The following is a 71,585-nucleotide window of genomic DNA, read 5'->3' as shown; positions in this document are numbered from 1 at the left end:
TCCTTGGGCCGAAACCACATGACCGAGTACCAATCCTTTATTTACCATGAAATGGCATTTCTCGTAGTTTAAAACCAATTTAAATTCAATGCATCGATTAAGAACATAAGAAAGATTGGAAAGGCATTGAGAGAATGAATTACCATAAACAGTAAAATCATCCATAAATACCTCTATTCCTCGCTCGATGTGATCGGAGAAAATGCTTAACATGCATCGTTGGAATGTGGCCGGAGTGTTGCAAAGACCTAAAGGCATTCTTCTATAGGCGAAAGTTCCGAAAGGGCAAGTGAATGTTGTTTTTTCTTGGTCTTCAGGTGCCACCGGAACCTGAAAGAATCCAGAAAATCCATCAAGACAACAGTAATGTATTTTCCAGCAAGTCTTTCGATCATTTGATCGATAAATGGTATAGGAAAATGGTCCTTTCGAGTTTGTGAGTTGAGTTTCCTATAATCGATACACATTCTCTAACCATTTTGTACTCTCTTCGGAATCATTTCTCCTTCGTCATTTTCGACCACCGTAATTCCAGTCTTCTTTGGCACAACATGGACCGGACTTACCCACTTGCTATCAGAAATGGGGTAGATAATGTCAGCATCTAGCAACTTTTGGATCTCCTCCTTCACAACCTCCATCATTGGCGGGTTTAAACGTCGCTGGCCTTCTCTCGTTGGTTTTGCGTTCTCCTCTGTTTTAATTTTATGCATGCAAGTGGATGGACTTAAGCCTTGGATATCAGCTAATGTCCATCCAATTGCCTTTTTATAGGTGCGCAAAACAACAATCAATTCTTCCTCTTCCTGTCGTGATAATTCACTTGAAATGATAATTGGCAAGGTTCAGTTATAGCCCAAAAATTCGTATTTGAGATGCGATAGAAGTTGCTTCAATTCTAGTTGTGGCTCCTGCAAAATTAAGGGAAGGGGTTTAGGTGGAATTAATCGAGAATCAGAAATGGAGGAAAGAGTTGAAATGATTTCACTTTCATCATCGAGATCCTCCAATTTCCTATAAAAATTATAAAACAAATCAGTTTCGATAAAATCATCAGCTAACGGATCTATAATATCAACAAAATTTAAACTTGCGATGGAATCAGGATACTTCATAGCTTTGTACACATCGAATTTAACCACTTCCCCATCAAATTCCATGGTTAAGATGTCGTTACGGACATTGATTTTTTTATGCGCTGTTGACAAGAAAGGGCGTCCAAGCAAGATTTCTGATCCGTTGTTGCTGCGGTCATTTTCCATGTCAATAATGTAAAAATCAGCAGGGAAAATGAGATCGTTTACCTTTACCAACACATTTTCTAGTACCCCTTCGGGGTAGATAACTGACCGATCAGCTAATTGAACCATCACTCGCGTCTCTTTTAATAGTTCTGTTGAAATTTTGTTGTAGACGCTTAGCGGCATGACATTAATAGATGTGCCTAGATCACACATTGCCCTTTTTATTTTAACTTTTCCTATTTTGCACGGAATTGCAAACATCCCTTGGTCCTTGTATTTCGGTGGTAGGCGTCTTTGAAAAATGGCTGAAATATTCTCGTTGAGGTTAACTCTTTCATTTTCGGATAATCGCCTCCGATTTGTGCATAAGTCTTTCAAAAACTTCGCATATTTTGGCACCTTCTGAATGACATCAAGGAGTGGGATATTGATTTCCACTTTTTTGAATATATCCAAAATTTGCTTCTCATCTTCCTTTTTGTCACGCCTTGCAAGCTTTCTTGGAAAGGGAGGAGGAGTCTCGTAAGTAGACAAAGAAGGACTAGGAATGACTTTACTTGAGGTAGGCGAGGATTTTTCTTCTTGACTCTTCAAAGAAGTGTCTTCTTTGTCTTTCTCGATTTTCTCGGGCTCCTTTGTCGGCTCTGGTGAAATTACGGTACCACTTCGTAAAATGATTGCGCTTACATTTTCTCTCGGATTTATTTCAGTTTGAGAGGGCAATCGTCCTTGAGACTCTAGGCGACCAACGGTTTGAGCTAGTTGGCTTATTTGTTTGTCAATTTCTTGGAGATGAGATTGTGTTTGGGTTTGGAATTTCTCTTGTGAAATGGCCAACTTTTCAACAATGGTCTCAAGAGAGGTTTTTTGTGGTGATTGATTTGGAAAGGGAGGTGGTCTTGGTTGGTAATTTTGGTTTTTGTTTCCATAGCTCATATTTGGATGGTCTCTCCAACCGGGATTGAAAGTGTTACCGTAGGGATTGTATGGCCTTTGAGGAGGTCCTGGGAAATTATTTATGGCATTGACTTGGGCGCCCGTCTTATCTTGTAGCATTGGACATGAATCAGTTGGGTGGTTCGGCATCGTGCAGATTCCACAAACCTTCGCGGCTCCTATCTTACCTGTGACAAGAGAATTGACAATATTAGTCAATTTGTCTATTTTATTTTCCAAAGAAACGGTACTTACTTCGTGAACCCGTCGGCTAGGTTCACTTGAAGAGCCGAACTGTTGCGAGTTTACGGCCATAGTAGAGATTAGAGTTCTAGCATTTTCTGGCGTCATATTGACGAGTGCGCCACCACTTGCAGCATCCACCATCTTTTTGTCCATCGGAAGCATCCCTTCATAGAGATACTGAAGAAGGGTCTACTCGGATAGGCCATGCTGCGGGCAACTTGCACATAACTTTTTGAACCTCTCCCAATAGTCGTAGAGAGATTCATCGCTCCTTTGCTGAATTCTCAAAATGCTTCACCTAAGCTCGCTTGCCTTTGCCGCTGAAAAATACCTATCAAGGAAAACACGAGATAGTTCAACCCATGTGGTTATTGAGTTAGGTGGTAGGTAAAATAACCATTCCTTAGCCATTCCGGCTAAAGAAAAAGGAAATGCCCTTAGTTTGATTTGGTCTTCCGAGACTCCTTGCGGCTTCATGCTACTACACACCATGTGGAATTCGACGAGATGTTTATGTGGGCTTTCGCTAGGAAGGCCGTTGAATGTAGGGAGGAGATGAATTAACCCTGTTTTGAGTTGAAAAGGGGTAGTGCCTTGAGGAAAGGTAATGCAGAGCGGTTGTTGTACGGCGGGGCAGCGGCAAGTTCTCTAATGGTTTGGTTCGCCATTGGCTCCAGTTCAAACGTGGGATTTGTTATTAGAGTTGTGGTGTTTGGAGGTGGTCCTTCGTTGGGAGTTTGTTCCGGTTCACGTGGTGGTGCCGCAGAAGTAAATTCCAGATTGGATTGTCGTTCTCTTTGCTTTTGCTGCTTCTTTCATCGAAGCGTTTGACCGTGATTTTTACGAGCGCTTACTTCAATTTCTGGGTTATATTGAACTAGAGTCCCCCGGTTTCTCCTGGTCATAAAAATCAAACAAAATAATCAATAATTGCCGAAAATAAAACTCCCCGGAAACGACGCCAATTTTGACAAGCGTCGTTTTGCCTATCAAAATAAAATAAACCTCTTCAAAAATAAAATAAATAAAAAGGTAGAATAGTGGAAGAGGGTCGATCCACAGGGAGTTTAATGGAATTTTTGATTAAATTTCTTGTTCTCGACTTAGGAGCTGAAATGGAAAATAAATAAAAAAAAGGTGATTTGAGAAGTAACAAGAAAATAAAATAAACAAGTAAAAGTGCAAAGAAAGATGTATTAAAATAAAAGCAATAAAATAAAGAAGATGAAAGATTAAGTTGAATAAACACGAGTATAAGAGTCGCCTCGAGCTAGTTTCGTCAATTCCCACGATCATCGAAAATAGATTTTTTCTCCGGGATTCATGTCGACTACAGTCTACGAGGCCCAACCCATCGTAACTTGCTTTTCTCTCATGTAACCAATCTTCACAAGTCTATCTTCGAAAGTCGATTCTTAAGTAAATCTACCACGTCTATCGCCGTTAAAATACTTAGTTTTAAAACAGGAAAAGCCCAACTCGGAAGTTGTCTTATCAAGAATCATTTCCGATCTCGTCTTTCCTCAGCGGACCGCCGCTAAGAGTGTTCATAGGAAGTCGAAATGCCACAGCCGATCCTTTCTCCCAACCGTAAAATTAAACGATTCCGCACCAACGGATCCTTTTTATTTGAAAACGTTTAAAAATTTTAGTAAGGCCGATTGCCAAACTATCTAAGCAGAAAGACGAAAATGTATCCCGAAGGGATTTAAGCAATATTCAATTCTCACGCGAGGAATTGATTCGTACTAGCTATTGGATTGAGAAAAATTAGCCAAGCATGATATTTATTATCATGCTTAACATGTTTTGATAATGTAAAAACATAAAATAAAATAAAGTAAAGTAGAAATAAAACAAAGAAGAAAATTTTATTAAAATGAAAACAAAGTAGCAATAAGAACAAAAGACAAGAGATCCCCTTAGCCTTACCCAAAGGTGGGTATTTATAGGCTTCAAATGCCCAAATCAACAAGGAAAATTAATCAAAAAAAGATAAGATAATATCTTTAAAATTATGAAAATGAAATCCAAAATCCCTCAAATCACGTCAATAGATCAAGATAAGTTGTTTCCAGAATATTCCCCGTGTTGACTTCTGATTTGCCACGTCAGATCAGTGTCACGCCCAGCGTCGTGCCCACGACTCCAGCCGTGACAGAATAAGCATCGTGCCCACGACTCCAGCCATGACAGAATAAACGTCGTGCCCATGACTCCAGCCGTGACGGAATAAAAAGAAAAAAACTGCAGATTATGTCTTTTTGTTGCCATTTCTAGTATTGGGTTCACTACACAAGAAATAAATCAAATACAACCAATTAAGTAGTGAAAAATTCATAAGACAAAGGAATTAACAAGCAAAAAGTGTCAAATATAAGAGTACATCACGGGGAGAGGTGTATTATATACACAGACCACAAGGGTCTTAAGTATTTGTTGACTCAGAAGGAGCTGAACCTTAGGCAAAGGAGATGGATTGAGTTGCTTAAGGATTATGACTATTCAATCGAGTATCACTAAGCAAGGCTAATGTGGTAGCCGATGCTCTAAGTCGTAGAACTATATCTGGTCTGAGAGTAATGTTTGCTCGTCTGAGTCTGTATGATGATAGAAGTCTGTTGGCTGACTTGCAAGTGAGGCCAACCTGGGTGGATCAGATTAAGGAAAAGTAGTTGAACGATGAGTCTTTGGTCGCTCGTTTTCAACAAGTTAAGGAAGGGGAAACTTCTGAGTTTGGGTTAAATGGCGAAAGAGTTCTATGTTTCCGAGGAAGAATTTGTGTTCCGAAGGACTCTGATTTGAGGCAGACAATATTGAAGGAAGCTCATGAAGGACTTTGTGCCATGCACCCTGGAAGGAACAAGTTGTATCACGACTTACGAGAATTGTACTGGTGGCCTGGACTTAAACGAGAAGTAACGGAGTTTGTAGGGAAATGTCTGACATGCCAGCAAGTGAAAGCTGAGCATCAATTACCCTCTGAACTATGACAGTCAGTGAAGATACCACTTTGGAAGTGGGAGAGGGTAACCATAGACTTTGTGAGTGGGCTGCCCTTGACACCATCAAAGAAAGACTCGGTGTGGGTGATTGTGGATAGGTTGACCAAATCGGCCTATTTCATACCTGTTCGTACTGACTTTTCACTTCAAAAGCTAGCCAAGTTGTATGTGGCGGAGATTGTGCGACTTCATGGAGTTTCAATTTCAATTATTTCTGATCGGGATCCCAAATTTACATCTCGATTTTGGCAAAGGTTGCATGAGACGTTGGGGATGCGATTGAATTTTAGTACGGCTTTCCATCCCCAGACTGATGGTCAATCGGAAAGGGTTATTCAGATTCTGGAGGATATGTTGAGGGGATGCGTGATTGACTTTCGAGGTAGTTGGGAGGATTACTTGCCGTTGGCAGAATTTGCGTACAATAACAGTTACCAGGCGAGTATTCGGATGGTAGCGTATGAAGCATTGTATGGACGAAGGTGTCGTACACCTACGTGTTGGACAGAGTTGGGTGAACGACAAGTGCTTGGACCGGAGTTGGTGGCAGATACTGAAAGTAAGGTTAAGTTGATAAGAGATCGATTAAAGGAGGCATCTGATAGACAGAAGTCGTATGCGAACCTAAAGTGCAAAGAGATAGAGTTCGCGGTTGGGGATATAGTTTTCTTAAAGGTTTCACCTTGGAAGAAGATCTTGAGATTCGGAAAGAAAGGCAAATTGAGTCCACGGTTTATAGGGCCTTATCAGGTTCTTAAGCGGGTAGGGCCAGTAGCGTATCAGTTAGAGTTACCACCAGAGTTAGACAGAATCCATGACGTCTTTCATGTGTCTATGTTAAGACGATATCAATTGGATCCCTCACATGTTGTGCCAGTGGAGGAGATTGAAGTAAGGATTGATTTGACCTTTGAGGAGGAGCCTGTGCAAATATTGGCTCGAGATGTTAAGGTTCTCAGAAGGAAATCTGTCCCGTTAGTGAAAGTACTTTGGCGTAATCATGGAAGGGAAGAAGCTACTTGGGAATCAGGAGAGACTATGCGTCAACAATACCCTCAACTAGTTGGATCAGGTAAATTTCGAGGACGAAATTTCTTTAAGGAGGGTAGAGTTGTAACGCCCCAATTTTCGAGAATTCTGTGAATGTTGGCAAAATTTCATGCTTTGATTTTGTCATTTGTAAGTGAAATTATGAAATAGGACCTATGTGAAAATGTTTGAAAATGCTATAGGCTAAATTGAAGTGGCCAAATAAATAGGAGTGCAAAATAGGAGGATTTGCATGACAAACCTCCCATTTTACATGAAGTGGCTAGCCATCATGTTGTTGTAGACAAAATGTACACTTGATATCCATAATTTATGGTACAAATTGATACAAATTGATAATAGGTTAGGTAAATGTTCCATGATAATGGGTTAGGTAAATGTTTCATGATAATGGGTTAGGTAAATGTTTCATGATAAGAATTTCATGTCTTTTGTATTAAAGAATTAAATGGATGAAATATGAAGTTTTATCAAAAGAAAAAGGGGTGAAAAGAACAAAGTTTTGTCCATCTTTGTTCATCATAGCTGAAAGTTAGAGAAGAGAAAGGAGAGGAGAAAGCTCTTGAGTGTTCGGTCACTTGGGGAAGAAAATTGAAGGTAAGTTCATGGTAGTTGGCTTCTATCTTGATGTTCATGAGTTCTTCTTGATTCTACCTTAACTCTTGAAGCATATTTTGGTTTTTGGTTGTGTTGTGAGCATTTGGTCATGAATTAAAATGAAGGAAATGGTTGTTGTTTCATGTTCTTTTGATGAAAAATGGAAGATATGTGAAGTTGAGCCAAACAAATGAGCATGCATGTGCCTTAGATGCTAAAGGGAAAAATCGGCTAACATGTTGTGCTTTAAAATGATGAAATGGAGATTATGCTTAAGTAAAAATCATAGATATGTGATGATTGATTGGTGATATACATGTTTAAATAACATGCATGCAAGATAGGTGTATGAAAGAGTGATTTGGTAATAAATCTGCTTGGGACAGCAGCAGTAACGTGACTTTGGAAAATCACCATAAATTGTGGGAGATGAATTAGAAGCTGAATAAATTATGTAATTAAAGCTTATTGAGTCTAGTTTCTAATGAAATAAACAAGAACATATTTTGAATTCTGTACAATGCGAAATTTGATTCGTAATGAAGAGTGGTCAGATTAGTCAAACAGTGAAACATGGGAAACTTTAAGAAACATCTGGTATTGATTGGCCAAACCAAAAATTCTGAAAATTTTATGGATAGAAGATATATGAGTCTATTTTCAGGGAAAATTAACGGCACTTGATTTGGAGTTTCGTAGCTCCAGTTATAAATGATTTAGTGACTGTTGCTCAGGAAGACAGCTTGCAGTGAAATTATGATTATGTGGTAAACATTGACAAAAATTTGTTAATGAGTTGCTTATTGATTTCTTATAAGCTTACTATGATCTGTAGGTGTGGTTGGCCGAATATTGTAAGGGGTTAATACGTAGTTTGTATTTGAATAGTTAGATTAACGTGTTAGTAATCCAATTGTAGGCGGTTCGTGTGTGGATCTCGTCAAGATATCGTCGCAAATGTGTGTAACTAACACCCTCTTTCTTAGTCTGGATTGGCAAAAGTCGAAAAGCCGAAATGCTGAAAACCGGTATTTTGTAGATTTGCGAGTGTGCGAATGCTCGTAAGGTAAATCGATTAATGTTTTTGGTAAGCTGCAAAATTTGGACTGCAAAGTGCATGATTTCTGTGCCTCGATATTTTTGGGCTTAATGGGCCAAAATTGGAATGATGGGCCAACGGGCCCAATTCGGTAAGAACCCTCGGTACGTGATTCTGTTAGTACGTGAAAAGTATGAATATGCATGAAAAACCCTAAAATAGATAAATTACTGAAATACCTTTAAAAGTGGAAAATTTACAGTTTTACCCCTAGTAGATAAATTACCGAAATACCCCTAGGGTTAAATTGACCTAAATGCATGTTTGACTGTTGTTATTTACTGCATGCCATGTTGTTATTATCTGATGCATGGGATTGGGATATTGACGGAGGAAGTATTGAAAGTGGCTTGTCCACGTACTGGAGGCTTTGCCTCAATTTATCGCTAATCGAGCAAACAAGGTCACAAATCGTGGAGTGTTGGACTGGGTGGGTTGAGCTATTCCCCACATGGAGTGTAGGGCTGGTACGGGTGGAGTGTAGTGGTTGGTGGGTTGAGTAGTCTCCCCAAATGGGCTTGCATATGTTATTGATGTTGCATGTATTTTGAAATGGGCCTATGGGCCATACTGTTATCTGAATAAGGGGCTAAGACCCAGTTTATTGTAATCTGAAAAGGGCTCGCCTAGTATCATCATTACCTGAATGGGCTTAGGCCCAATGGGTTTGAGTGACTTGGGCTTTGAATGGGTTTTCCTTACACACTGAGTTTCCCAAAACTCACCCCTTTTATTTTTATCCACGCAGGAAATCCCCAACCATAGTGTGCTTGGAGCTGTGAGGGAATTCGGAGTGGCCACCCGTTCTGAAAGTTTGGTTTTCTTCTGGTGAACTAGACATCCTATTATTTACGTTGAGGCTTGGGTTTTTAAATGTAATAAGGCCGCTTAATTATTTTTTATGGTTTTAATATGTGTTACTAAGATAGGTATTACTTATTTTAACTGTTGAAATTGGATAGCTTTAGGGTGCATTTTCAAAAACAACAATTGATTTCAAAATAATACAACAACAAGCAAAGCTTCCGCAATGAAAGTATTTTCCAAAATTAATCACTTTTCCTAAAAATGACTTAATCAAAATCGGTTTCCTAGAAATATCCATGACGTTAAGGTGTGGCAATGGCGGTATGCATGTCTAGGATTGGATCTGAAGGAAGCTTGGTACTTAAGCAGTCCGATGGACTCACCACCTCTTTTTCGGTTTCCTACCTGGTGCACAGCTTCCATTCACTTTAACCTATAATGAAATTATCTTTTAAAACACTAAGTAAGTTTTTTTCTGGATCAACAGTATAAAATGTTTTGAACGCTTCGATGTGGCATGTCGGATCCGGTCATAACGTCTGGGCCGAGTTTGGGGTGTTACATAAAAGAGATAGAGACGACGAAAGATTTGTTAAGGATGATAGCTCAAAACAATTTAAATAACTCTCAGTTGCATTACATTTCATCATCTAACTAATGTATTCATAAAAGTAACTAAAAATATTTGTAATCGAGTAATGATTGAAAGATAAGATACTATATAAAATACATTTTCATATTAAATTAAGTAAAATATATTAATATATTGAAATAATTAAAATTAATCCTTATTTATGAAAATGAGAATGTATTGTCATAAATCCTTTTAAAATTTGTGATCTTTTAGGGTGAGTTTGGATAGGAGATGAGGGATGTGTTTATTTGCAGTTAGTGTAAAAATAGCGGTGACAATGAAATTAGATATTGTAACGGTTCTGTAGCGTAAGACAAAAAATAAATTAAACGCACCATATAGTACCACCTATCCAAACCTACACTTAATTAATATATTTTTCATGTTAAAATTAAACATTTGATCTAATAAATTATAGTTAATAAGCTTGCTTATATGAAGTAGTTATAAATTTACTTAAAATTTTAATCAATATGTTGTTCTAGATAACTAATTTAATAAAAAAATGTACCTTCTAACCATAGATATTACTGTTATAAGGAAAAGTTGTTATAGAAGATTAGAATAAAACACAAAAAATTGGTTCTACTCAAAACTCATTGTTGTTGTTATAACAAAATGTTGTTATAGTGGGTGTTATTGTAGAGAGGCTGGGTGTAGTTAATGCATTGTGTGTATATAGACAGTTAATTATATGATGTAAGCTATTAATTTTTTCTTAAACAAAGGGAGAAAATTAGAAATAATACATAAACTTTAATACAACGTGTAATTCGATATATGAACTTTGGTTTAGTGCAATCATACATATGAAACTTTAATTGTGGTTCAAATACATTTAATTTTGATTCAATAACACATATTTAAATAAATAAATACGTCAATTTATTTTTATTTTGGATAAACATAATTATTTGTGTATGCGATATATAAACATAAAAAATTTATATCAATAATCGTGTTAATAATTTGTGAGAACTTAGTCAAATCAAAATTTCATGTTTTAAATTACACAAAATCAAAATTCATATATAAATTTATTTAATAAAAAGATTAGATTCGATGAATATTTGTTTTGTTCTGGTAGCTTTTTATTCTTAAAGGACCTATAGAGTTATTTAGCCTTCAATATTTTAATGAGTAATTTCATAAAGGACCAAGCTAAGTATTTATTCTTCCAACATACCCATCTCAGCTTTACCCAATGTATCAACCTTTCTTTTAATTTGAAAATATATCTTTAAAATGCCAATTGCTGTGAAATTGTTTAACGTAAACTACTGTATTTATTTAACTTGAAAATAATTAAAATTATTTATTTATTAAATGTATAATTGCATCAAAGTAAAATCTACTTTATCATGTTACACATCAAAAGTTGATGTATAATTTGATATTTTATCTAATTTTTTTATAATTTGATATTTTTATCTAATTTTTTAGGATATTACAATGAATTTATACTTATGATGGTCTGTTATAATTCTTTTCTTTCGGTGTGATAAAATAGTTACTTATTATGATGAATTTTAACAATTAATTTATTAATTTGATTAATTAAAGATGAAATTACTGTTGTGGTGAACTATATATGTATGTATTTTCTACTGTTTCATTAAAAAAGAATGCAGATTCAACATGTCAGCCATTGAAGGATAAGAATGATAAACACAAGGTTTCAAGAAATTAGAAACAACTGAAAGAAAACAACTGAATCATTGATTAAATTTCTTATTGATGAATGAATGAATCCACTCTCATTCTTTGGAAAGAGTTATATAAGCCTTGTATAACAAATCTGAAACTGATTACTGACTTTTGTAACTAACTAACAACTGCTAACTACATGTCTAACAGCCATCGACACCTCTCGTCATTGTCATTCATTGAGGAGGGGAATAAAATGATTCTGTGCGAAGGTTGTCGGAGTTACTTATCCGGCCCAACCTTTGGTTGCGAACGTTGTGGCTGTTTTATTCATAAATCTTGTCTTGATGAGCACAAAGCAGAGGTTCAAAGTTTCTTTCATCCATGCCCTCTCACCATCTCCCCTCATACGTATGCTTTTAATAGTTATTGTTTTGTTTGTTTTAAATCTCTCACTTCAAACTTTGTCTATAAATGCAAGTTAAGTTGTAGGTTTCAAACGCACGTGAAGTGCGCCCTAAAGCCAATGGCAGAATATTCAGCTGAGGAGTACACCATTCAACACTTCACTCATCTTCATCCCTTAAAACTTGTTGCTTCCAACCAGAAAGATGAACTGAGTTGCTCCATTTGTAAAGAGCTCTGTTGTTTTTCTTCTTCTCTAGAATTAATATTTTTACAATTCAACCATTAAACTGATCAATATATTTTATTTTCCATACAAGTTAAATTTTAAATCAATTCGATATGTCCCATCATATCAATCTAAATATTATATATATATATTTATTTAACGGTTAAAATTTATTTTTATATAAAATAAATTGTTAGAAAATTTTAATTTATACCATATTTGGCATGCATGATTTACATGGATGGATAATAAAATATTACAGTTATATTGTAAAAATATTAATTGTACAAAAAGTTCTAGAACAGAAAACAACTTAAGTTTTATACCTGTATAAATAGATCAATCTTCACCCTCCCAAAAATATCCATGTACAATATAAATGATAGTTTCTAACAATTTTATACCTACCCTCGTAAAGATTAGTACTTATAATGAATCAAAGAAAAATATGTTAGTATGTATAAATAATTAAATATGAAATTATTTTATTGTTTAAATTATACGTGAATCAGGTGTTGTCATTCCTTTACAAGGATAATTCATTTGAAAAAAGAATTCTAAAAGATGATGTGAATTAAAAAGTTGAATTTTATCCAGAAATTCAAAAATGGATGGTGTGAGAAACAAGGTAAAGAAGACAAAAGGTATATTAGGCAACCTAGTGAGAGGTAGCTCAGAATTTTTAATCGAATTAGTGGAAAATAACTCTCAATTGTGAGATTTGTTCAATAGTGCCAAGAATTAAGGTTTGATGATCAACTGGATTGGTAATGATGATAATTGTCAAGAATTCCACTCCTTCAACATCTACGATGGGGGGTACCTTCGCAGACCTTTGTAGCTCACTAGATCATCACTAGAGGAATTGGGGGAGTAGTCCCGGAGGTGGTTCCACTAACAGCAGTGACGATGAATCGGATGGAGACAATGTCAACGATGAGGAGGATGATGATGACAATGATGATCCTAACGAAAATAATATTAGTAGCTGGATTGGTAATAATAATTAAAAATATTTGTAACCAAATAAATATAAAAATAATAAAACACATTTTATTATAGTTTTAAGCATATTAAATTAAGTGAAATATATGAAAATAAATAAAATTAATGGTTATTCCTGAAAAATGAGGGTAAGGAAATTTTATTCCAATTTTTTTTAGAATAAAATGTGTTTTATCAATACACCTAATCTCTAAAAATGTTTTATGAGAATAACTTAGAATGAAGAATTTTGTTGTTTCTAGAACCAAGCTAAGTATTGATTCTTCCAATATAGCAATAAGCCACTCCTATCTTTGCTTGACCCCAATGTATCACCAAGCTAAGTAAGGCATCACCTTACTTATTCCTTCATAAAATTTAATTAAAGCATATAAAAATAGTTTTCTCATTTAAAATTTCAAAAGATAATTATAATATTACTTAAAATTTTAAATAATATGTTCTTATAGAAATTGAATTAATAAAAGATGCACAGTCTAATTATGAATGTTGCTGTTACAAGTGAAAAATTGTTATATAGAGTTAAAATAAAACACAAAAATTGATTCTACTAGAAACTTGTTGTTATAGTAGGTGGTGTTATAGAGAGGCTAACTGTATTTAATGCATTGTATGTATATTGATGATTAATTTTATGACGTAAGCTATTAAATTTTTTATTTAAAAAAGGAAAATTTTAAAATTATACATAAATTTTAATTCAACGTATAATTTGATATATGAATTTTGGTTTGGTGCAATCATACATTTGAAATTTTGATTGTAGTTCAAATGTATTTAATTTTGATTCAATCACACACATTTAAAGAAATAAATATATCAATTTATTTTATACGGATAAATATAATTAGGATAAATATAATTATTTGTATATGCAATATATAAACATAAAAAGATGTTATATTAATAATTGTGTTAATAATTTGTAAGAACTTGGTCAAATAAAATTTTCATGTTTGAAATTATACAAAATCAAAGTTCATGTATAAAATTACATATAAAACTAAAATTCATATATAGATTTGAGATTTATCCCAAAATAAATTAATTATATAAATTTGTTTAGTAAAAGATTAGATTCGATGACTTTTTGGGGTTTCAATTAAGGTATTTTCTATATTTGTTTTAAAGTATTTAGAGATTAGTTATTTTGAAGTTATTTTCTATATTTGTATAGCAATATTTTAATAAATAATTATTTAATAATATTTTTAGAAAAATAATCTCCGATTATAACTTTCATCATAATTACTTATTATGATGAAACTTAGCAATTAATTTACTAATTCATCATAATTAATTCATCATAATGTTGTTATAGCGAGTGGTTGTTATAGACAAGTTGACTATATTTAATGCATTGTGAGTATATAAATTGTTAATTTTATGATGTAATCTATTAAACTTTTTTTATTTAGAAAAAGAAAGAAATTTTAAAATTATACATAAATTTTAACTTAATGTGTAATTCGATATATGAAACTTTTATCAATTTTAAATACCTCTTTAGTATTTATTTATGATATTTTAATTTAAGCAATCATAAACAAATGTAATTTAATACCTCTTTCAAGAGGAAGTATTTATTTATGATATTTTAATTTAAGCAATCATAAACAAATTTAATTCAAGCCATCCTGTTAAATGACCAAGCTAAGTATTTATTTTTCCAACATAGTCATCTCAGCTTGACCCCATCTATCAACTTTTCTTTTCATTTGAAAATATATCTTTAAAATGCCAATTCCCAAAAGATAAAAAGTAAAACTGTTATATTTATTTAACTTCAATATAATTAAAATTATTTATTTATTAAATAAATAATTACATCAAAGTAAATATATTTGAGATTTTTTATCTAATTTTTTTTAGGATATTATACAATGAATTTATACTTGAAATACATGGGAAGAAAAGAAATTTTTTGTTTTAATTTTGCTGGTTTAAACACTTATTTTAGGATGGTGAATTATTGATATGAGTTTTGAAGTGTCGCACAATGCTTGAGGACGGATAGGATGGACGAATGAGAACTTAATCCATAAATTGCATTGCATCATATAAAAATTGATTATATATTGATTTATTATATGTTCCATGAAGAAGGCTTAGTTCACTACTATGTTATTTGTCGAAATCATTTTTTTAAAAAGGGTTGACTTTTATCTAAAAAAAAATAAAGATAGAGTCGCCACCAATCCTTTTTATTTAGGTGTGATCAGACCACTTAGTAATTCAACCATTTTAATAAAAGTTTAAATTTACTAAAACGATGATTTTTGGTCTACGAAATTAGAGAAAAACGGGTTCGGGAGTCGGTTACATACGAGGAAGGATTAGCACCCTCGTAATGCCCAAAATTGGTACCTAATTGATTAATTAATATCTTAATGTCAAATGTTGAGAATTTTGAAAAGATTTTAAAATACGATCCCCTGTTAATTTTTAAAGAAACGCTTGAATTAAATTGAAATGAGCATCAAAGGCCCACTCGTCCCGCGATAACAATATGCCACATCCCGTAAGTTAGGATGCCAAATTTGAGCCATCGAGAATAAGTTTGCCTTTAATTTTCATTAAGATTTCATGTATTTTGAAATTCAAAAACGGTATTTGGCTATTTGGGTTTAACACGAAAATCGAAACCCTGTAAGTTAGGGTACAATTTCTCGAACTTCCAAAACGCAAAATATCGCCTTATTTTGAAAAATTTTCTTTTTTTTTTTTGAATAATAGCGAGTACAACATTTTACGATGTGCATTCATTTTGTTTGGAGTAAAATAAAACGATCTATATTGGATAAATACGTTGGAGCCAAATTCACGATGCGATGACATGAAATAAAAATATAGTAATGAGCATGGAACAATAATATATGAATACAACACTATACATGTGAATGACAATGACGTGAAAATACGAATAACCGAAATATGATACACAATGACAATAATCACACCACATACATTATTTAAGTATTAACATTAACAATAAAAAATGAAATAAATAATATAAAATAATTTAAAATAAATAATGAGACAATTCTAAACAAATAATACATAAAAACAAGTTTAAAATAGATATTACAAAAGCAATTTTAAGTAAATAATAATTTTAAAAATTAATATACAAAACAATTTAAAATAAAATAATATATAAAAAATCTAAAATAACTAATTTATAAAAAATTAAAATGACATATAAAGTTTAAACTAAATAATAAGTAAAAAAGAAATTTAAAATACATAATATATAAAAATGTAAAACAGTTTTAAAAATAACAATGTAAAAGAAATTTAAAGTAAATAACATATAAAATAATTTAAACCAAGTAATATATATAAAACTTTAAAATAGATAATATACACAAATATTTAAAATAAATAATATATGGGAAAAAATTTAAAATAAATAATATGTAAAAATAATTTAAAATAAATAATACATAAAAATTTTAAAGTAAATGATGTATAAAAAGAGTTTAAAATGAACATTATATAAAAAATTAAAATAGATAATAAATAAAAATTTAAAATAAACAATATATATAAAATTCAATATAGATAATATGTAAAAGAGTTTAAAACCAACAAATAAAAAATTTAAAAACAGAATATATATATATATAATAAAACAGTTTAATATGAATAATATCTAAAAAAATTTAAAATGAGTAAAATAATTTGAAAGAAATAATATATAAAATATTAAATAAATAACAAATTAAAAGGTTAAAATCCAATAGATTAGGACTAAATCAACAGAAATGATATTAAAAGTAAAAAAATAATAAAACAAACAATTTAAATAATAAAATAAAACAAAGGATTAAAATAAAATGAACAATAACATACGAGGACTAAAAAGAAATTAATCCCATATCTAGGACACGTGTCCTTTCTCAAAGCATCAGTGGGTTGGGACCCGATTAAAAACTAAACAAAATTAAAGGGTAAAATCTGTAAAAATGAAAATAATGAAAAATAGCCTGATTGAATGGCGCTACAAACGCCGGGGACCATTTTCGAAATAACCCATAAAATAAAATGCGCGGATCTGATTCGGGCTGGCCTTCCCCAAAACGACTTCGTTTTGAGCCTGGGAAGGCCACCCAAAACGCTGCAGTTTCATACCCATTATTTAATCCCCATTTTTTATTTTTCTTCATTTCAGACCTCCCCATAGAGAAAAAAAAAAAAAAAAAAGAGGTCTCCTCCACTCTCTCAACTCTCCCCATACTCCAGTGATAGGGCTTCCCCGGTGTCCGTCGCACCGGCGTCGTTGGCCAGTGGCAGGCGTTGCGCAAAAGGGACTTTTCCGGCGCCGAGGAGACCGACGGAGGTGAGTACCCTTTTCTTTTTATATTTTTTTGGCATAAAAAAAAGAAAAAAATAAAAGAAAACAAAATCAACAGAAACTTAAGAGCAAAAAAATCACCTTTGAAAGTTTTTTTAGTTTTTTTGATTGATTTTTTTTATTCGAACAAGAAGAAGAAATACATTGAAATATCATGGCTTTTATAGCCGAAACTACCATCTTTTGATTTCTATTTTTTTGTCTCTTTGTTATTTGTTTTCTCTGCTATTGCGTGTTTCCCTTGGTTGAAGGTGTCAGACGTGCGACGCGTGGAGAAGGTGGTGTGCGAGGAAGCGGCGGCCAGGGGGTTGGCCTAGCTTGCGGCGGCAGCAAAGTTAGGGTGCTTAAGGAAGCTTGCTGAATTTTTTTTTTTTTAGGATAGTTGGCTAGGGTTTTGAATTGGGCTTATTTGTAATGGGTTTTAGTGTTTTTTTAGGCTACTAATTGGGTTTTAATTGGGTATTGGGTTTATTATTTATTTTGTAATTTGGACATTGGGTTTCATTTATTTTAGGCCCGGGCCAAAATTGGCCTATTATACTATTTATTATATGCTTTATTATTTTTCAATTATATGTAACGATTTAGAATTTATTAGACTGAGCCGTTGTAAGCTCACTCTCCCTTTCATTATCTCTCAGGCAACATAGAAAATTAAGACTCGGAATAGCATCGGAGAACCCTCGGATTAGCAACTTGTTTTTTTCTCATTATTTTTATTTTTAAGTTTTATTTAAAGTTTCCTTAATTAGTTTATTTACGGGATTGTAATAATTATTTATGCTTTTATATCGTAGATTTAGGATTGTTTAACTTATTTATTTTAAGCATGACATTTAATTATTACTCGATATTTGCATGCTATTCGGTTTAGAAAACTATTATTTTAAATATTTTTCGCTACTTTATAAAATACTTAAAGTTTTGATAAGTCTTTTCTCGCAAACCTTAACCGTTTTTCAAAACTTCACATTAATAAAATTGTTAAGTACAACCAATTTAAATTATTGAATTTTTTCCCTAAAAACAAAAGAACGATTTTCAAACAAATCGATTCAAGTAAAAAAAATAACTTTACGAGACCAATTCAATGATCAAATGTAATCTCTTTGGACGAAGCTAAGTATTTGTTCTTCCAAATAACTTTTGTTTTATTTATTTAACGTTAAAATAATTAAATTTATTTATTTATTAAATGTATTATGACATTAAATTAAAATTTATTTTATCATGTTACACATCAAATTAAAATACTCAAGGGGAAAGGAAATTTTATGTTTGAAAAAGTTTTAAAAAATATGAGTAGCAATATTCTTGAAAATAATTATTTAAAAATATATTTTCTAATACCGAATCACAAAGGCAAGTTGCTATAAAAGTTAAAGTAGATTGTAAATGAAATAATTGTTTATATTATCTATTATAATTCCTTTCTTCCTGATTTGATAAAGATAGTTGTTTATCATGATCAATTTTAATAATTAATTTACTAATTTGATTAATTAAAGATGGAATTACTTTAATGTGTTGTTTGTTTGTAATGTTAGGTTATGCATAAAATTAAAGGTGAATTAGGTATTAAGAAAAGTAAGAGAAAAAAATTCTATTGTTATATATTGCAATAACATGTTTGCAATGATGTACGTAATTTCTATTGTTTCATTAAAAAAGAATGGAGTTTCATCATGTCATCCATCACCACCCCTTGTCATTAATTAGGAAGATGATAACAGATCACCGGTGCAAAGGATGTCAGAGGCCCTTATTTGTCGGGACCTTTGGTTGCGAACGTTGTGCGTATTTTTTTCATGATTATTGTCTTTTTGAGCACGAAGCAGAGGTTCAAAGTTTCTTTCATCCATGCCCTCTTACCATCTCCACTGAATCTTTTAGTAGTTTTTGTTTTGTTTGTTTCGAAACTATCACTTCAAACTTTGTCTATAAATGCAAGTTAAGTTGTAGGTTTCAAACGCACGTGGAATGCGCCCAACAGCTAATGGTAGAATATTCAGATGAGGAGTACACCATTCAACATTTCACTCATCTTCATCCCTTAAAACTTGTTGATTCCAACCAGAAAGATGAAGTGATCTGCTCCATTTGTGTAGAGCTCTGCTCTTCTTCTTCTTCTTCTACCTATGGTTGCATGAAATGCAAGTTTTTCCTTCATAAATCTTGCATGAAGAGCATTTCGCGACAGTTGATCAATCATCACATCCATCCATGCACTCTCATATTCATCACAGATCCTGACGGTAGTGACGAATGTGATTGTTGTGGTGAACGTATTGTCCCCGGCATGAAGTTCAGCTGTGGAGCATGTGAATTCGATGTCCATGTCAAATGTGCCCTATTTCCCACCATAGACTCTGAAGATTCCAAAGAAATCCAGCATTTCTGTCACCCGCATACACTAGCACTTGTCCAAAACGATGAAGAATATGGCAGCGAACCTCGTTGTGTAGCATGTGCACAGATTTGCTTAGCTCCCGCACCAACTTTCAGGTGTAGCAGATCATGCGACCGCTTCTTTTTACATAAATCATGCTATGTTAAAATACCTTACAAATTTGTAAATTTTAAGCATCCTTTTCATCCCAAACACCTTTTCACCATCACATCCCTTCCATACAATGATCATATCCGCACTTGTGATGCATGTTTCCGAGGCATTGATTCAACTCTCTTAGCATATAGCTGTCTGAAATCTGAGTGTAAGTTTAACCTTCACTTGGATTGTTATAAGCTGGTGCCCTCTATTACGTTTAGTGGCCATCAACACCTTCTCACTCTCTTTGAGAAAACAACCGATCTTACTTGCCATCTTTGTGGTGTAAACTGCCGTAACTTCGTTTTTTGATGTGTGCCATGTGACATTACCATCCATCTCCAGTGTCATTCTTCAGCACCTAAATCAATAAAACACAAATCTCATCTCCATCCTTTAACCCTTACGAAGTCACCTTTTGAATATGAGTTGAACTCAGATGAAGAAAATGACGAATTTTATTGTGATGTATGTGAGCAAAAAAGAAACCAAAGAGAGTTGATTTACTATTGTGCAGAGTGCAAATTCATTGCTGAAGTCAAGTGCGTGGTTCCAGAGGTTGGTATATTTTTATTATTCAATTTAAACATTTAATTGAGTTACTTTTAAGGGGAGAGATCTACATACATCAATATAAAATTTAAGAGGTTTGACACTTTTTGCAACTTTTTGCATGGTTAATATTTTAATAAACTCAACAGTCAAGTTTCATGCTCTATTCATTTATGTCAAGTTTGGTATAAATTAAAATTTATAACCATTCATTTTATGTAAAAAAATCTCAATCATTAAAATATATATTAATATATACAATATTTTATATCAATATGATAGAGAATTCAGATCGATTAAAAGATTTAGATGCATGAAAAGTATAATATATTGATAAATTTTTAACTTATGCTAAACTTGACATGCATGATCTACATGAATAAAGCATGAAATATAACAGTTGGATTGTTAAAATATTAATCGTATAAAGAGTTATGAAAAGATATAAAACCTCTTAAGTTTTACATTGATGTAAGTAGATTTCTCCCGTATACATACATATATACATACATATATTTTCATTTATACTTTTAAAATATTTTACTATGCTCTATAGGGCACTTGTCATCAATCCAATTGTGCTTGTAAAGTTTAAAAATTTCACTGATAGTGTAACAAATATTTTCTATGAAAATATCTAAAAACAATATTCATATCAAATGCATATTCTTATATAATATTGATATTTTAATATCTGAATAACAACTAAACATAGAATTATTTATTATTTAAATTATACGTGAATCAGGTGTTACCATTAATTTCTAAGGATAGATCATTTGAAGAAGAAATAATTTCGAAATACAATATCACTGAAAGAGAAATCCAAAAATGGCATGTGAAAAATCTCCGAGAAAAGCGCACCAAACTACATGAAAGACGAGAAGAATTAGAAGCAAAAATAAAGCAATTGAAAGGAGAATTGGGTGATGTGACAAAGGAGATAAATAAGATAGAAGATTTGTTACTTGATGAACGATATGTTTGGTTGCAAAAATTTATGGATGATTGATCGAGACTGGTTTGGAAGTTCAAGTTATGGCTTTTTTTTTTTTTTTTTTGTTCTTGGTTCCACATGGTTTTTTTGATTGGCAATATTAAATAAAAGTGTGTTTTGTATACAATAATTGGGGGTTGTCATGAAGTAAAGTGGGATTCTTTATAAGTAAAATGTTTGTTATGATGTTTTGCTGGTTGGAGATTTTTTGTTGAATATGTCTGAACAGTAGGAGTGTTCCTATTTTTGAGGTTTCTCTTTTGTTGGCCTTCTACTCATGTCTGTTTTATGTTTGTGTGAGGGTTTGCATTCGTGGTTGAGTTGGATTGAATGGTGGAGTTGGTTGATGAATTGTTGTGTGGATGGTGGAGGGCTTGGTTTTTGTTTGGGAGCCTTATCCTATGGGTTGGATCCAACTTTATGTTGTAGGGGTTGATTTGATTGTCAATATGGTTTGTGGTGGAGTGCTCTGAGACGATAAGGGGTTGATTTTTGGCTTTATTTTCCGGCTGATTTTCTGTCTGTTCTTTGGCAATTAAGAGACTGCTGTGTTGGTTTTTGTGGTGTTTTGGAAGGAGCTGGTCTTTTTACTTTTGGGTATGCAATTCAAGTACTACTTTCGGATTGGTTGAAATATTGTCGTCTTCGGCGTGGTTGTTTAGGCAGTTGTTTGTGATTTTGAATGGATGTTTATAGCAAATGGTTGAAGTTCGAATTGAAGTCTCATGTTGTGGTATGTATGGAATAGCGGGTGTCTTGGTTTTAGCAGGTTTTGTCATGGTATACTTTGTTTTGAGAGTTTGTTTTCTTAATTTGAAGTCTGTTGTTGTGCTCTATTTTGGCATTATTTGAATGATGTAGGTTCTTTGTTGATTTGGTATGAGTTGGGTGTTCTCAACGTCTTTTTCTTGTAATCAAATGACTTGAGAAAAAAAAAAAGACAATCTAGCTCAAACGTTAAAATAACTCTCAATTGCACTACATTTGCTCATCCATCTAATGTATTCATAAAAGTAATTAAAAATATTTGTAATCAAATGGTTTGTAAAAATAATTATTGAAAAATAAATATGAAAATATATTTTAATATAGAATAAGCATATTAAATTAAATGAAATATATATAATTTTAACATCTAATTCTATTGTGAAAGTATATGAAAGTTTTAAGTTGATATAATGTTTAGAACTACTCATAATTCACCTCAACCCTTAAATAGGAGGATAAACGACTTGACACACTTAAATCTATATCTTCCTATACTAGCAACAATATCAATACCAATCGAGCTATAATTTTTTAAAGGGATTTAAAATTATATTTATCAAGATAATAAATCTTACCCAACAACATTCCAAATTTATATTATATAAAATAATAATTAAAATACATTTAGAATATGTAATTTTACTTTGAATACATTTAGAATATGTAATTTTAAGTTTTACATTTACAAATTCATGGCATTAAAATTAGAAATTTACACCGTGTAATTGTGCATGATAAAACTTGAATCTAAATTTTGAAAGATTCAAAACTTTCACTTTAACCAAAAATATCAAAATGTTGGCAGCTTGAATAACATGTTTGTAGATATCAGAAAAAATGAAGTAAAAGATATTGCAATGGGATAATATCGCGCGACTTCACTCTCTGAATTACAATGTCATGATTTTATAGTATAGTAGCCTAAAAACACTTCAAAGTATACCCAAAACACCATCATAACACATCAACGAGTTTTAAATGATAATAACGTAAATTTTAAACACATTTAAGCTCAAAATACAAGTATTAGGTGTAACGACCTAACTTTAGCCTTTGTTGAAAAATGCGATTTCAGAATCCAATTCTATAAACTGAGTTGATAAAAATATGAATAGAAGTATTGATAAAGTAGTGGGAAAATATATTAAGGATGGATTGAATAATTAAATTATGAAAAATAGTTAATTAAGTGTAGGATTAAATTGTAAAAATTTAATCACTATTAAATTTTAAATTTTGAAAATGATCAAGGACCTATATGGTTATTTAACAATTTTTGGGAAATGAATTAGTGGATGTTTATTTTTAGGTTTTAAAGGACAAAATCGATTAGTTTTGTATTTTAATGATTTTAAAATTTATTTTTTCCCTAAATTACATGGAAATTATGTGTAACTTTATTTTATTTTAAAATTTCAAGTCATGTATTTAATAATCATGTCACCATTATGTTATTGATTTAATAAAATGGACTCAAAACAAATTTCGATAACTCATGTGATTATTTTGTAATGTTTTAAAGTTAAGTGATTCGATTAAAAATTTACTAATCATTGAGTGACTATTTATGTAATTCTGTATAATATTAGCAACGACGTCGTTTTGGGGAAATTACGTTTAAAACTAAAAAATAAACAAAGACCCGAGGAATACCCTCGCGGAGCTGTGTTTCTTTTCTTTTGTTACTGTTTTCCCTTTTCTTGCTCTTCAATCCAAACCCCGAGTCGGTGAAAACAAATGGCAGCCTCTGCAATTGTGGCGGAACCCAAACCCACGGCGGAGCCGCCTTTTCCCGCCACAAGATCCGACCTTGGACAGTACCCGATGGGGGACCCAACGGGAGCCGAGGAGGACGATCTGTATTGCAAGTTGAAATCCTTTCAAAGGCAGTTGGAGTTCATAGACATCCAAGAAGAGTATGTGAAAGACGAACAGAAGAATCTCAAGAGAGAGCTGTTGAGGGCTCAGGAGGAAGTCAAGCGGATCCAGTCGGTGCCCTTGGTCATTGGCCAGTTCATGGAAATGGTCGATCAAAACAATGGAATCGTTGGCTCCACTACGGGATCCAATTATTATGTAAGGATATTGAGCACCATCAACAGAGAGCTTCTAAAGCCGTCGGCTTCGGTGGCTCTTCACCGTCACTCCAACGCTCTAGTCGACGTTTTGCCTCCCGAGGCCGATTCCAGTATCTCTCTGCTTAGCCAGTCGGAGAAGCCTGATGTTACGTACAACGTCAGTTTCTTATCTTTTTCTTCTTCTTTCTTTATTCTGTTTTGAAGTTTGGATTTAGGGTTTCGCAATTGACGATGGCTGATTTGGGATTAGGGCTTTGTTTCCTTTCTATTTAAAGTAGGGGGATTTGGGTTAACTGTTGTAGGAAGGGAAATTTAAAGCATGAGTTTTGTGTCTGTTTTGAATACCAGGTTCATTCCTTCTTTATGCGGTTGCCTAGATTATTAAATTGAGTACTTGATTAATTAATTTATTTGGATATGTAATGGGGAAAAAATCAGGGCCTTTTTTTTTTTCTGCTGCCTATTTATGCCTTAATTAGGATATTATGAGATCTATTAGATAAGGGAACGTTTAAAAGGGGTAGTTTTGCTGAAAATTGTGGTACACATAGCTCATAACTGCTAACATGCAGAAATTGATTGCTAAGATTTATTAAATTTTTATTCATTGGTTTACTTTGCTGCAAATTTCAGCACTAATGCCAAAAGAAGAGGATTGGATGTGATTTGAGTCTGTTTTCCTCTTCCATTCTTAAATATTTGATGTTTGAGGCTATGGATATGTTGGAAAAAGTTGTTTTAATTTTGTTCGCTCTTTATCCAATTAGACATAGGTTAGGCCTTAAGCTGGAAATGGAAGACAACATGGAGTAAATTCCAAATGTTACTTGGAGAAATTGGCTTATTTGCTTTCCTACATACTTTTTAATTAATAGTAGGCAATATATTGTGGAGCAGAGTGTAATTGTGAGCTTACTTTTTATTGTAGGCTTTAATATTTCCTGACTTGGCCTGCAATTTTTGCTAGATGTTCCTGAATGATTAAATTGTTAGGACTCTTGAAAAATGCTTTCTGTAGAACTGACGGGGTTCTGCAACAAACTTGTTCTCTTATCTATTATATCTAACAGCGATACTCAACATGTAGCAAGATTTGAAGGATAGTGGGCTATATATCATTTTAGAATGTGCTTGTTATGCCTATGTTATTGTATTATAATGAACAATATGATGCGCTTCTTTAATATTGTAAATTTACTATATAATTTTCCACAACATATTCCAGGAGGATCTTTGCATCATTTGTCTTGTGTGATTGATACTAGAAAAAATTTATTGCTAGTAGTTTAGTTTTGTTATTTCTGTTTAATTTGTTTGAATGTTCTATCATTGATTCTTTTCTGTACCCTTTGTTCTGCTCTAGTACATTGGTAGAGTTAGACCCTCTTTGAGTCCATTTCTTGGAATAAATTTGACAATAGTACTGTTTTTGGTGGTTGTTTCTGGCATCTGAGGCTTAGTATTCTTTTCCTAGGATATTGGAGGATGTGACATCCAAAAGCAAGAAATTCGTGAGGCAGTGGAGCTACCATTGACTCATCATGAGCTCTACAAGCAGATTGGGATTGACCCTCCTCGTGGTGTTTTACTCTATGGTCCCCCTGGCACTGGAAAAACCATGCTTGCAAAGGCTGTTGCTAACCATACAACTGCTGCCTTCATTAGAGTAGTTGGATCTGAATTTGTTCAGAAGTATTTGGGTGAGGTAAGGAGATGTTGTGGCCATTTTTTTAATTGTTATTACTAAATTCATCATTCCCTAATCAATGCAAGACATAGTTCTCTGCAATGAAAATTGACTTCCCTTAATATTGATTTTTTCTAATACTGGCTACTATCTTTTAATGTTGGTGGATAATAATATCTTGAGCATTGCTTTGTCTCAGGGGCCACGGATGGTTCGTGATGTCTTCCGTCTTGCTAAAGAAAATGCTCCAGCTATTATCTTTATTGACGAGGTAGATGCCATTGCTACTGCTAGGTTTGATGCTCAAACCGGTGCTGATAGAGAAGTTCAGCGTATCCTCATGGAACTCCTGAATCAGGTATATGATGAGGAATGAGGAATCTGTCGACATATTAATATAGATGCTGCTGTTATTCTTCAAAATACATGAGGAAGTTAGTAATTTAATTAATTAAACTTCTTTTCTGAACTTTTTTAGATGGACGGGTTTGATCAGACTGTGAATGTTAAGGTCATTATGGCAACCAATCGAGCAGACACTTTGGACCCTGCTCTTCTTCGTCCTGGAAGGCTTGACCGAAAGATTGAGTTCCCTTTACCTGATAGAAGGCAGAAGAGACTTGTTTTCCAGGCAAGTAGGGCAATGTATCAATGCCTACGTAATTATTGTACTTTTTAATTCCTTTCTGCATGATTCCTGGTTCTCTTTAGTTGTTTTGTATTTTCTTCTTTTGTCCATCCTGTTTAGATTGTGATTGGGAAATGTTGCATCTTATTTTCTCGTGATTAAGGTAATGTTTCCCTTCGCAGGTTTGCACTGCTAAAATGAACCTAAGTGATGAGGTGGACTTGGAGGATTATGTTTCTCGACCAGATAAAATTAGTGCTGCAGAGGTTAGTAGTGGCATACTATCAAAGCTTGTCCTGATTCTCTGTGTCTTTAGTTTTGGTCGTAATTCCTTTTTTTGCTCATTCACGTTGATTCATACAGATTGCTGCAATCTGCCAAGAAGCTGGAATGCATGCAGTTCGCAAGAACCGATATGTCATACTTCCCAAGGACTTTGAAAAGGGTTACAGAACAAATGTGAAGAAGCCTGACACTGACTTTGAGTTCTACAAATGAAGAGATGTTGCAGTACCGGAGACACTTTCAAGTTCTGATACGTATTACTTGAGAACATTTGTTTCGATATGGAGCATGGTAGTGTTAGAGTGCGTAGGACTTGAGAGTAGAGCCATGCGATGTCCCGAGTACTTTTGAATTGGGAAAAAGAGAATGCTATTATTGGAGGTAATATAAACTTTGGTGCAAACCACTACGGGTTGATAGATGTTTGTTTTCTAGATGATTTTACTTAAATTTCGCTGATGTATAATCAATCTAAACTTGGTTTAATCTATGTGTTGTTTTATGGACATGAAATCTTCACTTTTTTTTTCCTACTCTTTTGAAAATAACAGCATCAAGAGCATTAAGTGGATCAAAACCATATTAGTATATTATAAATAGCATAGAAATTATTTATGTTATTTTTCTACCGAAATTGCACCTCAATTATTTTGCTATATTTTTAATTTATATTTTAAATTATATATTAATGTAATATAATAGAATATTTTAATTACATTTTATAAAAATAAATATTAAATTAGCTTATTAAATATATATTAATTTGTTACCATTAGAACTGATATATATATGCACACTTATGTTTAACCCTCAAGTCAACCAAAATATTTAGTTTCTGGTCATTAAAGTTCGGTGAAATATCTTATTTTTGCTATTGAATTATGAGTAGTTATATTTTAATCACTAATATTATTGACTTATAACGTTTTATTATAGCTTTAACAGAAAAATGAGGTAAACATTAATTGATCCCTAAACTATAGTTAAAAACATTCAATTTGATACTTTTACAACATTTTCAACCATAATTCTAAAAAAATTTGTTCTGAAAATTGATTCTCCCAACCTCTTTTAGTGTGTTTGTTAGAGCGTAGAGGCTAGCTAGTGATTCTCGAATCCAAATGATAAGCTTACTTGGGCATGCATTAGCTTGAGACCCAAGCTTAAGAGCATACATTGGCAGAGCTAAAATCTCAGTTGGTGATACCTACATGTTTATCCATTAGCAGTAGTTAAAAGTTTTCGTACATGGCAACCAAAATTGGGTATATATCATTGTGATGTTAATCTATAGAAGATCTTCAACCAGATTAGAAGGGAAATTTTAACGTGGGATATCAATGTTGTCAATATATTCACACATACCAAACGAGTGTACACTATCGTGACTGGGACTAGAACTATATATGGTTAAATGTGGCAACTTCAGCAGCCCAACAACAGACTCCTAACCTGGCACGGTGGCACCCATTCAGCTTTCTACATCTTCTTCTGCACTAGCCACTAACGAGAACATCGAGAATGGTATAGTATGTCTGGAGCGAGGGGTGATATAAATTCAATTTGGTCGGTTTTTTTTTAATTTTTAAAATCATTTATCATAATTCAGTTTAGTTTAGTTTGGTTATTAGTTTTAGACTTATTTTAATAAAATGACATTTATTTTATAACTTTCGAATATTATTCAACAAAATTTTAGAAAAAACAATTCTAAATATTTAAATAATAATTTTTCAAGAACTTTTAAATTATTTTTATTATTTTAAATATAAAATATTTATTTTATATTATAAATTATATATTAAATAAAAAACAGAATTCAATTTGATTTCGAATAACTATGATTTTATAACTTACATTCTATAAATTATCCAAATACATCGACTTGAATCGATTTTTGATTTGGTCAAATTTTTTTGCTCAATCTTACTTTGAGGAAGATCTACCGCCAGAAAAGATCATAGACTCCATTCAACACAAATAGAAAAGATTAATTAAATATGCTGAAAAATCTCGAAATAAAAATTGGAAAAAGATCTTAAATCTTCTTTGCAGACTCCAAATTGCTAGGTGAATTTAGCGAATTAACTTTGAATGTTTGACAAATTTGAAGTAATTTAAAACACATATGTATCAAATAAGTTTTTTCCTAATGTTATTACACTAAACGCCGAATGGGTGAAACCTGAGTTGTTTGTGCTTTCTTGGATTATGCTCTACCTTTTATTATGATATAAACCAATCAACTTTGCAATTACAATTGGTCTGCTAAATTAGTTTAATTAAAAATCGAGTGAATCTCTAAGTTGATTGAGCTTAGTGAATCTCGCACCATATTATAGCAGTAAACTTGTATAAGGTGATTTTTTGTTGGACATACATAAGATGTACGTGGAAGTTCGATATCATTAATTATTCAGTTGTCCTAAAATGTCATATCCTAAAACGTTACATCATTCGTTAGTACAAGGAAATAAGTTACGATTTCATTATCAATAGTCTTTAAACATGTAAACAACTCTGTCTTCCAATATAAAAACTTAGCTGAAAGAGCCAAGTCCCTTTCTGGAGAGGCCATTCCCTTCCAACGTCAAACCTAGAAAAACACCCAATTGATCTTCAATCAACTTTCATTGACTCCTCTCCTTGGCCTAAGGTAAATCACCACTCTATCCTCCTGTTAATCACACTGACTAATTATAATAAATATTTATTTTTAACCTTATAATTATTTATCATGTTGTTGAGGCAACTAACAATCTTTTATCTTAGTGATAAATTTATTATGTTATATAATATGAGAATTTGAGTTTAATCCGTAAAACCCGCCCGTATTCTAATTATTAAAAAAATATTTTAATTGAAACTTCCATAAACACAAGTACCTCTTTCTACATGATTAGTTCAACTTTTGACTGAAACATTAAAAGGAAAAGGTGAAAAATTGATAGCCATAATAGTTGTAGGTGTGAGTGTGATGAATGCTTTGTTTGCATTTGCCCTGAAATATTACTATGATTTATGATGTTCTTTTTCGCTTTCTCTTTTTTGAGTTTTTGACATTCCAAGTTTGCTATAAAGCAAACAATTCAGTAAAAGCACTTAAATTCAGGTATTTTACTTAGGTATTGTAATTTTTTATTAATGGTAAATTTACTGCTCAACTTTTTTTGTTAATATGTTTTTTATTTTTTTAGTTATATTTAGCGAATATTTTAAAAAAGTCGAATTTGATCATTAATTTTTCAAAAATATTGCTTAAACATTAATTTTTTAAACATGGCAATTCACATAACAATCTATGTGTACTTTATGCTTTTTAAAAAAATTATGAACATTTTATATTTTTCATTTTTATTTTTATTTTTAAAATGATTTATTGAAGTTACATATAAGATAAATAGTGTCACGTCAAGATTATGTGCATACGGATCATCACGTGGTTGCCACGCCAATAGTATTAAAAATTAATATTTTAGTCAACATTTCATTAATAAAAAGTACTTAAACTTTTTTGAAAGATTAATAGTAAAATTTAACTTAAAAAGAATAAGGACTAAATTGACAAAAATATATAAATACTGAGAGCAAAATTTATTATTATCCTTATTTATTATGATATGCTTTTTTAGAATATGTTTTCTTAAAGGATACCTCGAAATTTGTAGATATCGATTTTAATTATGTTATTGTGCCGTCAAGTTTTTTTCGCTGAGTTGGAATTAAGGAAATTATTTCAAAATGATTATAGTAATTTGACATCAACTAATATCGAGTTTTTTTTAAAATACTTGAAATTAAATGCCTGTGAATAATATTTAAAAAATATAAATCATAATCTATAATTGATTATTTGAGGGGGAAAGAAATTTTTAATTTGCATCACCACCCATAGGTGTCGAGATTATCTTAAAAACCCAACTTAAAAACCCAACTTAAAAACCCAAATTCTAAAGCCTATAAATAAATATTCCAACTTTTTAGTTTTTCACATAAAACACAAAACATTCCTCCATTAAATTCTAATTTTCAATCATATTGGCTACCCGTTTATTGAAATCTGAACAAGGACATGTTGCTCCAAATGCAGCAACACTAGAGTATTCTCTTATGACTCGAGGTAACAGTAATATGGGAATAAATCTGCTAAAGGACAAAATAACTCCTCAAGTTGATTGTCTCACATTAACCAATTTAGAAAAAAAGTTATTTTCATATCGACATCCATATTTATTATGATTAAACAATGAAGATTCGAGACTCACAAGTTTAATTTCCCATGCGATAAAGTTATAATAATACTGAAATATGTAAGTTACTAATAAAGTTTTCAATAAAAAATTTAATAATTAAAAATTTAAGCACAATTTAAGGGAAGTCCTAGAAAAGTAGAAATAGATTAAAATTAAAGACTACTTTTATTGTTTTATAAAGAATTATGATACTTAAGATTATACCAATGGAAAAAGTACTAGAAAGGAATAAAAATTATAGGTAAGAAATAGGAAGAAATTGTTGGGTAGCTCGTTTGGTCCAATAAGTTCGGTTCGATTAAGGTTGAGTTTAGATAAGAATTTTCATACTTCAAGTCAGTCCAGTCTGAATTTATTTAAAATAATAAAAAATATTTTAAATTTAAATTTAATTATAAAATTATATAAAATAAATATATTTTTACACATTTGAACCTATATGGTACTAGACTGGTAACAATATCAATGCTAACTAAACTAGAATTCAACCGGTATTAAAAGAAACACTAATGTCAAATTGAATCACCTACCAATAGCTGTAGGAAGGAGGAAGAAATGGTAATGAGTGAAAAAGAAAGCACTTTTACTTTCCATGAACATGTATATGGTCCACTCATAATTAATTACCGCCATTCATGCCTCAATGAAAGAAAGAAAAAGGAAAAGCTATGGTTGACAACTTTAAGAGCACTTGAAAATGCTGCCTTCTATGCTGTGAATTTTACACTCCCTTTCCTCATTTCCCCCTTCAATGGCTAATTATCCACATTTCACCTTCGTCTTCATCATCACCTTGTTCATTTGCTTCTTTCGTGGCAAGTCATCGTCTTCTTGGCTCAACAACGAAGACAATGGAGTCATAATGGTGCAAGGCAGGCGTGAGGATCGGCCTACGAGATGTGATTTCTCAGTTGGTAAATGGGTTTATGATCAATCATATCCTTTGTATGATTCTAATTGCCCATATCTTAGTACTGCTGTTACCTGTCAAAGAAATGGAAGGCCAGATTCTGGCTATGAAAAGTGGAAATGGAAGCCAAATGGTTGTTCTCTTCCAAGGCACGTACATACTTTCCAAGAATAGAAAAAAAGGATTGCATATGCCAGGATTCGAATCCTGAATCTCCTCAGATGCCATTTTTTAAGCTCTGAGTCAGTTATTACATGTTTGAGTTTTGTCTCTCAACTCTGTCAAAAGTCTTGGTGAGTTCAAAACCATAGAAACTTCCCTACATGCTTAGATGCCAATTTTTAAGTTCTAGGTTGGCAGAGATATCATATACTTGGGTTTTGTTTACCGGCTCTCTCAAGAGCCTTGGTGGGTTCAAAACCGTAGAAACTTTTCTATTTACTTCCAAGAATTGAAAAAAGAGTTGGTAAATACTGGGATTCAAATACTGAATTTGCTTAAATGTCATTTTTTAGCTCTAGTTGACTGAGATATCATATATTTGGGTTTTGCCTCCTACTCTATTAAGAGTCTTAATGAGTTCAAAATTATAAAAATTAGAGAGTCTGCACACAGTTGAACTCGTGTCATGACCTATAAGGCTATGACATATGACCCTTTGTGTCAAAAGGATGCTCTTTTAAGATTAATGCTTTAATTTCTTGAGCTGATATTCTGATTACAGATTTGATGCACTGAAGTTTCTTGGGAAGATGAGAAGGAAAAGGATAATGCTAGTGGGTGATTCTATAATGAGAAACCAATGGGAGAGTCTAGTTTGCCTAGTGCAAGGAGTTATACCAACAGGGCATAAAAAAGTGACCTACAATGGTCTTTCAATGGCCTTCCATGCCTTGGTAAGATGAACTTTAAAAAAAGAAAACCATAACCCTTTTACTTTGTGCTTGCTTGATGCTCAAACAAATGGATTGCATTTAACCGTTAACGGAGCATGTTGTTTATATAGGATTTCGAGACGTCGATCGAGTTTTCTTGGGCTCCATTGCTTGTGGAATTGAAGAAAGGACCTGAAAACAAGAGAGTCTTGCATTTGGATTTGATTGAAGAGAATGCTAGATATTGGAGAGGTGTTGATGTTCTTGTGTTTGATTCGGCACATTGGTGGACTCATTCTGATCAATGGAGTTCGTAAGATACATTTTCGAGTATTCTTGTCCGACACATATTTTGATATAGTAATGGTAGATGATTCTTAATTTATATACAGGTGGGACTATTACATGGAGGGTAAATCTCTTTATAAAACCATGAATCCAATGATTGCATACCAAAAAGGATTGACTACATGGGCAAAATGGGTTGATTTGAATCTTGACCCTCGTAAAACTAGAGTTATTTTCAGAAGTGTGTCCCCTAGGCATAACAGGTATCTAACAAATCGTAAATTCGAGGGTGAGAGTATTATGAAAGTCCTTTTTATTAGGACTCAGATTGCATTTTACTCCTTTACTCAAAAAATACAAAAGTAAGTTTTTGTACATTAGATTAAAGAGCAAATTTATTCTTTGATCTAAGGTACAAGAAATAATGTCTATTTTTTTAGTGGAAGGGGTAAAATGTTATCTAGCTCTTAGTATAGGGGCCTTCATGATTCTTTTACCTATATTCATGTCACTTTAAGCTCTTTTATATCTCTTTGTTTTTGTTCATTGCAGACAAAATGGTTGGAGATGCTATAACCAGAAAACTCCCCTTAAATTTTTCAGCCATCCACATGTACCTGAACAAGTTGTAGTATTGAAAGGGGTATTAAAAAGAATGAGCTTCCCGGTATATTTGCACGACGTTACAATGATGTCGGCTTTTCGAAGAGATGGGCATCCTTCTGTTTATAGAAGGGCTTTAAACCAAGCACAGAGGCAACACCCAAGAGAGTTTTCATCTGATTGTAGTCATTGGTGCCTCCCTGGGGTGCCTGACATTTGGAATGAGATGTTAAGTGCAATGGTCTAAGAATGTCACCAATGGTGAATTGGCTTTTTAACTGTTTCTACCAAAAATGTAGTCTTTAAGTTTCATCATGTTAGATTAGTTGAGGTTTATGCATTGGTTTTGGTCTGAAAAAGTTTTAGAGTGATGGTATGTATGTTTGGCATATTCAATTTAGTAAACTCTTCTATTTGTTGTGTTGTTTGGGTGTTCAATGACATGAAGTGCTGAACACCATATGTGAAGTATATAGTTGCAAAGGAAGGTTTGTTAGTAGTTGTAATCTATGTTATCTGAATTTTTCATTTTCTTCAAAATATTCTAGTTCAACACTTGTGCTAGACATGTATTTATAAATACGAGGATATGATGTTTAAACTTAGAAAAATATAACTCGAGATCATCTAACCAATCGCAAGCAACAATGCTCCTTCTGCACTATGACTGCAAGAATGGGGCTCCACCTTCGAACCGTACCTGGGATGAGTTTCTGCCTAATAACGGATACGGTCTTATAATCCTTACATCAATATGAGAGGTACTCTTAACATTTCATGTCATTTAGTTATGTAACCAAGATTTAGCTTTCATATAGGATGCAATTCATGCAAGTGCGAAGATTCAAGAAAAATCCCAGAATGCATAGTACAACATGAATCTATAAATCATGAGCTCAAAAACAAGAATTGTTAGATATCATGAGCTCATATTAGATTTGGTACAAGAACCAGACAATTTTATTTATAGGGAGAGCACACCTTCAAGTATTAATAACTATCGATATCAGTTTCCGGCCTTCTAAGGTAATAGCGCAAGCAATTCACCAGCACCTGCAGGTTACAAAGTACAAGATAATTTAAGAGTGACAAAATGACAAGAGTTGAGGCAATCAAGAAAGAACAATAAGAATAATGAGAAAATATAGTCACCGTCAACAAAATACCTGAGACAAAGAACTATTTAAAGCTGCTCCTCTGTAGCTGACATGAAACTTGTCTTTCGCTACTAATCCCTGAGGAAGTTCACAGACACAGAACAAAAGATGGTGAAAAAAGTTGCAGAACCAAGATATAACATATAAAAACAAAGAAAGGGGTACCTCTGTATCAATTTCTGCAGATTCTACATCAATGTTGATATCAGCAATGATTTTGATAATCTCTACCAGCAGTCCAGGTCGATCTGCTGTCTCTATAGAAAGCAAACTGGTAAAACATGGAAGAATCATAAGCTGATCATCACAAAAGGAACCTATGTTCTACAAGTACACTACCTACAAGAGGGATTCATATCGTGTTAAAAATATCGTAATATATTGGTAATGTGTGATTGAAACAGTAGAGAGCTATGAATTAAAGTGCTGAAAACCATTTTTGTTACCTTCTCTTGGGTCCATCTTCCTTTACACGTATACGAGTAGCAATGTCGACGTCAAGCTGTATAAACAAATAATAGAGGCTTAGGTTCAAAGTTAATAAGATCCCAATCCCAAATAGCACATACAACAACTCTTTTTAGTATTATACCAGAATCAAGAACCATTATCCGTATGCATAGTGACGACTGGTTGCGAATATTTATTGTATTATAACAAGTCTATCAGAGATAAAAGGGTGTCATGGAATCTCCACATATAAGGAACAAATGCAGTAGTTAGAGCAAAAAGAGAAAAAAGCTTTTCTTACAAAATTATATACAGCATATATAGAACACCAAAGAAACAAAGTGAGCCAAGTTAAGTGGGTAAAAATAATTATTCAATCCATTAATCATTGGATAATGTCACCTTGTTCTCTGGAGCCTTTACTCCAAAAGCCTCCCCCATAGCAAGTCGCTCACTGGATTCCTAACAAGTCAAATTCAATGCAGGATAAGTAACAAAATCCAAAGCATAAAATCAAAACTACAGAATATCTATACTTTGACAAGCCATGAGATCAACCACCAATGAGGGGAAGAGAGGGTGTGGGGGGTGCAGAAGGGAAGAAGAGAAAAACTAAAAATATGAATTCAGCATACATACTGGATGGTACTTCAAAAGATTGTTTATAATGGTGAGTCGAATTCTCTCCAACAGATCAGGATCTTCAACTTTGCGCCCATTGTCTCTAGCATAACCAAATCAATTAACAAATGCTGATCAATCTGAATTAATATTAAGAAAATTTGCAAGGACCAACATATGAGCTGTGAGAAGATAATGATGTTTAGCTCTTGACATATTGTTACCAAACCACATTAAAAAGTACACTCTACACTGGTATCCAAACTAAAAAAAAAAGTGCAGTTGGCCCCTTAAACTTTCGAAATATGCATCAAGTTCGTTCAACCACTAATGCCATTAACACTACCTGCTTATGTGGCATCAAAATAATAGAACCATGCAACATGTTATGCCATTGAGTAATTAACTTTCTTTAGGATATGCTTACATTTTACTTTGAATGTATGTATAGGGCAAACAATCAACGAACCAATCAGCAAACAAGGCAATGTACATTACGCTATTAGTTAATGATTCCCCATTTGCTAAGCTTTTTGAGCATCAGATCTGCATATATATGCATGTGTGATAGGGGAAAACTACATTTTACGAACAGAAGCATCCAAATAGCAGTTAAAACATCTAAAAGCAGTGAACCAGAAAACTTGAGAGAGTTGAGATACAAGTCAAACTATGAAAAATATTCAGCAACTAGTTATAAAACACATGCTCACAAGAGAGGAGGGGTGAAGGAGGGAGAAAGTTGAGACATGACAGTATCTAAACAACTACTCACAATCGTGTGATGAAAAATTTTGTTTGTTTGACTGGTCCTTCAGTGGCAACAGTTCCCTTTGCAACATCCAATCCCAAATCTTTCAATGCTCTCATCTACCCAAACATAAATAAAATAAAAAATAAAAAAAAGTGAGTAAAAAAAAAAAGGAGAGAGAATTATCAGATTTACCATTACCTTCAGTAACATTTTCCCTCATAGCTAGGATCTATAACCTTCTGGAATTATTTAAATTGGAAGCAAGACCATTCATTAGTGTAACACAATGAAATGCTGATGCTAACATTCATATTGCATAATTTTCTGAATCGTCCAAATTTACTTAAGAGCGGTGATCTAAATTCATGCATGTAACAACTAATGTGCAACATATCCCTAGATTTCTAGCTCCACATAATGCAGTCAGATAGTACTTTAAACAAATTGAGCTGAGTAGGCCTCTTAACTAAACATAGATGACTCAATTACAAAATAAAACAAAGAAAAGATAAAATCACTCGCACAACAGGCTTGGCCAGTAATCCTAAAAAAATAAGCTTATAAATCTTTGAAAGGAGAGAATATAAGTTGAGATATCCACTTAACCGTGTCAATGAGAGCACCCAAACGATCTCCAAAACTCAGCTGCACAACTGTTGCTTCTGAATCTGAATCTTGATCAATCAAAACAATTGGCATTGGAATATAATCATCTTCATCTTGGCCAGTCCCCTGCAATGTAAATCAGCCGATTAAACTAATGGCATCATTATATATGCAGTGCGATGCAGAACAAGAATACACTGATCAAGGGATTAACATATTTAGATATATGTTTTACTAACTAGTTTTTTATGAATTTTAAAGTATTTAGGTTAAAATTTGTATTTTGGAGTTTTGCAACAGAACGTTTATGTCTTTCTCTTTCCCGACATTTCCTGCCCGACCCCTCACACCCTCCTCCAGTCCTCCCGTTTGCATTGATGTCATCTAGCATCTACAAACTTTAACTATCACAAATAAGCATTTTCTTAAAAATAAATATCCAAAGAACTACAAAAAAAAAAAAAACACTGAGAAAGCAAGAGAGAAACTGCATAATAGTTCTGTCCAGCGTACTTCACTTGAAAACCATATCAAAATTTAGAAAGGCATATTCTTGGAGCTATCAATTGCAGTGCATCTTTAAGAAGATAAAATATTCTTCTACCTTAATTTTGATTAAATTCATCACTCATATATTGAAAATCACATTTCTTTCAATTGTAGCTTACCCTCTCTTCTACAGTTTCCTATGGAATCTGCACAAACATGGATCAGCTAACTGTAAGCAACCTTCATTCTTCTTCTTCTTTTTTCCCTTCTTTAGCATTTTTTTTAGTTAAATTTTTCATTTTTTTTTTAAAAAGGGCTTTGATCGGAACAAATTGATCAACATCATTATGCACTTGATAGAAATCGCTGAGATTGTTCATTTAAGTTCCATGACCCATATGTGAGTTAAGAAAAAGATGGTAAACGAAGATGGATTCTTTTACCAATGAAGTTGAATTAACCGTGTTGAAACCATTGTTAGCAGCAGAAACAATGCGTCTGCATCAACAAGAAAAAATACCCATCATCTATTAACACAAAACAATCAACAACAACAACAAAAAAAAAAGGATATACAGATTTTCGTTTCGGTTTCTTACTTTCTTGCAGAGAAACTGGGCTTAATGCCGCACTGAGAAAAGTTGCAGCGGAATCTAGAAGAGTCAAAAGAAGTGAAAAAAGGGGCGATGCCGGAATCGGGAACCGTGGAACGTCGGAGGTCGACGGCGTTAAAAGAAGGAAAGAAAAGGGAATTTGACAACGCCATGGACTATTGAAGTTTGAAAATCTTCAATGATCAAAATTCAGACTTCGGACACTACTTTTCGGCGATGGCGAATTTTGTAGGCGCACTGTAATATTTTTGGTAAAAAGACTTTTTCAGTCCCTCTTAGTTTCGGTATTAAGCAAGTTCGTCCCTTTAAAAAAGTGAAAATCAATTTCAAAAGTGAGCAACTAAAACAATTAAAAACACCATTAATTTTTTCTACATTTTTATTGGTATAATAACAAATTTAGCTCTTAAATTTTATGCATAAAAAATAAGTTTATAACATTTACACATTCTATCAATTTAATCTTAACAAATTTATCTTATAATATTTACATAAAATATATAAGCATCAAAGGCTAAATTTATTATTATATCAATAATAATACAGACAATTAACATCATAATTAATTATCTTTAGTTGCTCATTTTCGAAATTGATAGAAATTAAATTACTCTATTTTTAGATAAACTAATTTGATCAATATCAAAATTAAGAGGGACCAGAAAAGTATTTTTTCCTTTTCTAATTATTTATTCTCTGAAAGGGAGATGCGGTAGTTTGGAGTTGTGACGTTACTTGGGACCTACTTAGTGGTAGTCTGATTCACGTCAGCCTATGACTATTTTCTTTTTTATTTTGGAAAATGTTTATCGGTTGTTGCATTTTGTAAGTCACGTTTTATATATTGGAATTTTTCCCTAACTAATCATTCATATTTTGTAAGAGGTAAGGCACGATTCTTTTCGACATATTACATATGAGCTAAATATTATTAGTACTTTTTAAATTTTATATAAAAATATAAAATTATTTTTAAATTTTATTATTTTATTAAAATAAATACTTTTTAATAATTTAATAATTAAGTTGAGATCTGATTATGTATGACACTAACACCGTGAAAATCTTCATATATAAAATTAATATAATACACAACAAACGAAAAAATCAAATAAAATTGAACCAATTCGAAAGGGATTAAACAAACTCATATAGTAAAAATGGGAGTTATACATTATTGGAACTCGAACTCGAATATTTATCGGCTCAAATCTAAATTGCCCGATCTAAAACTAATTGATAAAAAATGTTTTGTTTTTAAAATTAATTATAGAATATAAAAATAACATTTTAAAATTTAATAGAGATAAATATTAAAATTATACATGAATTTTGCTCTAACATCTAATGTCATACATGAATTTTAATGTTGTGCGATTTTATACATGAAATTTTAATTTGATTTAATTTTCACAAATCACTAACAATATTATCGGATTAACATAATTTTATGTTGATATATTAATCCGATATAAAAATAAATGTTTATTTATTTTATTTAAAATTTAAAATTTATCCCATTCCTTTTGTGTGAAAACTGGCATGGGATATTCGGAGATGCTCTGATTATGCTTAACGATGGCTGATGGTTTCTTTTAAAAGCAAAGCCTTATTTGTCTTGCTCTGTAATTCAGTTCCTATAATAATGAATTATTAGACATTTTGGCATTCTTTTTTTGGTAGGTTTTTACCTCTAATCCTTCCTCCTTTTCCATTGGTTCATTTTAGTCTTTAATTATCCATTTTCGTTACTTTCTAGATCCTTCCACTTTTAATATATTTGCTCTATTCGCCCTTTAACTTTTCCATATTTATAGTTTAACTTCTTACAATTTGAATGTTTACTCTTGAATCACAAAACTTGCCTCACGTTTGCAATTTAATCCTCACCTTAAGTTAATATCTCACAATTTTCCTCTTAATTAAATTTTCTTGTCTTCACTCAATTTCCTCCTTTTTATCACCTTTATCTTCCTTTTTTTTTATTGTATCGAAAACAAAATCTCGATTTTCCAATACTTTCATGCTATAGCAAATTTCAGGGTGTTACAATCACATCTTCAAGAACTATAAGAGTAGGTATATATTTTGAGTTAAAATGACATGAAAATAGGTAGACCACATGTGTTCCCAAGTGTTAAGGGCTACAATGTAAACTCTTAAAACTTTATCTATTTTGGTATTTTAAATTAAATTATTTTGGTTTTATATGAAATGAATTAGTGATAGTCATATGCATGCTTGCAATCATGGTTTGATAATGTGATAATTTAGTTGAATTGGAGTTGTTTTGAATTGCGTTAAGGCACTTTGAAATGATTTCAAGTGTTGTAAAGAATCCAAAACTTTGCAAGGGGGTTTTAGCAATATTTTCAAATGATTTTTATCAAAATTTACCCATGGTATCGATAACAAGGGTATAGGTATCGGTACCTAGGCTTTGGAACTCAAAATTTTCAAAACAGAATGTAATTTTGGTATCGATACCACATCCAAGGTATCGATACCTTAATCAAAATTTGAATTTTGGAGTTCCAAAATGTTATTTTGGTATTTATAATGTGCAAAGGTATAGATACCTTTTATAAGATATGGATACTATTTGTTTAAGTATCAATATTTGACCCTTGTTTTGAGTGAAAATAATTTTAAAATTATTTTCAAATGCAATCGAATGACCCTAAATGTTTTATAATAATAATTGTTGGGTTAAATAAGTTAAAACACTTTGGATAAATATTTAAATTTTATGCCGAATCTATACGATCAGACCAAGTATAGAGGTGTTACAATATGACATTTCTTTCTCCCTTTTTATTATATCAAAAGTCAACAAATAATATAGAGCAATTGGAAACATTAGAATTAACATAGAAGCAATTGAAATTAAAAGGTATCCAAACATACAAGATGAACATTTGCACCATGTTTGGTTCAATATAATGACTATGTCATTACAACTTTATTTTGCGGCCCACCATAAACAATTGTTTAGTTAAAATGGAATGACTATTTTGGGTGTATTATATTACGAGCTTATGTAGGAAAATTTATTGATTTCTATTCCGTCTTCTCCCACTGATTACTGATTTGGTGCTTTAAGAAATTCATTTTTCTCTCCCCACTTTTCACTCAGCCAAACACCATTCTCTTGCTCCCTTTGAATCCAGCCATAGCACTCTTCCCCCTCATCACAGTGTCCTTCAGGTAAACATTAATTTTCTCCCTTCCGTTGTTCCATTGTCCCTTCAGGTAAGGAGTAGCAGCTTAGACTTTTTAAATTTTTATTCATCAACTAATGTATTCTGCCTTTGGTTTTTTGTTAAGATTTTTTATTATTATTTGGATTTTAGAGTTGGAAATGGTCATTGTGTTGATTTTAAGTTTTAAAAGATCTAGATTTTTGTTTTTTTCAATTTTGGGTCAAGATAATTTAACTCAAGGTAATTCTCACTAGTTCACAGGCTAATCGATTATTTAGCTTATTCTGAATTAATTTATCAAGTTGATTTTCGCTTCATTTATAATCATTTTATTTGTTTAGGAATAATTTCTTTTTAAAACACTAAGAAGTTAAGAAATATAAATTTCAATAGGGATGTTAGTGGAAGGTAGTCATTGTAATAGACTATTGATGTTAAGTTGTTCCACTAGCATTTAAAATCTATCCTTCAATTGTGATTTACCTACTAAACGATTTCATTTATTAATGATTTGACTGTTTGGGAATGTGCTATGATGTGAATGATAATGCGAGTATAAGGTTTCACATGCCGAGTTTTCTAACTTGTTGAGCTAGTATTTTTCGAAACGGTTTGTTGGTTTCTGTTTAAGGTCTTTTTACATGTAAGGTTCCTTATAAAGTTTTTGCCTACAACAGTCAATTACTTTATATGTTCTTTTCACTTATAGGAACTTGTTAAAATTTAAGTGGTTCTTCCTTCTCTTTTTCTGGTGTTTTAGGTGGAAAAACAACACAAAGATTTGATGGCTCCTGAAAGTAACTTAGCCAGTGATTTATAATATCTTTATGCTGCATTGAGGATATACTTGTCTTTACGTTAGATAGGTTATGAGAAATCTACTAATTTAGCAATGAAAATTTGACACATGTAAAAATAAAGTTGCATGAGAATTTGTGAGCGCTCATTTATTACCGAGATAAGGTTTAAATTAGTTTTGAACATGCTATGTTAATTGACTCCAAAGCCTAAGCTTATTGAATGTTTGACAACTCTCTTGACATTCTATATTATAAATGTGGCATTCTGTAAATGGTACTATTGTTATACTTTTCATTGTGTAAGTTTTAAGTCGAAGTGGGATGGACTGTGAAAGACTTAAAACTTATTAAATGTTTGTTACATAAATAAAAATATATACATTAAATCTATATTATTTGTTTTTACTCTTACATAAGATCCTTATATTATACACATTCAGCAGCATAAAAATAATTTCTTTGTTGTACTTCAATATCTATCTCTGAGTAAAAATATTGGAGACAAGAGAAAGAAAGTAACATATGGATTATGACATATAAGCAAATGACATCGTGTAACTTTTTAATAATGTATGAACATTATGTTTGGATATAAAATATAATTCTCAAGTTATTTATTATTTTTTAATATTTTACTTTATTAATTATATATTATTTTTAAATGCACATATTCTAACCCCGTTTCAAGGCACTAATTTTCCAGTTGGATACCTATATATATAGTTTTTTAATTAACTCTTTAACAAATGACATGGCAAGTAACGAACTCACAAACAAACCCGTTGCTTCCATAAACCTTATCTTTCCATCTTACTTAAACGCTTGGTATCTCTCTCACAAATTCCAGTAATCCAATCCAAACTTTGCGTACCACTCAAAATTCATTCCATATCCTAAAACCCTAATTCTCTCTATCCCCCTTTCCTCTCTTTCAACCATGGACGCTGTGCTTTCTGCCCCGGAAATCACTTCTCAGTCGCTCTCTACCTCTCCAGGTTCTTCTTCCTCTTCTTCTTCTTTAACTTGGAATGATGATTCTGAGTTTGTAACTAGTTCAGTAAGTGAACCTACTTTGGAAGGTAATGGGAATAGTAAAACTAATGATAGTAACGAGAATGGTGAGGGGAAGTTTGAAACAGTACCCGAGAGGCCATTTATGGCTGACCCTGATGAAGTAATTCCGACCGTGAGGGATGTTAGTGATGCCCCTTTCGTTGGTTCTGATGGTTCGAATGTGATTTTGAACGAGGACTCGTTTGGGGGCGGTGATAATGGTTTAGAGGAATTTAGAGGTGAGGGTTCGATGGGGAAGGTTGATGTTGATAGTTTTGGTAATGGGGAAAAGGACGATAAGGTGGAAATGGGTTCCATTGGTGAAGTCGACCAATCTGTTTTATCAATGGAAAGTGGAGAGGAAGGTAGAATTGCGATATTTGAGAATAATTTGGTGTTAGGTGGTGGAGCTAAGGGTGTCAATCCTATGATTGTAGAAACAGTAGATCATCAGGTAGTTGAAGTCGATGGTTCGAAATTTTCTGGTGAAGAGGAGTTGGCTGTCGATGCGAAACCTTTGACTGGAGATGCTTTAGGCATTGAGACATCGGTGATGAAGGAAACAGAGGTGGTTCCTGTTGACGATAATGCGAGCTTGGATAATGGCTTGAATCATGCTGATGGTTCGAAGTTTTCCGGCGGAGAGGAGTTGGCTGTTGATGCTGAGAATAAAGCTGATATTGCCAGTGGGGTTATGCTTGGTAAAGACAATTCTGGGACTGAGCTAAATGATCTCAAAGATGAGGAGGGCATAGATATTTTGGAACAAGCATTTGCTGAGAAAGTAGATGGAGGGGGTGGAGATGGAATTCAGGCAAAGGATAGTTCTGCTCAACCTACAGAAATAATGGCAGCTCATGAAACAGAGAATTTAGATAGTGATTCTCAAAGCAAAAGGTCAGTAACCCTGCCAGGAGAAGAACCTCATTTGCCTGAGTCTGTGGAGCAAACTACAGTGGCTGGAAAAGTTAGTTTTGAAGGTGAAATGGAAGAGAAGCAGCATCAGAATGAAGGCTCAGAGACTGATGGAGAGGCTGAAAGTATGTTCTTTAAGAATGCTGAAGCTGCTAAGCAATTCTTGGAGGAGCTAGAACGAGGATCTGCCATTGGTCCTCACTCGGGTGCTGATACTTCTCATAATCATATCCAGACAATTGCTGTTGATTCAGATGAAGAAGGGGGTACGGATGAAGAAGGAGAGGGAAAGGAGTTATTTGATTCTGCTGCTTTGGCAGCGCTCTTGAAAGCGGCAACTGGTGCTGGCTCTGATGGCGGCAACATTACTATAACCTCTCAAGATGGATCTAGGCTTTTCACTGTTGAACGTCCTGCGGGCTTAGGATCCTCACTGCAAAATGCAAAATCTGCACCTCGATCAAACAGGCCTAACATATTTAGTCCCGCTGTAACAAGTAGGGGAGACTCTGACAACAACTTGACTGAAGAAGATAAAATAAAATTGGAAAAGTTACAACTTATAAGAGTCAAATTTTTGAGGATTCTTCAAAGGCTTGGACTTTCTACTGAAGATTCTTTAGCAGCACAGGTTCTTTATAGACTGGCACATGTTGCAAGGAGACAAACCAGTGAACTGTTTAGTGTTGATTCTGCAAAGAGGAAAGCTCTGGAACTTGAAACAGAGGGTAAAGATGATTTAAGCTTCTCCATAAACATGCTTGTGCTTGGGAAGATTGGGGTGGGCAAGAGTGCCACAATAAATTCAATCTTTGGTGAGTCGAAGACCTCAATTCATGCATTTGAACCTGCCACTACAGTTGTGAAAGAGATTACTGGAATGGTAGATGGTGTTAAACTGAGGATCATTGATACCCCAGGTTTGAAATCTTCTGCCATGGAGCAAGGTGCCAATCACAAGGTCCTAGCTTCTATAAAGCAATACATAAAGAAGTGTCCCCCTGATGTTGTAGTCTATGTTGATCGGTTGGACACCCAGACCCGGGATCTTAATGATCTGCCATTGTTAAGATCAATCACTAATTCTCTTGGCTCCTCTATCTGGAAAAATGCCATAGTTGCTTTGACTCATGCTGCTTCTGCACCCCCTGATGGACCATCTGGCTCACCTTTGAGTTATGAGGTGTTTGTTGCCCAACGTTCTCACGTTGCTCAGCAGTCTATTGGTCAGGCTGTTGGTGATCTACGTGTGATGGATCCAAGTTTGGGGAATCCTATTTGTCTTGTTGAAAATCATCCGTCATGCCGAAAGAATAGAGATGGTCAGAAGGTGCTTCCTAACGGTCAAACTTGGAGGCCTCAGCTATTGTTATTATGCTACTCTATCAAAGTCTTATCTGAAGCAAGTTCTCTCTCCAAACCTCAAGATCCATTTGACCATCGGAAGCTCTTTGGTTTTCGTGTCCGATCCCCTCCTCTTCCATATTTGTTATCGTGGCTGTTGCAGTCTCGTAGCCATCCTAAACTCTCTTCTGATCAGGGTGGTGAGAATGGTGACTCAGATATTGATGTGGATGATTTAGCTGATTCAGATCAAGAAGAAGACGAGGATGAGTATGATAAGCTCCCACCATTCAAAGCTCTAAGGAAAGCACAACTTGCTAAGCTTGACAAAGAGCAAAGGAAGGCATATTTTGAGGAGTATGATTATCGGGTGAAGCTCCTCCAGAAAAAGCAGTGGAGGGATCAGTTGAGAAGAATGAGAGAGCTGAAGAAAGGAAAGCCAGCTGTTGATGAATATGGTAACACAGGGGAAGATGTTGATCAGGAAACTGGTGGTCCAGCCGCTGTACCAGTTCCGTTACCTGATATGGTCCTGCCACCTTCCTTTGATGCTGATAATCCAGCATACAGGTACCGATTTTTGGAACCAACTTCTCAGTTCTTGGCGAGGCCAGTTTTGGACACTCACGGTTGGGACCATGATTGTGGCTATGATGGTGTTAATGTTGAACATAGTCTAGCAATCGCTAGCCAGTTTCCTGCTACAGTTTCCGTTCAACTCACCAAGGATAAGAAAGAGTTTAACATCCATTTGGACTCTTCAGTTTCTACCAAGCATGGTGAAAATGGATCAACCATGGCTGGTTTTGACATCCAAAATGTTGGAAAGCAATTAGCTTACATTTTCAGAGGGGAGACCAAATTCAAAAATCTCAAAAGGAACAAAACAGCTGCCGGCTTCTCTGTCACATTTCTAGGTGAGAATGTTGCAACTGGACTCAAACTTGAGGATCATATTGTTGTTGGAAAGCGACTGGTTTTAGTTGGTAGCACTGGGACTGTTAGATCTAAAGGTGATTCAGCATATGGAGCCAATCTAGAAATGCGGCTCCGAGGCGCAGATTTTCCAATCAACCAGGATCAATCCACTTTGGGTTTGTCTCTAGTCAAATGGAGAGGGGACTTGGCACTGGGAGCCAATTTTCAGACTCAGTTATCCGTTGGAAGGGGTTCAAAAGTAGCAGTCCGTGCAGGACTGAACAACAAGATGAGCGGACAGATAACTGTTCGATCAAGCAGCTCGGATCAACTCCAGATTGCACTCACTGGTCTCCTCCCTATTGTCATGGCAATTTACAAAAGCATCAAGCCCAGGGTTAGTGACAACTACTCAATGTATTAGTTTATTAGCTACATTCCTTGATTAATATGTTCTAGGCTATTTTTGTGCGTGAAGTACTGCTTTGATGAGATATCCATTTTTATTTCCTGATAAATGTTACTAAGCATGGTAAATTTTTGCTTGTTTGTTTAGCAGTTTTGGTTAATGGTAAGCTTTTTATTTACATGTACAGATCTTTGCGGCCTTTTGATATAATGTTACTTTTTGAGGATCTGTCATATCCCTTACTAGAATGGTTTTGTTTTAAAAAGAACTTGTAGTTCATGTATGATATTTTTGTTTTTAAATAGTATAAGTTCCTCTTGAACAGTATAAGAGTTGGAATCCAGCCGAGCTAGATTGTAGGGGCGGAGTTAGAAATTTAGATTTTGTGGTGAAATGAAAAAGTTCATATAGACTAATGTATAATATTAATATATAATCTTAGAGGGACCTTAAATATATATATATATATATAGTCATAGAGGGCTGCAAATGTATGATGTTTTGATTGGTAATAGGTATTTGGTTTTTTTGCTCTGTTTTGTATGCGTTTGAGGGCTGGGGAGGGTTAGGCAAAGAAAATGAGTTTAGATATATAAATTAATTAGAGTACTTTTCATTCTTTATTATATTACTAATTCTATCTTTTTAAATATTTTCATTATTTAAGGTTCATCTGATTTATAAACTATTAAAAGATTTGATTAAATGAATTTATTAGATACTTATCACAAATATAAATAATATTGTTAATTTTTATTAAATAATTTTATTTGATAAAAATTGAATATTATATTGAATTACTTTATTTATTGAAGTATTAATTTTATATATTAATTAAAACCAACTGTTTATTATATTATTAATTTTACCATTTTAAATATTTTTATTAGTTATAATATTTGTCACAATTAAAAGATTTGGTTAAATGAATTTTTGATAATAAATAAAAAGTTAAAATTTATATTATCAAAACCAAAGTATCACTAATTAAATCTTTTGAGTTTAGGAGTTAAAATTATATTATCTTATCCCTTAATTTTTGAGAAATAATAACTTAATAAATAGAATTGCTATGATAAATTATCCGAAATATAAGACATAGTACAAAAATAAATTCAATATTTATTAAAAATTTATCAAGCCAACATTCAATTAATAAGTATTTTCAAAAATAAAACTGAGTTAAATATTTTTTTCTCGTAAGAATGTAACATGTCAAACACAAAGTTCACAATAATTACACTAACAATAATAATTTATAAATAAAAATATTAAATTTTAATTAATATTATTTAGATATAATTTTATAGTTTATTTTGGTAAGACAAAGTTTTGTTAAATCTTATATCATTACTGATTAAAGCAATGTGGCCGACCAATCCCAAATATCACTGTTTAAACTCTAATGTTTGTTTTATGTTAGATTTAAGGTTGATGATGGTTGCAACTTGAAGGGAAAATCTGTCGTAGCTACAACGAGGTTTTATTATAGTAATTACGGTAAAAATATCATTTTGATTTTTTATTGAAAATTAGATTATATTTTATCTTTTTTATTTAGAAAAGAGCAGTTAATCCTTATCGTCAGATTAAATAGTAAATTAATCCTTTTTATTATGAATTTTATCTATTTTTACTGTTAATAACCGACAATTACACATGGCGTATCACATGTATATTATACTGACTTATAGGGACCAATTTTTAATAGTAAAAGCAGATGAAATTTTCTACAAAAGATCAATTTGCTCTTGGATCTAACTTATAATGACTAATTTACCTATTTTTTATTAGAGAGCAAAATGCAATAGTACAAGGTTTTCTATGATACTTTTATCAAGTTTTCTCTTTATATATTTTATAGTAATTATGTATAACATTTAAATTTATTATAAATCTATTTTTGATTGATATTTTGAGAAGATTTAAATAAAAAGAGTTAAATTTAAGCTAAATTTATATAAAAGTATTAAACTCATTTTAAAAAATATCACGCTTGAGCTTCAATATTTAAAGGTTTGACTCATTTTTTAATTTATAATATGTTAATTTTCTTTTCTTTTATATATATATAGTATGAAAATTGATTATATAAATATTAAAAATTATATATGTGAAAATTATTTATGTTTAAAATTTTAATATGGATTAATTTAAATGGGTTTAAGACTGTTTGAATCAAATCGAATTAGATGATCAAATCAATTGAAATGAGAATCGGTTGAAGAATTGATTTGGAGAAACACTTTGAACTGATGCGGTAAAACCACGAACCAGTTAAACTAATTGACTGAAAAATGATTGACCGACATTGAACTAATATTTTTAATATTTTTTATCAAACTAATCGGATTAATAAACTAATAGCATAACCGATTTACCTATCAATCTAATTTTAAAAACATTGATAAAAACATATACATATATCCAATAGAAGTTAAATATGCCTAACCAGACAGCAAGACACATATAAGGTCTAAAGAAGCCTAATCCTTAACGTTATCCTTCAAAGGCAAACCAACAAAATACTTCAATCTTTTGTCGGGGAATTAAATTTATTTTTGTATTTTTACTTCCCATATCTGAATTTGGTAATTAGATTTATTTTAATTAAATTTAGTAACTGTAAAAAGCTTAATAACGTGATATTTTGAGATTATACTACATCATCAAATTGTGATTGAATCTAAGTTAAATGACTAAAATAGACCTAGTTGTTAAGTTCAAGTACTAAAGTGAACAAAAAAAGTACGATTACTGAAGTGAATTTAATTACTATATTCAGGGACTAAAAATTATATTAACCCAATCTTAAAAGGTCTTGCTTAAAATTGCTAATTTTTTTAATAAAAAATATTTTTTTATTATAGTTTCTGTTATATCCCACACTTAGACACAAAGACGAAGTCAGAATTTCTTTTAGGTGGGTCGAAATGAAATTCTAATTTTTAATAGTCTATATCTTTATAATTTTTAAAGTATTAAATTAAATTTTCATAATTTTAGAGGGGCAAGGTACAATTTTACCTTTAATAATTTTAAATTTTCTAAAGGGCCAAAACAATAATTTTTCATTTTAAGAGAGTCGAGGCCCTTGCCAGTCCATCTAGATTCGCCTCACCCAATGCCACAAAGAGCACCACTTTGATGTCATCTACGACAATTGTCACATTAAGTCCAATTTTATTGGTGCAGATTTTTTTCTTAAAAAATACTTGTTCGAACTTGTCATGATAATATATGTATTTGTTAGAATAGTATTTTTAAGAAAAAATTGACAGCATTTTGATTAAAATATTTAACAATATTAATTATTTAAACTAACTAATGACATTGTAAAAGTAAACGAACCAAATTAAATTATGTCATAAATTAACGATATAGATTAAATCTCAAGTTTTAGCACGATATAAAGGTTTAAACTAAAATTTGATCATTATCTTATAATGCTAATAAAGGCAAATCCAAAAGAAATAAGAAGTCACGTGTCAGCCTCTGAGACTTTTGGGGCATTCTAATTATGTAATATTTTAACAGAAAAGTGAACAGTATTAATTATTTGGATTAAATAACAACATTATAAAAATATAAAGATCAAATTATATTAAAAGTTAAAATATAAAAGCTAACTTTTAAATTTAGGTATAATAGAGGGACTAAAATTAAAATTTAACCATTTTATAATGTTATAAGAAAAGAAAGCACACTAGGTAGGTGAGCGGTCATAGTTATGTAGATAGAAAAATATTTTGAAAACATTATTAATGGAAATTTATTAACTTACTTTTATCATTAAGAGTTTTAAAAGAAAACATTTTATTTCATAAATGCTTAAGTTATGATTAATAAATGCTAAACTTTTCTCTACTATTAGGTTATAAATAATACTTATAGTGCTAATTAATTGATAAAATCCAGTTGAGTCTTAATTCGATTGGTATTGGTATTATTGTCACTTGTCAATGTAGGAGGACGTGAGTTCGAATGCGCTAAAACGCATTATCCTCCTATTTAAGAGTTGAGGAGAGATTATGGGTAGTTCTAAACATTGTATAAAAAAAGAGCAGATATGATAAGAACATATAAAAAGATTAATGTTGATAAAAAGAGAGTCAATTTTGGCGTAACTTTCTACCTTTTAATTTGTGCATGTTAACAAAGTGTATAGTAAATGATCGGGTTTGTTGTATTCTAAGGGATGTCACACAATAAAATATTTTTTTTTACCTATTATTATTATCTAGAGGACATGTATCGTTCCAAGAAAGCGACCTGATTTGCTTCTTAATCTCTATCTCCTTATTTTAACTACTAGAGTTAATAGTTTGGCAACTATAAATTAATTCTATACTCCTATTCGAAAGAATTACTGTACAACATCCTTCAACAACTCTACTTTAGGTCTAATCTAGACTCCGCTAAGAATATAATCATTTTACAATAGACCTATTCCAAACCTTATTTCCCCATAAATACTCTAATATCAAAAGAAAAAGCACATATGATATAAGTTCTCAACCATTAGCCATCACTCTATACAATGCGCCTGATATGAACTAACAGAACAAACCACCCTAACACTTTGTATAATTTGATCCTTATAATAATTTTGAAAACTCACATTTAAAATCAAGAAAATGAGCTAGGCTTTGTTTCTAAAAATAATTTATGTTTTTATTTGCATTATGAAAAAATTTTATTTTTAAAAATTGAAAAAAAAGTGTCTACTAAGTAGAAATGAAAATTATTTTCAATAATTAAAAAATAAAAATATGTTTAGTAACTATTTTTTATAATAGAAAAGTTAAAAGTAAAATAAAAATTTCAATAAGAGAATTTGTATTTAAAATGGTTTAAAATAATAAAATTTCTCCTTTAAATGGATTTAAACTAGGGTCAATTCATCCATTAATTTTAAATTTTACAAAAACATGTTCAGTGAAAACAATGAAAATAGTTTTAAAATTTTCACATTTATTTTTCAAAATCATATAAACTATATAAAACACAATACGTATATTCTTTTTTTTCTATATTGATTTATATATTGATTAATTTAATTAGTTTTTATAAGTGTTTCAAATAAGACTCGAATCCATATCTTATTGCACTAACAACAACACCGAAACCAATTAAATTAAGACTCAATCGGCTATTAATTTAATTATTTAAAATTTTATGATAGTTAAAAATTATTAAATAATGAATAAATATATATTTTTGGTATATATTAATATTAATTTATATGAAATTATGTTAAATATTTTAAATTAAATATATACTTTTAAATTAAAATCATGTATAAAAATATTAATTTTTACAATAAATATAATATCATAAATAAAGATTAAAAATATGAAGTATTGATATTTATATTTTTAATTAAAAAATATTTTTCATGCATTACAAATCTTAAAAATTATTTTAAATTAATAAATGAATATAATTTAATTATAATTTAATAAATATGTACAACAAATTCATGTAATATATTATTATTATTATTATATAATTGGTTTTTTTTTTTTTTTAATCTCAACAGAGTATATTGATAATTACGAACTCGCAAAACCCTTAGCTTCCATTCTACCTTATCTTTTTCCTCTTCCTTAAAGCTTAGTATCTCTCTCACAAAATTCCAGTTACGCAATCCGATTTTTCTGTACCACCCAATTTTCATTACCATATCCTAAAACCCTAATTCTCTTCTCCCATGGACGCCGAGTTTTCTGCGCCAGAAATCGCTTCTCAGCCGCTCTCTACCACTCCAGGTTCTCCTTCTTCTTCCTCTTCTTCTTCCTCCTCCTCCTCTTCTTCTTCCGATGATGATTCTAAGTTTGTAACTAGTTCAGTAAGCGATTATGCTCTGAAAGATAATGATAATAGAACTAATGATATTAATGAGAACGGTGATGGCAAGTTTGAAACAGTACCCGAGAGGCCATTTGTGGCTGACCCTGATGAAGTAATTCCGACTGTTGGGGATGTTAGCGATACCCCTTTTGTTGGTTCTGATGGTTCGAATGTGATTTTGAAGGAGGAGTCGTTTGGGGGTGGTGATAATGGTTTAGAGGAGTTTAGAGGTGAGGGTTCGATGGGAAAGGTTGATTTTGATAGTGTTGGTAATGGAGAAGAGAAGGATAATAAGGTGGGAATGGGCTCTACTGGTGAAGCTGACCAAGCTGTTTTATCAAATGAGAGTGAAGAGGAAGGTAGAATTGGGATGGTTGAGAATGAGGATAATTCGGTGTTAGATGGTGGAGCTAAGGTTGTTTATCCTGTGATTGCAGAAGCAGTAGATGTTGAGGTGGTTGATGATGATGGTTCGAAATTTTCCCGTGGAGAGGAGTTGGTTGTTGATGCAACGCCTTTAACTGGTGATGGTTTAGGCATTGAGACATCGGAGATTAAGGAGACAGAGGTGATTCCGGTTGATGGGAATGTGAGCTTGAATAACGGCTTTAATCAGGCTGGTCATGATGAAGAAGAACGTGTTCTGGATGTCCATCCTGTGTCTGATAAAACTATTGACCCTGTTGCGACCGATGAAATTGAAACTACGGAGGTCTTGACTTCTGAAATCAATGCCGAGAGGAAAGCTGATGCTGCTGGTGGGGGTTTGCTTGCTAAAGATGGTTCCGAAACTGAGCTAAATGACCTCAAAGAGGAGGCAGGTGTAGATATGTTGGAGCAAGCGTCTACTGAGAAAATAGATGGAGGGGGTAGAGATGGAATTCAGACCGTGGATGATTCTGCTCAACCCACTGAAATGATGGCAGCTCGTGAAATGGAGGTTTCAGATGCTGGTTCTGAAAGCAAAAGATCAGTAGCCATGGCAGTAGAAGAATCTCATTTACCAAAGTCTGTTGAGGAAACTAGTTTTGAAGGTGAAATGCAACAGGAGCACCATCAGAATGAAGGCGCTGAAATCGGAGGCTCAGATACTGATGGAGAGGCTGAAAGTATGTTCTTTGAGAATGCTGATGCTGCTGAGCAATTCTTGAAGGAGCTAGAACAAGGAGCTGCCATTGGTTCTCACTCGGGTGCTGATACTTCTCATGATCATTCGCAGACAATTGATGGTCAGATTGTCATTGATTCTGATGAAGAAGGGGATACAGATGAAGAAGGGGAGGGGAAGGAGTTATTTGATTCTGCTGCTTTGGCAGCCCTCTTGAAAGCAGCAACCGGCGCTGGCTCTGATGGTGGTAACATTACTATAACCTCTCAAGATGGATCTAGGCTTTTCTCTGTTGAACGTCCTGCGGGTTTAGGATCCTCACTGCAAAATGCAAAACCTGCACCTCGATCAAACAGGCCCAACTTATTTAGTCCTTCTGCTGTAACAAGTAGGAGAGACTCCGACATCAACTTGACTGAAGAAGATAAAATAAAATTGGAAAAGTTGCAGCTTATTAGAGTCAAATTCTTGAGGCTTGTTCAGAGGCTGGGACTCTCTACGGAAGATTCTGTTGCAGCACAGGTTCTTTATAGACTGGCGCTTGTTGCAGGGAGGCAAACCAGTGAACTGTTTAGTGTTGATTCTGCAAAGAGGAAAGCTCTGGAACTTGAAACAGAGGGTAAAGATGATTTAAGCTTCTCCTTGAACATACTTGTGCTTGGGAAAATTGGGGTGGGCAAGAGCGCCACAATAAATTCAATCTTTGGTGAGGAGAAGACTTCAATTCATGCATTTGAACCTGCCACTTCAGTTGTGAAAGAGATTACTGGAACATTAGATGGTGTTAAATATAGGATCATTGATACCCCAGGTTTGAGATCTTCTGCCATGGAGCAAGGTGCCAATCGCAAGGTCCTAGCTTCTATAAAGCAATACTTGAAGAAGTGTCCCCCTGATGTTGTAGTCTATGTTGATCGGTTGGACAGCCAGACCCGGGATCTTAATGATCTTCCATTGTTAAGATCAATCACTAATTCTCTTGGCTCATCTATCTGGAAAAATGCCATAGTTGCTTTGACTCATGCTGCTTCTGCACCTCCTGATGGACCATCTGGCTCGCCTTTGAGTTATGAGGTGTTTGTTGCCCAACGTTCTCATGTTGTTCAGCAGTCTATTGCTCAGGCTGTTGGTGATTTACGCATGATGAATCCAAGTTTGATGAATCCTGTTTGTCTTGTTGAAAATCATCCATCATGCCGAAAGAATAGAGATGGCCACAAGGTACTTCCTAACGGTCAAACTTGGAGACCTCAGCTATTGTTGTTATGCTACTCTATCAAAGTCCTATCTGAAGCAAGTTCTCTCTCCAAACCTCAAGATCCATTTGACCATCGGAAGCTTTTTGGTTTTCGTGTCCGATCTCCTCCTCTTCCATACTTGCTATCGTGGCTGTTGCAGTCTCGTAGCCATCCCAAACTCTCTGCTGATCAGGGTGGTGAGAATGGTGACTCAGATATTGATGTGGATGATTTATCTGATTCTGATCAAGAAGAAGACGAGGATGAGTATGATAAGCTCCCACCATTTAAAGCTTTAAGGAAAGCACAACTTGCCAAGCTTGACAAGGAGCAAAGGAAGGCATATTTTGAGGAGTATGATTATCGGGTGAAGCTCCTCCAGAAAAAGCAGTGGGGGGAGGAGTTGAGAAGAATGAGAGAGCTGAAGAAAGGAAAGCCAGCCGTTGATGAATATGGTAACACAGGGGAGGATGTTGATCCGGAAACTGGTGGTCCTGCTTCTGTACCAGTTCCATTACCTGATATGGTCCTGCCACCTTCATTTGATGGTGATAATCCAGCATTCAGGTACCGGTTCTTGGAACCTACTTCTCAGTTCTTGGCGAGGCCAGTTTTGGACACTCACGGTTGGGACCATGATTGTGGCTATGATGGTGTTAATGTTGAACATAGTCTAGCAATCGCCAGCCAGTTTCCTGCTGCAGTTTCCATTCAACTCACCAAGGATAAGAAAGAGTTTAACATCCATTTGGATTCTTCAGTTTCTGCCAAGCATGGTGAAAATGGATCAACCATGGCTGGCTTTGACATCCAAAATGTTGGAAAGCAATTAGCTTATGTTTTCAGAGGGGAGACCAAATTCAAAAATCTCAAAAAGAACAAAACAGCTGCTGGCTTCTCTGTCACATTTCTAGGTGAGAATGTCGCAACTGGACTCAAACTTGAGGATCATATTGTTGTTGGAAAGCGGCTGGTGTTAGTTGGTAGCACTGGGACTGTTAGATCCAAAGGTGATTCAGCATATGGAGCCAATCTAGAAATGCGGCTCCGAGGTGCGGATTTTCCAATCGACCAGGATCAATCCACTTTGGGTTTGTCTCTAGTCAAATGGAGAGGGGACTTGGCACTGGGAGCCAATTTTCAGTCTCAGTTATCTGTTGGAAGGAATTCAAAAGTAGCAGTTCGTGCAGGACTGAACAACAAGATGAGTGGACAGATAACTGTTCGAACAAGCAGCTCGGATCAACTTCAGATTGCACTCACCGCTATGCTTCCTATTGTCATGGCAATTTATAAAAGCATCAGGCCGGGGGTTAGTGACAACTATTCAATGTACTAGTTTGTTTATTAGATCAGATTCTCCTCCCTTTAAATAATATGCTTTAGATTACTTTTGAGCATGAACTACTATTTTGAATTTTGATGAGATATCCATTTTATTGCTTAATAAATGTGTTTTTAAGCATTGTAACTCATTGCTTTTATACATATGAATGTTCGCTTTTCAACAGATCTTTGTGGTTTTGCAATATAATGCAACATGTTTTGGTCTTTTGTGCTGCCTGTAATTCTGTGCTTTAGTATGTCCTTTGATTTTATCGTTTGCTAGAATGTTATGTAGTGTCGTGCTGTGAGCACCTATATATATAGGGGAGGGATCCTCTTGGGTTTCTAAATACGCTAAAAACTAGTCCGTATATCATTACCTTTTTATTTGCTTCAGTAATTTTATTTTTATCTTTACATTTTTACTATCAAGCAAGTATTTGCAGCAAGAAAAAACAATTCCTTAATACTAATCTTTTAAAACATTTAATCTAGAACAATGGTGTTTTTCATGTAAAACCGGTTCTTAGATTTATTGATTTATTTATTAATGAAATTTGGGATAGAGTTAGATTATGAAGGAGAGGAAAATTGGTAACATGATTTTGCAAACATAGAAAAGGTTCACAAGTTTCAAAGAGTCTAACCACTTGTGTTCTTATCAGGCAGGTACCAATTAAAGTAGGTTATTAATTTTAAGAAGCCTTTGGCTCTTGGATCATGTCTTCATGTGGTCAATGACATATGAAAGAAATACATTTTTAGCTAGATTGAGAGGTACATTTAAAAGTTAATTTGAAGGTAAAATGTTGTAACCAATAAATTGGAAGAAATACATGATATGATCCAAAGGATATCTATTTTAAAGGTTGATATACTTCTATATCAAAATCTTCATATTAGATATAATAATGTAAGAAATTGGGCATGATCCATGTATCAATATCATCCCCATCACTTACCAAGACACAGTTTTAGACATCATTACGAAAGATGTCCCTTTATACATAAAACTCTTAATATAGCCTTGAATAAATTTTTAAAAAGTTATAATTGGAGAAGTGATTAAGGTAATGTTTGATAAGCTACGTAGTAATTTGATTTGGGTTAAGTGTAATTGTTTATAATTATATAACAGTGACATCTTTAGATAATTATTGTAATTGGTGTATCCTACTGAATTGGATGTGAGAAATGGAATAGTTATATAGGTAATTACAGTCAAGTCCAATTTAAAAGTGTTGTTTTTATACTGAATTATATAATTTATATTATAATTTGGATAGTTATGACAAAAAGTTATTATATTATAAATCTTAAAAAATATGAAAATTATTTATGTGTATTATAAATCTTATACAATTTTTTACTTAATTTACGTATTATAAAAAGGATTATAAGTTATAACTTAGCATATGTCTTTCTCGAAACAAAGTTTATATAATTTTTTATAATTAAAGCTACACACTATTTGCAATGTGAACCCAAACATTGTATGGTAGATGCTAATTATGAAAATACAAAGATTTTCTTGCATCATATTATGAAATATGATACTATTTGAGAGAATGAAGCTAGACAGAAATATTAAAGATAGCTCGAGAATTTTCTATTTTGAGATATTCAAGGTTTCGAAATGTAGTTGAGAAGATGTTCTAAAAAATATTTATCATATTAACAACAGCACCTTAGTATAACATAAAAAAAATGGATCATACTAGCATGTTGTATAATTCATAACTTCGAAGAGTATATGGAAGGAGCCCTTAATAATCTTACTGCTACAAATATAGATCAGATTATAGTGAACTTAATCAAGAATCAATAGATGATGATAATAAGCATATGTTAAATATTAAAAAGGGAATAACTCAACAAATATACATTGGAATAATTAGATAAAGTTGCATATAATGTTTATTTTTCTTATTATTTTTATTAGTAATCGCATTATCAACTTTTTTTTTTTTAAAACTAACATTGTTACATTGATGTCATTTCAACAAAGTGATTTCAATTGCACCGCTAATGCGATATACATGTGAATTGTTACATGGATGTCACTTCAACAAATTTAACAACAATAACGCTACTAATGCAACTTGAATCTAGGCAACACTTGGGGTAATGAATACCCTAACCATTAGACCAACACACGAGGTTCTAATGTAATTGTTTTTAAAATAAAGTAAAAAATCATGTAAATTTAATCTTAACATAAAAATTAATAATGCATATTATTAGTATATAAAATATTTGTTTTTTTATGAAGTTTGGAAATATTATATCAAAATGATTATAACTAATAGAAATGTCAATTGTTAAAATATGTCTGAAAAAATTTGAATTTGAATTTGAAATATTATATTAAAAAGATTATAATAAATAAATATGTCAATGTTTTATTATAAAAGTAATAATAATAAGATTAAATATAAAAAATCTTATAAATCGTAATATATATATATATATATATATATATAATAATTAAGTTATGTTTAAAGTAAATTATTTAATATAATTTAAAAGGGTAGGGGTAAAAGATAAATTTACCGAAAGCAAAAATAAATACTTAAAATGAAGAGTACCACATACCAAAAATCTATAATGTGAACACACTTATTCATTTTAAATCTTGTGATATATTATACGTATATATGTATATATGATTTGAGTTACTATTATAAGTTAATTTCACACCAACTAATTTATCACATTGATGTTAATTTAATTGAGTAATGATTAAAATATTATTACTTTACAAAATAAATTACATTATTTATTGGGATCTTCGTCTTTCATGCATGCATATTTTTAAAAATGCGTGAAATATTTGGAGTTGATGTGTTCAATAACAATATATTTTTATCTAATAACAAATATATAATTATATTTTAAAAAATGAACTATTATTTAGAACCTAAGCCAGGGCAATAAACATCTTGATTATCATGTCAATGCATGTTGTCGAAACTATTTTTTTTATATTTCGAAGTAAAAATGATTTATCGACTTTTTGGAAAGCGAAAATAGTCGCCAACAATCTTCTCTTGTTTAGGTGTGATCGGATCACCTAGAAATTTGGGTTGTTTTAATAAAACATTTTGGTTTACTAAAACAATGATTTTGGTCTACGAAAATATGAGAAAATAGGGTCGGGAGTCGGTTACGTATGAGGAAGGATTAGCACCCTCCTTACGCCTAAAATTGGTACCAAATCGATTAAATAATGTCCTTTTGTCTAAAATTAAAAGTGTTTTTGAAATGTGGTTCTTTTTAATAACATTTGAATAACCCGAATCCTTTGCCAAAAATCTTCTTGTTTCGACGTTCGAAAATTTATAATTCGAAAATAACAAAAGGATGCCCAACTATTTGGTCCAACAAAAAATCGATACCTAGCACAGTAGGGCATGATTCCTCGAATTTCCAAACATTGACCATTGCCTCACCTTAGAAGATACGAGTGAAATTCCGAAGAGACATTCGATTATTTTGAACAAACGGGAGATTGCAACCCAACACGATAGGGCACTATTCCCCGAATTGCCAAACATCGAACATTTCTTTCATTTTAAAGGGTTTTTAGAAAACGTGAGTGAAATTCCAAGGGGATCTTCGATCATTTTGAACAAATGAAAAAGCGCAACCCGGCACGATAGGACACAACGTTTCAAATCCTCGATACAAGATCATTTAGGATATGGGGCAGTATAGGTTTCATGTAAAAAGGGGATACGACATGTGCGTCGAACAAAACGCGGTACAACTCTCCATACGTGATTGGAATGGGCGCGTATTAGGGTTTTTCTGAGCTCGGTCTTAGATTGGGTTTTTGCCTTGAGGAGGTCTGATGGCTGGTAGTTACTGACCTTGGCCAGCCTACTATAACCGGCTCCGAACGGCCCTTGTTATACCTACTCATACTATTTGCCTTCTTTTCCTTCTTCTTCGGGGCCTTTAAAGTCCACTCTCCCCTTGTCTTCGTTTCTGCCAGAACAACTGGCTCAGCTTGATCATCTTTCGGGTTAAAACCTGAACCCATCGAGAAGCTTAACAGTGCTGATGTATCCGTCTGACATTGGTGTCCTATAACAACGGGTACCCCTTGCATGTCTGGTTGGGTCAGGACGCTTATTGGGGCAAAGCCTGGGGAATAGATGATCTCTTCAACATCATCCTCACTATTGACCACTGGGCCATTCCTTTTTTCAAATTCTCCGGCCAGTAAATGAGTTAACTTGCCTATCATATTTCTTTGGAGTTCTAGCATTTCTCGCATATCCTGTTGAATTTCGATCAACTGCTCTTGCATCTGCATTTGCCTTTGCTCCATTCTCTCCAACCTTTGGTCCATATCTTTTGTCGGTTTTGAAATAATTTTACCTAATTAGGGTCGTTTTGGGAAAATCTAATGCAAATGATGCAATGCAATGCACATGATGCAATGCAATGCAAATGCATGGGATAAATGCAAAGGAAAGAAAGATGTTGATTTTGAATTCAATTCCCCTAGAACAACTTTTCTATAAAACAAATTCTTTTTCATAAAACGGATTACGTATACGGCCTTGCTTTCGTATTCGAGGCGTAGGCACTGATCCCCTTTCTTCGTGAAAGTCAAATCTTGCAAGCTTCCAATGCATGCCTCTACTAGCTCCTTTTTGCTTGATCCAGGCCACGAATTACTATCCTCGCAATGTTGATTAGCTCCTTTAAGAAAGTTGAGACGCGACGGTTTTTGGATAATCTTTATCAGCTTGAATCCTTAGGTAAAGTTTTGTTTTCTTCCACGAACTATTAGCCTTCTTCTGTTGTGTTCACTTGGACCAAATTCGGACAATCGTATTGTAATCCGCGTTATTAAGAAATTCATTTTCTTATGATAAATTGTTCTATTTAGCAATTGAATATCAACACCTCCTTTCTATGATGATGTAATGCAATGCAGTTATGAACAAACAAAAACAAAACACATTAGTATCAAAATAAACAACCAACAAATTACCTAATCGGGTGATCACTAGGGGTTCGGAGTGGCTCTGCCTAGGGTAAGCTCCTAGGTGTCTCTATATGTGGCTCGATTCTAGAGTAAGGGTACCCGAACCAGCAGATTCCTCGGTCCTCACCCATTATAGGCTCATATGGACTAAGTTCAGTTCAGGGGAATACATTTCCTTATGCCCATGCGGAGGTGAAAACCTCACGAAGACATAAGTACAGATGTATTCCGGAAGCGATCCCCTAGCCCATGCGGAGGTGAAAACCTCACGAAAGCATAGTTTCTCACTCCCACTTAAAAGGTGTGACCACAACGGTCATGCAATGCAATGCAGAAGTATTCTATAGGACTTGAACCAAAACAAATGAAGTAAAAGGATCATTTGTTAAAAACCAAATTTTAAATTTTCGATAAAAGGACCAAAAAATAAACAATTTTGCGGCTTGACTCTCTTATTGTCCCCAGCGGAGTCTCCAAGCTGTCGAAACCATTTTTTTTATACTTCGAAGTAAAAATGATTGATCGACTTTTTGGAAAGCGAAAATGGAGTCGCCACCAATCTTTTCTTGTTTAGGTGTGATCGGATCACCTAGAAATTTGGGTTATTTTAATAAAACATTTTGGTTTACTAAAACAATGATTTTGGTCTACGAAAATATAAGAAAATAGGCTCGGGAGTCGGTTACGTATGAGGAAGGATTAGCACCCTCGTTACGCCCAAAATTGGTACCAAATCGATTAAATAATGTCCTTTTGTCTAAAATTAAAAATGTTTTTGAAATGTGGTTCTTTTTAATAACATTTGAATAACCCGAATCCTTTGCCAAAAATCTTCTTGTTTCGACGTTCGAAAATTTATAATTCGAAAATAACAAAAGGATGCCCAACTATTTGGTCCAACGAAAAATCGATACCCAGCACAGTAGGGCATGATTCCTCGAATTTCCAAACATTGACCATTGCCTCACCTTAGAAGATACGAGTGAAATTTCGAAGAGACATTCGATTATTTTGAACAAACGGGAGATTGCAACCCAACACGATAGGGCACTATTCCCCGAATTGCCAAACATCGAACATTTCTTTCAATTTAAAGGGTTTTTAGAAAACGTGAGTGAAATTCCAATGGGATCTTCGATCATTTTGAACAAATGAAAAAGCGCAACCCGGCACGATAGGACACAACGTTTCAAATCCTCGATACAAGATCATTTTATAATTTCCAAAACTCATGCATTTGAAATTTCAAAAGGATATTTAGTTATTTAGGTTAAACAAGAAAAATTGAAACCTAGTAAGTTATGGTACTATTTTCTTGAATTTCCTAAATTCGAAATATTTCCTTATTTTTAATTTAAAAAAACATGGACGAAATCTCGAGAGAATATTTATTTGGTCAAACAGAAAATCGAAACCCAACACGTTAGGGCACAATTTCTTGAATTACCAAACACGAAATATTACCTCGCTTTGAAATTTTATTTTTATTTTTATTTTTAAAAGGAGTGATTATGAAACAAACTTGCAACGTATTTATTCGATTCATTTGAAGCAAAGAAAATGAAATGAATAATTTCAGCAAATAGGTTGATTTCAGGCAAATAGGTTGGCAATCTCAATCATAATATAATACATGGGGATGCAAAACAAAGTAACAAATATGGAAAATATATATCAATAATATATTATACAAATTTTGAAAAGTGCAAACATGAAAATCGAAACATGCCCAATGATAATAATCTTACCACATACACTATTTAACGTTTCTAACTAATGGTTAAATAAAATCTATTTTAAGAAAAATATTTTAAAAGGTAATAAAAATGTTAAAACAAATAAACTTAAAATGAACAATTTAAAAGTAGGTAAATTATATATATATATATATATATATATATATATACATAAACAGATAATACGTATGAAAAATTTACAATAGATTGTAAAATAAATAAAAAATAAAAAATAAAATATAAAACATATAAAGTTTAACATATAAATGAGCTTTAAAATAAGTATTATAAGAGGAAATTTAAAGTTAGTGTTATGCAAAATAATTTAAAACCAAGATTCAAAAATGTATATATATATATATAATATTATGTGCATAGCAATAGTAATGTGTACCTATATAAAATTTTAAAACGAATAATGTACATATTAGCAAGTTGTAACATAAATGAATTATATAAATGCAACCATATAAGAATATACAAAAGAATATACGAATGACATACTTTATAATATAAATCAATAATTATACAAAATATTTTGAAACAAGATTTACTTACCAACAATTAACAAGATACATAAAGCATAAAACTTAATATAAACAATGTATATAAAAAATAGTAATATAGGCAAGTGTTTGAAATAAACAAAGTATAATTTAAAATTGGGGAACAAATTGTATACATAAATAGATTTAAAGGAAAAAATATAAACATGTTTGCAAGGGAATTCAAATAAGTAATTCAATTAAATTATGTATATATATATATGTATATAAAATAAAGAAAATAAAATAAAATAGCAAAAATGAAAAATGAACAAAGGGAATACAAGAAATTAAAATCAACCTTTTTTTTTTTGCTTTGGATTTTTTATCTCTATGTGAAAATACAATGTTTTTTTTTCTTTTCCTCCTCCCCTTTACATTTGGTTTTATGATGGCTTTTCTAGCCTTCTTACAATATTTTTTTTATTTACTATCTTTTCTTTTTACAAGTGGTAGACAAAAGAAGACTAGGGCGGCGCTTAGGGCGGCACATAGGGTTAAGAGGTTAGGTTTTTTTTTTTCTTCATTTTTTTATTTTGGGTTGTATTTAGGCTTGGGGTATTTTGGGTTTTAGTTGAGTTTTGGTATTTGGGCTGTGATTTTATTGGGCTCCGCGCAAAATTTGAGTCTTACACACGTGATTCGAAAAAAATAATTTAACTGTAAAGAATGATTATAAGGTGTTTTTCTATTTTTTAGTTAAAATAATGTGAAGAGAATAATATGTAAATGAATCTATATCTCGGATGGAAGCCTTATTTAGAAAATTAGGATTTTTTCAGCCAAAAAATTTATTGAAAATCAAGAGTTAACCAAATTTGATATAGTTACAACTCAACAACCCTAATTTTAGTAAATAAGAAGTTGTAACTGTTAAAGGTAATTAATAGGAGAGAATCCATACATTAAATATCACATTTAAAGTAATTTAAAGATGAGTAATCATGAAAAGACCTGAGATATAATTAATGATAGCACCTTAAAAGAGGTATGGGTACTTAAATAATGAAAATGAAGAGATTTCGATAAGTTATGTTACTATAAAAAAAAAAGATGAAACCAAAATGAAACAATTGCTGACAATGTTTTTTTCATATAATGTTTGTGTTGAAATATCGGAAGAAAAAAAAGGATCTTGACCCTAAATCTATTGAAGAATGTAGACATAGATATGATTGGTGAAATTAGTTCAATTTTCCTACATCTGTGGAGCCTAATTCATCCACTATCTTTAATCCTAATATAACAAGTGATTTAAGTCCTATCACACCCCAATATAGTAACCTTACTTTTGTATCTAAAGGCTAGATCTCTAACATCTAAATTTTCTACTTGAACAGATAAGTGCTCTCAATGCTTAGTACAAAACCTATACAAGTCTCTTAAAAATATAGAATTTTGAAATTTGCTAATGTATTGGAGATCAATTACAATCCAATCATCTATAAACTATAAAATTGGGTTGTGGTGGTGTTGTTATTAGGATAATTATTTGGTACACTAGCGGTGGAAATTTTTAACTCTACAAGTGGGCTGAGATTTTGTCATGTGTACTTAAATTGTATTTAACAATTAAAAAATTAAATAAATATGACGTGTCAAAATCTTAGCCCCGTTCCAAATAATTACCCTTATTATTATTATTACCCCTTTTTTACCTACTCATCGTTATCTATGAAACCACGTCCTCGCTACCCAATTCTCTATAAATTGAGAGTAAACAAAGTTTAAAGAGTCCATCGCTCTTCTCTAATTCCAATCAATGGCCTCTAAAATCCCTAAAATTAAGCAAGAGAGTCCTATGGATGATGTTAGATTTAGCAATACTTCTCTCATCTCTAATGCTACTGTCAGTATGAAGAATTGCTCTAACATTAATCAAAGTGTAAAGCATGATGAGGTAAAGTATTAGCCGATTTAAATTCCTCATGTATTTGTCCTTTATATGGTAGATTATTCATGTCAAAATTATTAATCCGAACCTTTTCTTCTTCTTTTGTTAAGACTCTGAGTAAGTCCGTGCAAGTCTAAATAAATGATTAAAATCGGGCGAAATCTGATGATACTCTTAATAAAGGAATTCATTTCAATTTATCAGCTTTTTATGTTTCTGTGGCTTTTTTGGACGTTTTTAAGGAATATCGTCAGGGAGATGCTCGGAAGATAAGTTTGACCGAAACTGTCAAAGAAGAAAAAGGAAAAATCATAGATTTGAATTCTAAGATAACTCCGATAGGTCTACCTCCGAAAGATCCTTTATCTACTAACCGATGTCAGGAGATCTCATCGGCATCGCTATCAGAAATGTCACGCATGCTTCTTAATCAACAAGACTTTTCTGGTGAAGAAATTGAGTTCAACTTCCCAATGGCAGAGGAACCATCACTTGTTGTGATGGCTTGTACTCGTTGTTTAATTTATGTGATGGCATGTGAAGTCAACCCTAAGTGTGCCAATTGCAAGACCTCTGATCATCTTCTCGATATATTTCGCGACCCCCCTCAGAACCCCTAAGAAGTCAAAGAATGTTTAGTTTATTTTAATTTTAATGTTGTTCTCCTAACTATATAGGTTAGGTTTTAAGTTTAAGTTTAATGTTGTTGTCCAATCTATATATGTAATGTTTGGTTTCTAAGTTTTAAATTTAATAATAATGTTGTTCTCCAAATTATCTCTTAAGTTTTAATTTTAATTTTGCTCTCCAAGCTATATGTTATATATTACTCTATTTATCTTCTCCTTTCTTCCAAAATCTTGTTTATTTATGATAATTTTATATAGAGGATTAAAAGTTTATTAATTTAGACTTCGAAAAAAAAGAAGATGTAAATGCCAAATTGGTTCTAACTATTACCAACATACTTTATTGAAATAATAAGGGATGATTTTGAAATAAATTTAAAATAACAAGGACCAGAGTCCGGATACGTTAGGAGGAAAAAGGTTAAAGAAAAGCACGTAACTGAATGGGTGTATAATAAGTTAATAATAAATTTTTTTATTTATTTTTATCCAAATCAATTAAAAATAAAAGGAAAATGGTAATAATAAAAAAGCAATTGAAAAATATATAATTATTGAAAAGAAGTAAAAAAAATTGTTATGAATATCGTATTAAGTTGATGTTTATCATGATCACTTTAAGTTCTAATAGTTATTAGAATTAGATCTCTACTTCTTTCATACTTCTTATGCTTATAAATACTGACTCTGATGAAGCATTGTAAATGGATGATGTTAGATCTAGCAATATTTCTCTCATCTTTATGAAGAATTGCTCTAACATTAATCAAAGTGCAAAGCATAATGAGATAAACTATTAGCTGATTTAAATTCCTTATGTATGTATTCTTTATATGGTAGATTATTCATGTCAAATTTATTAATTTGAACCATTGTTTTGTTAAGAGTCTTCGAGTAGTCCGTGCAAGTCTAAATAAATAATTCAAATCAAGCGAAATTTGACGATACTCTTAACAAAGAAATTCGTTTCAATTTATCAGCTTTTTATGTTTCTGTGGTTTTTTTTTTTTTTTGTCTTTTTTAAGGAATATTGTCAAGGAGATGCTTGGAAGACAAGTTTGACTGAAATCGTCGGAGAAAAAAATAGAAAAAGCATAGATTTGAATTATGAGTTAACTTTGATAGGTTTGCCCCTGAAAGATCCTTTATCTATTAACCGATGTCCAAAGATCTCATCGGCATCGCTATCGGAAACATCACACATGCTTCTAAATCAACAAGATTCTTCTGGTGATGAAATTGAGTTCAACTACTCAAGAGCAGAGGGATCGTCACTTGTTGTGATGGCTTGTACTCGTTTAATGTATGTGATGGCATGTGAAATCAACCCTAAGTGTGCCAATTGCAAGACCTCTAATCATCTTCTTAATATGTTTCACGACCCCCCTAGTCCCCCTAAGAAATCAAGGAATGTTTAGTTTATTTTAATTTTAATGTTGCTCTCCTAACTATATAGGTTAGGCTTTGATTTAAAGTTTAATGTTGTTGTCCAAACTATATATGTAATGTTTGGTTTCTAAGTTTTAATTTTAATTTTAATGTTGTTCTCCAAATTATCTCTTAAGTTTTAATTTTAGGTTTCTTCTCCAAACTATATGTTATATATATTACTCTATTTATTTTCTCTTTCCTTCCAAACTCTTATATATTAAATTACTTATGATAATTTTATACCTTCTCACCAACATTAAATTTTTATTTTTAAATAGAGATTAAGGGTCAGTTTGGATGGCGGTGGGTGCGGTGCAGTGCGTTTAGCTTACTTTTTGTCTTATGCTACAATATTACTACAGTATCTAATCTCATTGCCATCGTTGTTTTTACAATAATCGCAGATAAACGCACCGCCCATCCAAACCCACCCTAAAAGTTAAATATTTAGCCTTGTGGAAAGAAGGATGTAAATTCCAAATTGGTTCTAAGAATTACCAACACACTTTATTGACATAATAAGGGATCATTTTGAAATAATTTTAAAATAACAAGGACCACAGTCCGGATACATTAGGAGGAAAAAAGGTCAAGAAAAGCATGTAACTGAATGGGTGCATAATAAGTTAATAATAAAATATTTTGTTACTTTGTTGTCCAAATCAATTAAAAATAAAAGAAAATGGTAAAAATTGCAATGGAAAAATATATAATTGTTGAAAAGAAGTAAAAAAATCTATTTATTTGTAATTTTTATAAAAAATATTTGCATTATTAATGTGATCATGTTTTTCTTTTTCCAGTTTAATATGATCCAACTAGAATAAGTTTATTTTATTCAAATGTATATGTGAAATTAAAATCGTAAAAATAATTGTCGATTAAGTTTTAATTCGATTGGTATGAGTATTGTTGTCAATGCAGGAGGGCGTGGGTTCGAGTATGCTGAAGCGCATTATCCTCTTATTTATAGATATTATCAGAACTTCTAATGAAATTCTTTAAAAATATATCGTGCACTAGACTAATTGAGAATGATGAGTTCGTTCACTAAAGAAATCCGGTTAGAAGTTAGAACTCTATTGTATAATTCAAATATATTGACCCAATATTTGGTTTAAGTTAATTGCAAAGAAAGGCATGAAGATCTATTAGAAAAAGTTTATTCTTTATTATTATTTCACTTCAAGTAGATTAAAATTTCGAAATTCGATGGAAATTGATATATGTTTGAAATGATTAGCAACACAAAGGTTATCTTTTCGTAATGCACTAATGTTGATGATCCACAACACCTTTTTAGTTCTAGTTGCAAATATCAATACCCAAACTCATGATTGTTGACCCATTTCTTTAATGACCAATTGATATGAGCATCAACTATAAGCACAAATATAGGTGGGATACCAATGAAGAGTATTAAATATAAGCACGATCCTAAACCTTACACTAAGAAAGAGTGAGTATAAGCAGTGCTTGGTGCATACATGGATGACAAGGTTTAAGATGAATTACACACTTGGGTAGATAGATTCTAACAACCCAAAATTTTCAGTCTCAGTTATCCATTGGAAGGAGTTCAAAAGTAGCAGTTTGTGCAAGACTGAACAACAGGATGAGCGGAAAGATAATTGTTTGAACAAGCAGCTTGGATCAACTTCAGATTGCACTCACTGGCATGCTTCCTATCTTCATGGCAATTTCTAAAAGCATCAGGCCTCGCGTGTGTGACAACTATTCAAATATGACAAGTAAGTTGTTTGTCGCAATGATAACTGAAGTGGGAATTTCCATTGGCATATAGAACCACTTCAAAAACTTGTCTCACCAATCTTCTCATTTGGAAATTTTTTATTTACTTTTACTTGAGAATTCTCTAAGCGTTTTTATGGGAAATTTTCAATTTTGAACTATAAACTTGGGTTGTTGTTGTTAGGATAATTATTTGGTATGCTAGTGGTGGAAAATTTTAACTCAATGAGTGGGTTGAGATTTTGCCATGTGTCTTTAAGTTGTATTTAAAAAAATAGATATGACATGTGTCAAAATCTTAGCCCTGCTATATGAAATTAAAATTTTTCAGTAATGATGTTACAAATAATTACCCTTATTAATATTATTACCACTTTTTACCTACTCATGAAACCACGTCCTCGCTACTCAATTCTCTATAAATTGAGAGTAAACAAAGTTGAGAGAGTCCATCTCTCTTCTCTAATTCCAATTAATGGATTCTGAAATCCCTAAAATTAAACAAGAGAGTCCTATGTGTAGCGACGTAAAAAAAATTTTTAGTTTCGCTTGGTCACTAATTGTGGCGATTTATTAAACATTTGAAAACCAACTTTCGATTTTATTAACAAAGGGAGTCGCCACCGATCCTTTTTTATAGGTGTGGTCGGACACCTAATAAAATTATTTTAAAACAAAAAGAATGCCAAATTTAGGTCTACATGAAAGTCCAGAGAAAAATTGGGGTTCGGGAGTCAGTTACGCGTGAGGAAGGTATTAGCACCCTCGCGACGCCCAAAATTGGTATCTCATAAACATGTGTTAACTTGATTTTCAAAAATTCGAGTTCAATATAATATTTAATCGTGATCCGATTGAAAATGAGAATTTTAGTTTTCGATTTTTTTTAGAAAGGGTGTCCGTTTTTTAACACAAGTTTATTAATTTCACCCAACATAGCAATGAAATCAATGGCTTAATATTAAATCGGTACATTGCCTTATTTTTGAAATTAATTAAAACATGAGAAAAAATATTCCTAAAGTGAGAAATTTAAAATAGATAAAGGACGAAAAAAATGATATCATTAATGAAAAATATTAACATGGAATACTAGAATATTAGAATAACAATAATAATGATATTTATAAAATAAAAACAAATCATGTACTAATAATAAAATAGGAAAAATGATATATTTGGTAATAATAATATAAAATAATAATATGTACATAAAATACATATATATATATATGTGCATATAATAAAAATATGTAATAATAGTAATAATAATATCTACAATAAAAGAAAATATTAGGAAACGTACATAAAAAATATATACATAAAAATTTACAACAATAATATAAAATGATGATATGTGCAAAAAAAAAATATATATATATATATATATACATATGTACATAAAATATACACTAATATAATAATAGTTATAATAATACTAGCAATAGTAATAATTTGTAATAATAATATATACACAATATGGTATTTAAAATATATATATATATATATATATATATATATATGTATATAATAGTATTTAAGAATATATACATAAGAAATATATAACTAATGGCATTAAAAATATATACATAATACATATAAAATACCTAAAAAAGAAGGGGAAAGAAGAGAGAGGGAGGGGAAAAGGAAATCCGGCTAAGGGGGCGGTCACGGTCGATCGTCGGTCGCCATCGTCGTCGCCGCCACCGCCCATGGTGGCGGAAAAAATTCTTAACAATATATGTATATATAAAGAAAGAAAAAACACAACACAAAAAGAAAGAAAAAGATTCGAAAGAAAAGGAAAAAGAAAAATGCAACCTTTTTATTGATTTTTTTGTGTTCAAAATTTGAAGGGATTTTTGTGTTTTTTCCTTTTTCAATCTTTGTAAAATCCCCCTCCTCCTTTTTTACATGATTTTTGAATGGCTTTTTATAGCCATCTTTTACATGATTTTCTATTTTTTTTTTCTATTTTGTAGGTGGTGGTGGTAGACAATGGGAG

General features: G+C 32.3%; 8 protein-coding genes and 1 long non-coding RNA gene across 11 annotated transcripts; 7 read left to right on the top strand and 2 right to left on the bottom strand.

The window, feature by feature from the left end:
- Positions 1–845: 845 nt before the first annotated feature.
- Positions 846–2,567, bottom strand: LOC108462347 (uncharacterized). The gene has a single exon (XM_017762308.1). It carries the CDS (start codon positions 2,565–2,567, stop codon positions 846–848), a length of 1,722 nt encoding a protein of 573 aa, XP_017617797.1.
- Positions 2,568–16,967: 14,400 nt separating this feature from the next.
- LOC108463068 (uncharacterized) lies at positions 16,968–17,831 on the top strand. Its single transcript, XR_001867993.2, has 2 exons — positions 16,968–17,246; positions 17,513–17,831. It is a non-coding gene; the product is annotated as an uncharacterized LOC108463068 (long non-coding RNA).
- Positions 17,832–19,257: 1,426 nt separating this feature from the next.
- Positions 19,258–20,121, top strand: LOC108462348 (uncharacterized). Its single transcript, XM_017762309.1, has one exon. It carries the CDS (start codon positions 19,258–19,260, stop codon positions 20,119–20,121), a length of 864 nt encoding a protein of 287 aa, XP_017617798.1.
- A 3,625-nt stretch (positions 20,122–23,746) lies between these two features.
- Positions 23,747–27,317, top strand: LOC108464297 (26S proteasome regulatory subunit 6B homolog). Its single transcript, XM_017764520.2, has 6 exons — positions 23,747–24,361; positions 25,679–25,909; positions 26,091–26,249; positions 26,370–26,522; positions 26,702–26,785; positions 26,883–27,317. The coding sequence occupies exons 1-6, from the start codon at positions 23,864–23,866 to the stop codon at positions 27,015–27,017; spliced, it is 1,260 nt and encodes a 419-aa protein (XP_017620009.1). The 5' UTR covers positions 23,747–23,863; the 3' UTR covers positions 27,018–27,317.
- Positions 27,318–31,691: 4,374 nt separating this feature from the next.
- LOC108464513 (protein trichome birefringence-like 36) lies at positions 31,692–34,273 on the top strand. Its single transcript, XM_017764857.2, has 5 exons — positions 31,692–32,116; positions 32,692–32,863; positions 32,974–33,155; positions 33,235–33,393; positions 33,683–34,273. The coding sequence occupies exons 1-5, from the start codon at positions 31,809–31,811 to the stop codon at positions 33,978–33,980; spliced, it is 1,119 nt and encodes a 372-aa protein (XP_017620346.1). The 5' UTR covers positions 31,692–31,808; the 3' UTR covers positions 33,981–34,273.
- A 243-nt stretch (positions 34,274–34,516) lies between these two features.
- LOC108464514 (ACT domain-containing protein ACR12) lies at positions 34,517–38,696 on the bottom strand. 2 transcript variants are annotated; one of them, XM_017764859.2, is made up of 10 exons: positions 38,410–38,696; positions 38,254–38,308; positions 37,322–37,447; positions 36,737–36,831; positions 35,980–36,064; positions 35,743–35,802; positions 35,337–35,392; positions 35,056–35,161; positions 34,900–34,968; positions 34,517–34,786 (listed from the first exon to the last, which is right to left on the bottom strand). In XM_017764859.2, exons 1-10 carry the CDS (start codon positions 38,574–38,576, stop codon positions 34,724–34,726), a joined length of 882 nt encoding a protein of 293 aa, XP_017620348.1. In that variant the 5' UTR covers positions 38,577–38,696; the 3' UTR covers positions 34,517–34,723. The 2 variants fall into 2 exon arrangements, with proteins under 2 accessions (XP_017620348.1, XP_017620347.1); XM_017764858.2 differs by having other exon boundaries at positions 34,900–35,161; positions 38,410–38,660.
- A 4,478-nt stretch (positions 38,697–43,174) lies between these two features.
- On the top strand, positions 43,175–47,396 carry LOC108464278 (translocase of chloroplast 159, chloroplastic-like). 2 transcript variants are annotated; one of them, XM_053024268.1, is made up of 2 exons: positions 43,175–47,054; positions 47,254–47,396. In XM_053024268.1, exons 1-2 carry the CDS (start codon positions 43,365–43,367, stop codon positions 47,269–47,271), a joined length of 3,708 nt encoding a protein of 1,235 aa, XP_052880228.1. In that variant the 5' UTR covers positions 43,175–43,364; the 3' UTR covers positions 47,272–47,396. The 2 variants fall into 2 exon arrangements, with proteins under 2 accessions (XP_052880228.1, XP_017619964.1); XM_017764475.2 differs by having other exon boundaries at positions 43,175–47,314.
- Positions 47,397–52,603: 5,207 nt separating this feature from the next.
- LOC108463795 (translocase of chloroplast 159, chloroplastic-like) lies at positions 52,604–56,775 on the top strand. Its single transcript, XM_017763713.2, has one exon. The coding sequence runs from the start codon at positions 52,780–52,782 to the stop codon at positions 56,602–56,604; it is 3,825 nt and encodes a 1,274-aa protein (XP_017619202.1). The 5' UTR covers positions 52,604–52,779; the 3' UTR covers positions 56,605–56,775.
- An 8,714-nt stretch (positions 56,776–65,489) lies between these two features.
- LOC108463597 (uncharacterized) lies at positions 65,490–66,542 on the top strand. The gene is made up of 2 exons (XM_017763519.2): positions 65,490–65,774; positions 66,011–66,542. Exons 1-2 carry the CDS (start codon positions 65,637–65,639, stop codon positions 66,386–66,388), a joined length of 516 nt encoding a protein of 171 aa, XP_017619008.2. The 5' UTR covers positions 65,490–65,636; the 3' UTR covers positions 66,389–66,542.
- Positions 66,543–71,585: the final 5,043 nt, after the last annotated feature.

This window comes from Gossypium arboreum, chromosome 13 (genome assembly GCF_025698485.1).
Source record: "Gossypium arboreum isolate Shixiya-1 chromosome 13, ASM2569848v2, whole genome shotgun sequence".
NCBI lineage: Eukaryota > Viridiplantae > Streptophyta > Magnoliopsida > Malvales > Malvaceae > Gossypium > Gossypium arboreum.
The sequence above is the reverse complement of the archived record's forward strand: the minus strand, read 5'-3'. Positions and strand labels throughout refer to the sequence as shown.

Coding starts and splice junctions, on each gene's coding strand:
- LOC108462347 (XM_017762308.1), bottom strand. CDS start 2,567: ATGGTGGATGCTGCAAGTGGTGGCGCACTCGTCAATATGACGCCAGAA.
- LOC108462348 (XM_017762309.1), top strand. CDS start 19,258: ATGGTAGAATATTCAGATGAGGAGTACACCATTCAACATTTCACTCAT.
- LOC108464297 (XM_017764520.2), top strand. CDS start 23,864: ATGGCAGCCTCTGCAATTGTGGCGGAACCCAAACCCACGGCGGAGCCG. Junction 24,362..25,678: donor AGCCTGATGTTACGTACAAC/GTCAGTTTCTTA, acceptor TTCTTTTCCTAG/GATATTGGAGGATGTGACAT. Junction 26,786..26,882: donor ATAAAATTAGTGCTGCAGAG/GTTAGTAGTGGC, acceptor TGATTCATACAG/ATTGCTGCAATCTGCCAAGA.
- LOC108464513 (XM_017764857.2), top strand. CDS start 31,809: ATGGCTAATTATCCACATTTCACCTTCGTCTTCATCATCACCTTGTTC. Junction 32,864..32,973: donor CAATGGCCTTCCATGCCTTG/GTAAGATGAACT, acceptor TTGTTTATATAG/GATTTCGAGACGTCGATCGA. Junction 33,156..33,234: donor CATTCTGATCAATGGAGTTC/GTAAGATACATT, acceptor ATTTATATACAG/GTGGGACTATTACATGGAGG.
- LOC108464514 (XM_017764858.2), bottom strand. CDS start 38,576: ATGGCGTTGTCAAATTCCCTTTTCTTTCCTTCTTTTAACGCCGTCGAC. Junction 36,065..36,736: donor AAATTTTTCATCACACGATT/GTGAGTAGTTGT, acceptor TGGTTATGCTAG/AGACAATGGGCGCAAAGTTG. Junction 35,393..35,742: donor TAAAGGCTCCAGAGAACAAG/GTGACATTATCC, acceptor TTGTTTATACAG/CTTGACGTCGACATTGCTAC.
- LOC108464278 (XM_017764475.2), top strand. CDS start 43,365: ATGGACGCTGTGCTTTCTGCCCCGGAAATCACTTCTCAGTCGCTCTCT.
- LOC108463795 (XM_017763713.2), top strand. CDS start 52,780: ATGGACGCCGAGTTTTCTGCGCCAGAAATCGCTTCTCAGCCGCTCTCT.
- LOC108463597 (XM_017763519.2), top strand. CDS start 65,637: ATGGCCTCTAAAATCCCTAAAATTAAGCAAGAGAGTCCTATGGATGAT. Junction 65,775..66,010: donor AAAGTGTAAAGCATGATGAG/GTAAAGTATTAG, acceptor GACGTTTTTAAG/GAATATCGTCAGGGAGATGC.